Source organism: Ipomoea nil, unplaced genomic scaffold, assembly GCF_001879475.1.
Source record: "Ipomoea nil cultivar Tokyo-kokei standard unplaced genomic scaffold, Asagao_1.1 scaffold1694, whole genome shotgun sequence".
NCBI classification, from domain to species: Eukaryota; Viridiplantae; Streptophyta; class Magnoliopsida; order Solanales; family Convolvulaceae; genus Ipomoea; species Ipomoea nil.
The window spans coordinates 457,873-529,961 of NW_017618122.1; the positions used below are offsets into that span (position 1 = coordinate 457,873).

The following is a 72,089-nucleotide window of genomic DNA, read 5'->3' on the forward strand; positions in this document are numbered from 1 at the left end:
ATAATCTATTTCGACATGCTTCGTCCTCGCATGAAAAACTGGATTAGCACACAGATATGTTGCGCCTAAATTGTCACACCAAAGAGTAGACGGCTGCCCTGTGTGTAGACCTAGCTCACGGAGAAGCGAGACAACCGAAGTGACTTCAGCTGCGACATCAGCTAGGGCTTTATATTCGGCTTCGGTCGAAGAACGAGCCACTGTCCGTTGCTTTCTGGATAACCATGAGACGAGATTAGTCCCAAGAAACACTACATAACCACTCGTACTCTTCCTGTCAATAGGACAGCCAGCCCAGTCTGAGTCGGAGTAGGCATGTATGGCAGTAGTCGTGGAGGAACTGAGACGAAGTCCACAATCCAAAATGCCCTTGATATAACGTAACACCCGCTTCACCATAGCCCAGTGCTCAACGGTTGGGGTATGCATAAACTGGCACAACCGATTTACCGCGTATGAAAGATCAGGACAGGTAATGGTGAGGTACTGCAAAGCCCCTACAATCCGACGGTATTGTGTGGGATTATCGAACAGCTCATCTGATGGAGTAACAGACTGTGTTGTGGATGCAGGTGTTGTGAGTTGCTTGCAGTCAACCATACCGGCTCGGTTCAATAGATCAGACATATAACGCCGCTGAGATAGAACCATACCACCATGTGCATCGACGGTCTCGATGCCTAGGAAGAAACTGGGCTTGCCAAGATCCCTGATCTTGAACGCAGTCGCAAGTCGGCATAATAAAGAGTTGACCAGTGTCGCGCTACTCCCCATCATGATGATGTCATCGACATACATAAGGAGAAAAACCTGAGACCTATCCATGCTGTAGTAAAATAGAGAAACATCCGTCTTCGACGCACTGAACCCCGTGGTAAGTAAGAAGTCATGGAGTCTTTTAAACCACGCCCGGGGGGCCTGTTTCAGTCCGTAGAGAGACCGTTGCAAGTGACAGATGTGATCGGGATGAGCCGGGTCCTCATACCCGGGCGGTTGCTTCATGTAGACAGTTTCGGCTAGATGGCCATTTAAAAAGGCGTTGTGCACATCTAGCTGGCGTAGCGTCCATTTGTTGGTGATGGCCAACGAAAAGAGGAGCCTTACAGTTGTGGGTTTGACTACTGGACTGTAGGTGTCGAAGAAGTCTTCTCCTGCGACCTTATTAAACCCTTTTGCCACAAGGCGAGCCTTGTACCGTTCTATAGAGCTATCTGCGGTACGTTTGGTACGGAATACCCACTTACACCCGATTATGTTCATAGTAGGATCCGGTGGGACCAAGCGCCAGGTATTGTTATGCAGTAAGGCATTAAACTCATGGTCCATCGCATCCCGCCACTGCGGGTGTCCAACTGCTTGGGAGTAACAAGTTGGATCAGTAGTGATTGCAGTCAGGGCGTGGAATTCTTCATTAGCCCCGTGTGTCATGCGGCGGAGACGCATACCATGTTCCCGCTCTTGCGGTTGTGTCCGTCCCCGACCCCGACCCCGCCCCCGAGTAGCCGGGACAGCGGGCTCAATGGCCAATGGCGGTATTTCTTGAGCTATTGGCTGGGGATCGGCGTCATGTGGTGTAGGGCTGTCGGGACTGACTGCTTGCTCAATGTGAACAGGTATCACGGGACTAGCTGCCCATGGCACGGGCTGTGATGGAACTGCTTGAGGTGATGTACCTGTGGCAAAGGGAAAAGTAGACTCGTCAAACCGCACATGGCGACAGATATAAGTCTTCCCCCTAGTTAAGTCCATGCATCTATATCCTCGGAAGGAGGGAGGATACCCCAGGAAGACACAAGGTGTTGAACGGAACTCTATTTTATGTCGGTTGTACGGCCTTAGATGTGGGTAACATAAGCACCCGAAGACTCGGAGAAATTGATACGGGGGTAACTTTTTGTATAGTCAGTAATATGGACTTTCAAAGTGTAAGGCTGAGGAAGGTAGATAATTTATTAGGCATGCGGCTGTTTCAAAGGCATGATCCCAGTAGTGTTGTGGGACAGCCGCTTGGGCGAGAAGAGCCAAGCCCGTTTCAACAATGTGTCGGTTACGGCGCTCAACCCTCCCGTTTTGTTCATGTGTGTAGGCACACGATTGACGATGATTAAAACCAAGTGTTTGAAACGTGGTGTGCAGTTTGCGGTACTCACCCCCTAGATCCGACTGTATAGACTTGATAGAGCGCGAGAATTGTCGCTCTACCAACACACGAAATAGATCAAACATTTTATAAATGTCTGATTTTACCCTTAATGGATAAAACCAGCAATAGCGCGAATGATCGTCAACAAACAAAAGGAAATAGTGGTAACCACTAGACGAGACAACTGGTGCTGGGCCCCAGATGTCTGTATACACCAAATCTAGTACGTTTTTGCTGGACTCACTTATCCTATCTAACTGAAAGCGAGAGGACTAGCCGAGATGACAAGCCTTACAGGACCCGAAACTATTATTATTATGATGAAAAACTGAACAATGCTGTAATATTTTATTTTGCACTAGACTATGTGGATGACCAAGTCTGGCATGCCAAGTTGTGGGAGTTGCCCGAGAACTGACGAACGCAAATTGACTCTGAGACACAGGTAGCTTGTATAAACCGCCAGAAGTCGGGCCTTTAAGAAGTTCCACCTTGGTTTTGGAATCCTTCATAATAAAATAGCTGTCATGAAATTCAAAAAACACACTATTTTCTTTAGCGAATTTCTGAACAGACAATAAAGGGACAGTTAATTTCGGGACATGTAATACATCAGATAGGAATAATTGTTTGGAAACAGTGGGGATTGATGCATGGCCAACGTGTGAGATAACTAAACTTGTACCGTTTCCCACCCGGAGCGTATCCGGGCCAGTGTACTCTTCCGCGGCTGTTATCATGCCGGCATCAGGAGTGGCATGAGCCGTGGCACCCGTGTCAGGATACCACGTTTCGGCCGGTACGGATGTGCCCGAGGACTCGCCGGACACTGCAACATTGGCCTGTGCCGGTGGTTGAGTCGTGTACCGTTTATAACAGTAAACTGCAGTATGACCCTGGGCCCTGCAAATTTGGCATTTCGGTACCCCGCGTTGATTCCGGCCTCCCCTCTGATTTCGGCCACCTCTGCCACCACGCCACTGGGATTACCGACCACCACTGCCATCTGCACTGTTCGGAACAAAGCCTCCGGTCTGATGGCGTCCTCCGCGACCTCGGCCAGAATAAAAAGCAGCAGGTGCAGCACTGCCGGCCTCCGGGAAATCGTCCGCCAAGATGAAATCGGCGGCATGAAGGTGATCAGCAAGGTGGGGGAGCGACACAGGCGCATGAGCAATGAGGGAAGCCGCATACGTACGATACTCCGGCCTTAGACCACGCAGAACATATAAATTTTGTTCGGCCATGGATAGGGGCTGCCCGGCTTGCGCGAGTGCTTCTACAAGAAGTTCGGCACGTCCGAGATAATCGCCCGGGGTGGAATTGCCTTGCCGGAGTGCTTGAAATTGGCCCAGCAAACTCAGACAACGAGCTTGCGTGTTGGAGCCAAGGGCGGTGCAGATTGATCGCCAGACATCCGCGGCGGTATCCCGGCCAACCGCGAGATGTAAAACCTCGTCCGACATCGAGGATATCAACAGCGAAAGGATCGATTGATCCTGGAGAGTCCACGACTTGTGCGCCGGATTGGGGACCGTAGTCGTGGTGCCGGTGCCGGAATTGCCGGACACGGTGGTGAGGGTGGCGGGCGGGCACGGATTGGTTCCATCAACAAAACCAATCAAATCTTGACCTCGAAGGAATGGTAACAGCTGAGTTCTCCAAAATAAAAAATTCCTAGAGGTTAGCTTCATAGATATAAAATGGTGAGCTCCGGCGAGGGGGTTTGAATTCGCCGGAGATGGCACGCCGGCAGCCGAGGGAGTATGATCGGATGAGTTAGACGACATGGGTACGGTCGGGAGGGGGAAGCGTTTTGGGTGGTGGAGGATCGTGTTTAGGCTGATACCAGATGAGAACTCAGAGATTCAAATTCAATTAACAAACTAATAGGATTACACGAGAGTATATCTCAGTCTATTTCTAACTACTCCTATCTAATAGGATACAGACAGTAGACTTATTCTAACCATAAAAAACTAACATAGGTTATATAAATTAAATACAATTAATAATAATAACACTCACACCATTCATGGTTTAAGAGGATCAACAATCACAATTGAGCAATAAGATATGGAACAATAATGGAACAAAAAAAAATGAAATTGCAGGAAATTACTTAGCTCAATTACATTTGCGATTCACAATCAAAGCTCCAATCAAACAAGAAGAAATCTCTAAGAATCCAATGCAATGTGTCAATTCAAGTTGATCTTGAACTATAGAGAGTTTTCTCTCTCTACAATTGGAGTACAATAAAGTGCAGTAGCTAAAAGTGAAGTTAAAGTGACAAATGACCTACCCTCTCTAACTCCTTTAAACTTCAATATACACTTAAGTCTTCGACGTCTGTACGACCTATGCACGCGTGTTCGTGTAACTTTCTGGAATTCATCCACACAACCTGTACACGCATATATTTCTTTTGCACGAATCGGCTGATGCACCCATGACCCTTGTACTGCCGTGGAAGGCTAGTACAAGGGGCAATCTTGGACTTTCTTCAATTTGAACTCCAAATCTAGTGCAATTGCATCCATTTTATCTCCAAAGTCTTACAAACAACCAAATGCACTCATCCTTAGTCCTTGTGCTGGATTTATGCCATTATAGCCAATTATCACAATATATAAGCACAAAAGACATTAACAAGGTACAAATCAACCCCAATATGACCCCAAAGAATAAGGTATCTTTGGCACTTATTAGTGTTCTGATACCAAGTGAAGGTTGTAAACTTAAATGTCTCAATGACCTTAATTGCTTTAAAACAATAGATGAACTTAATACTAAACTTAATTGTTCAGCTTGTTCCGACTAGTTCAGTCCTTCCACAGTCTTCTTCCTTTGACCTAAGAGTTGTTTTGCCAGGTAAGAACTTAACAACATTACAAACCATAGAAAGTATAAACCAACTCTTTGTTTCAAAAAATCTTTAACAATCCGGAGAATGAAAAAGAAGATCAAATCATATTACATTAACAATTTTCAATTTGCTCATAGCCCATTGAAAATACTTGTAAAAGAAAGAAAAGTGGTAATAAATCTTCTAAAACGCCATCGCTGAGTCTCAGAATATATATATAAAACATGCTAGCATTTCTCTAAGTTATTTCAAATTATTCAATCTTTTTGGAAACAAGTAGAACTTTTTATATTTCTCCATATCATGATCGAGTTAGATTCTCCCACTAACAATATACTAACATTAACTCAAAAAATTATAATAATACTATAAAAAGGTAACGAAAACTAAAGAAAGAGAGCATATAATACGGCTTGAAACAGACTAACTCTTGCAACAAGTGATGAACCCTACTCCAAATGGAATTGCTTTTTTACTTTTTCATTACTTTTCTGGCATTTGTTTATAATTCATTTGATGTAAATGAAGATATGAAAATTTGACATGTGTTCTTGCATTGTCTCCAAAAGAATAGCTGCATTTCCTTGTAGAAGCCAATACTACCATTACCAACACTATCCATGTATAGAAAGAAAGAGATCGAAGAGGTGTAGTAGTTTGTGCTAACGAATATTTGAGTCGTTTAAACATGAGATCTAGAGTTTGAATTTTTGTATATATCTAGATTATGTTGAGCATATAATATTATATAAATAACAAATATGCAATTCAACTATCAATTTAACATTACTTTAATTTTTGATTGAGACGGGAACATACTTCAATTTAGTACCAGAACCAAATCTAGACAAAAAGATTAAGTATCTGCACATGTTGGGATCGGCCTATCAAAAAGTGATCACCACCTTACACGCATGAGAGGTGTGTTGAACATATAATATATAAATAATAAATGTGTAATCCAACGTACTATTAGTTTAAACTTTTAGTTGAAATAAAATACATTGTTCATTTGATTAATCTCATTTATGAAATACAAAAATCAATTATTCAATATGAATTTTTAAAATTTTATTTTGAATTATAGGCTCTCTCCCCCAATAGATATATCATATATATATACACCCAGCTGGCCTGGTATAGAGGAGTGGGAGAAGGGGCGCATGCATGTTCCTTAAAAGGCGAAGGGACACGTAGTATAAGTGGCTAAGTGTGTGTGGGGGATTAGGGGATCTAATCAAATAAAAGTGGCAACAACCAACAATAACAATACCTAAAAGGCTAAAAGCATCAAATAAAAGTGGCAACAAGCCAGCAATATATTATAAAGCTACCATACCTAAAATCATTATCATATCTGGATGGGTTTAGATGTGACCATTTCAACTACAATTCATTTCATTCGTAAAGTACTAAGAAATTAAAGGGCTGCACTCACTGTGGCTTCCACATGCATATATATAATTTATGCCATTACATATACTTCCCAGCCACAATAATATGTTGATTCCTGTCTCATCTATATATGCATATATATTGATGAAGAAGATTTAAAGGTATTATCATCATGCCAAAATGTTAAATTCCTAACTCTAAAGGGTCCCCATGTCCCGGCCCAAGAGAGCATTTGGTAGGATGTAAATCATGATAACTCAATTGAACACAGAGGGCTAGACCTTTGCTTATTGTGCAGTAAGGCCGTTCCATTACAAATAGGGGTCATGTATAATAGTTTAATTTGGACCTTCATTGTTTTTGTTCCGATATGAAATCTAAATATCTAAATCTACTTTTATCTATCTACTATACTAATAAGAGTCCAAGAGAGTTAGGCGATAGAAAAAATGGCGGTCAAATTTTTTAATCAAATGAATAGCTCAGATTGATCAGATTTTAATTTTTCCTTAAGATTTCCTAATTTATCCTTAATGAATATGATTATCCGTTAACTTTTTCGTTAATTTATGTTAGTTCACTGTTAACTTACTCATTGATTTCAATAAGAAAGGTCTTAGGTTTGAACCTCATCCCAATCAAAGTTGTCATAATTAGTACTCTATTTTACTCTTATTATATTAAATAATAATTTAGTAGCTACAACAAAAAATAATACATATGCATTTCTTTAATTTAGAATTATGTGTCTACAATATCTTTATTCAAAAAAAATTATTCATTATCAATAAATTAAATAAGAGAAATAATTTCATTAGTTATATTGTATTTATTTTTCTCCAATATAAAAATTCTTTACATTCAAATTCATCAATGGATTATATTTGCTACATTGTCCCTACAATGTCTTTATTAAAATAATTATAAATTATCAATAAATTAATTAAGAGAAAAAAATATAACAAAATATAATAATAATAATAATAATAATAATAATAATAATAATAATAATTGTTTTAAAAAAAATAAAAAAATATAATTAAGCCAATCATATTAACTACTTGGGGGATTTATTGACAAAATGAGTATTCAAATCACACAACAAATTGAAGTGGGAAACTATCCCGCAATGTCCTTGTTTGGCAATCAGCAGTAGCTCTTCAATATTAGTATATATTTAATATTTTATACTCTAATTTTTATTTGCTCTCCCTTATGCCCCGTATTTGGTTTCAACCATACCTATACAATTATTTTATTGACAATTATAATCAATCTTGACTATATTATCTTGCATTTGTAAACTTAGAATTGCCTATTTAAATATGCAAATTTAACATTCAATTATCTATGCATGAACAATTCCAATATAATCCTGCCTTGATATACTTTAAAGTACTTATTAAAAAAAAAAAAAACATTGGGCATTATCACAATCGCGCAATGCGCGTAAAAAAACTAGTATAATATATAAACTACAAAGACAAGAACATAGGGAGAGAGAGATTTTTGAATATTTAAAGATTTCTACTTGTAAAAAGTAAGAAACATAATCTAGAAGGTCTAGAAAATCTCTATAACTGAGGTAATCGAGTCCAAATGGACTTCAAGTTATTACATTTTATGACAAAAATAAAAATGTAATTAAAATTTTTTGTCAAAATATAATGCATAAAAAGTTAATAAAGAAAGATAATTCAAAAGTTAAATTTAAAGTGTCATTTCTTGTTCATATTTAAATACAAAATTATTCACCAAAATTGGATGTCAATTCCTTCTAAAATTTTATTTTTATTTTTAATTACAATTAAGACCAATCTATGAATTCAAAAAAATAATTATCAAGTATAAAAAAAAATAATAGATTATATCTAAAAAAAAAATTTAAAAAATTTGGCCCCCAAAAAATGGGGGCACTGTGCCGTCGGCAAATTATATCGTGCACCAGGGCGCACAATACATTGTGCGTCCTGACCCAAACAACATCGTTTTGTATTTGTTTTTTTTTTTTAGAAATTTCGTTTCATGTTTTTGCCATTAACTTCTAAAAAAAGATCACATGTTTCGTATGTACAGAATTTATAGTATAATACACATAAACTCCTAACATAATACACATAATCTAACATAATACATAATACACATAAACTCTTAACATAATACACAGAAACTCTTAATAGAATACACAACTCTTAACAGAATACATATAAACACAAGTGTTAAAAAAAATGTAAAGATATTGTTAAGTAGTACTTATAAAAAAGACGTCGTTTTGGACCAGGGTGCGCGATGCATTTTGCGCCCTAGTGCACGATATAACGATAGGTGTGCGGTCACCCTGGCCAGACATGGCCAGGATCGGCCCTGCAGTGTGCACAAAGAGCCCATCTCACTTTGAGAGGTTACTCCTACACTGTCGTTGCAGCTAGGTGAGACTCGATCTCGGATCATTTTTTCCAAAAAAAATGTATTATCATCTAACATGGTTGGTGGCCGGGAGTGGGAACACAACTAGGTGCAGTGGGAGGACAAATAATTGTTTCCAAACACTCCACTACCAGCAAAACAATTATTTCAGGCTTTTGTATGGATTTAGTTTAAAATTTCAATTTATTTAAATAACATAGAAAGATATAAAAACTACATGAAATATGATAAGACAATTTCAAAAATTTCTTCAATGAGAAAGTGTCTTATATCACAGGGACTAAAAGTAATAAGTCTCAAATACTAGGTTTCAAGACAAGATGTCATCTAATTTGCATATCTATTATTAGTCTCTCAATAAATTCCACACTGACTCAATTGTCTTTGTATCAATTCCATTAGATGAGAATATATACTACCCACGGCTTAAAATTTATTTTTTTTAAAATTAAAACCATAATATATAAACTGAAAATTAAACACCTTATATTTATAATTTATACAATGTGGAAATTAAACTTCTAACTTTTGTAGTGAGGATCACCTCATCAAGAGTTTGTGCAATCACAAAGCAATAGAGATTTTGAACAAATGTTGAGGATGAGAACTTTGGCAAACAGTACAGTTAATTAGCTACCCTAGCCTTTTTCTGCACAATAAGAAATTGTTGAATTGTTGTATGTTATGAAGTAATGGAAAGAAAAATATAATATAAGAGTTAATTCTAATAGAGGTCCCTTGTCTTTGGTGGCAATTCTAAATTTAGTCCCAGACAATTATTTTTGCCATTTAACATCCCAGACTAATAAATTTTGGATACTTTTAGTTTTTCTCATGACTTTTCCTATTTTTAGTAAGGGCATTTTTGCCTATTCATATTTTTCTTTTGTTATTTTTTTTATTTCAGCCAATTTAATTGATTTAGGACTTTACTAAAAATCGGTTGAAAAATATGGTTACTAAAAATCAGAGGTTACCTAAAGTCCTGAACCAATTAAACTGGTTAAAACCGGAAAAATAACAAAAGAAAAATAGGAAAAGAGAAAGATGCCCTTACAAAAAATAGGAAAAGTCATAAGAAGGACTAAAAGTGTCCAAAAAATAATAGTCTATGATGTTAAATGGCAAAAACAATAGTCAGGGACTATATTTGGAATTGACACCAAAAACAAAGGACCTCTGATGAAATTAACTCTATAATATAATTATGAGCATATATGCAGCACTTAGCTAGACAGTTGGGCAATGTTTAAGATTCTCTTGTTTTATTGAACCTAAACAAATCCTCACGTTTGTTGCTATTCATTTAAATCAATTACTTAACCTCTTTTCTTTATGTCTGTGAATTTCATTTCCAAGATACGGTGCGATCGATCGAGCTCAGTGCCAAATCTTTTAACCAGATATCATTGCTAGCTTTTCTTTAAAAGAAATAAAAACAATCTTTTTTAATTGCTGATCGAGATTAGGCTTTACATGCACTTTTAATTGGTCTAAATTGACATCCATAATATTTGTTAAACACTTAATAAACCTAGCAAATTATGATATGATCTATGGTTCACATTGCAAGGTAAATCATTGATAAATGTTTGATGATTTTGTCGAGTCCACCAAAATTAGGTATAGAAGTACAAAATGGGGATATGAGAATAATAGTATTATGGCATGAGGTGCTAGGCCCAAATGAATATAAACCGCAAATTATTCTGAGGACTCAAGTCCAAATATTCACAATTCACATACTAAATGTTCACAATTTACCTTTTAAAAATTTGCAATTTGTATACTATGAACACACAATGTTAGAATATATGTAATTCATTACCTAGTTTTGTATTCACAAGTTCATTTCAAATACTGTAGTCACACAATATTAACAGATCATGATTTTATGACTATGTATTGTATTCCCAAATTCCCTTCTACAGTTGTTATGTGTTTTGACTTAGAAACATAATTTATATTCTAGATGTTCACAATTCTAATACTAAAAATACAAAATTTATACGTCATTTAGGACCAGGATCCACCTTGCAAGGTGGATCCTTGTCCATAGTATAACAACTCAATATATACCATGCCTGAAATTAGGGCTGTGCAGGACCCGAATTATCCGCCCAACCCGACCCACCCGAAACCCGACTTCATGTACAAACGCCATATCCGTATCCGAGATCGAATATCCGATCCGTTGGTGGGTTAATATGCGGGTGATTGTATTCGGGTAGGGGGCTATATGAGCCACCTGATCCCGTCCGAATATCCGATCTAGGGTAAAGCTTTGTTAGGGCATTAGGGATACGACGTCGTGTAGACTGAATATATATTGCTTCCTTCGTTCCACAAGGTTCATTAGCGCAGCTTTGTCGTGTGAGAACTCTCTCGTTCTCTGAGTTCTCTCTTCCAGATCTCTCATCTCTGCCTCTCTGGTTTCTCATCACTCATCAGTCATCTCTCAATCTCTCATAGTCTCATTCTCTCGTGAGACTCTGAGAGTCTGAGTACTCTCTCACTCTCACAGTCTCGCTTCTCTCCGGTGGAAGCTATCACTCTCACTCTCTCAGTTCTCAATCGGTGGAAGCCCTAATCTCAGAGACGGTGAATCCGTTGAAGCCCTCACAACTCACAACTCACAACTCACAAGTCACAAGTAGGACACGAAGCCCTTTGTTCTCGGGGGTTTAATTTGAGAAACGAAGTAATCTCTAAACCCTAATTTTATAGATTATTATAGTTTAGTTCTCGGGGGTTTAATTTGTGGACTGTGACACAGTGAATCTGTTGAGAAGTTCCAGATTGCATGTCACTTGTCCCTTGATAGTGCAATTTGTGATATTTTGTTGTGATTGTATGATTGTATCATTTGTATCGACTGTGATACTGAGAATCTGTTGAGAAGTTCCAGATTGCATGTCACTTGTCACTTGATTGTGCAATTTGTGAATTTGGTGGAAGCCCTAGCCCCTGTCAGCCCTGTGTGTGAAATCCATATAAATGATTAGCATTAGAAACTAGAAAGTATATATATGAATATATGATACTGTGATAGTGTTATTCTCTGTATCTGTTGAGTGTTGACTGTTGAAATCCAGATTTGTATATATATGAATATATGATACTTTGAATCTGTGGTTCAGTGACTTGTCCCTTAAAGGGTCAAAGGGTTAATGAATTTGGTGGAAGCCCTAGTGTAACACCCCTAAATTTTAAAACTTTTAATGCTTATGAAATAAAGGCAATTCTATCATTAAATCCCAAACAGAGCATAACTAAACATAATTGTTGGGGTGCTATGCCACATCTGAGCTGGAGAACTCAGATGCACAGGCTAAACTATCTAAACAGCAGAAATCCTCAAATCAATGTCAAGTACATCATCATGGCACGCAGGCCGATAAAAGAACTAAACTAGCTAAGTCCACGGGTCCAACTAGCGCGCTCCGGAGCTACTCATCTCTGCCTGAAAGCCAAATATATCTGTTCAGCGAATAATGCTGGTAACCCACTCCAACGCGTTAAATACAATATAGGTAGAAATATATAAGGAAAACCATTTTGAAGCCGGAATACATATATACTTATGAAACTCTAATTTAAAACCGAGAATAGACTCAATCAAGTAAGGGTAGGCACATTCAACAGAATTAATCACGCATATAAAGATACTAACATGCACCCTAAGGTCACAAGACTATTCCATATCAATCATAACAGTATTCAATGACTATTTCAAACACGTAAACACATTTGGTGGTGCCGCAGGACCAATCGCATGCACATACATGAGGGTCAGCGCATATAGCTCTGACACGGCCCCGAAGCACCCTGCTTGTACCGCAGCACAAGGAGATCGATCGCAACTAATCGATGAACCGCAGCTCATTTCTAACGTTTGATCGCAACCAGGCAGTGGACCGCAGCCCGAATAGTATGTATATCTGATCGCAACCAGATTATGGACCGCAGCCCTATATATATATATATATATATATATATATATATATATATATATATATATATATATATATATATATATATATATATATATATATATATATGGTAGGGAATATCCCGACCGACATAATTTTACCCCGACTGGTGTGCCTTTGTCTTTGTCTTCTTGTCTTTGCAGGTAACGGGTCGGGATTCTTGTGAAGAACCCGGTCGGGGTCCGACCGGGAGTTGCCTGAGCGGCAGTGTCGACCACCGCGCGGTAGCCCTTTGGCGAGAGAGCTGACAAAGGACACGTGGCGGCTCCTTGCGACGACAGACAGGGCACCCGGGAGGATGACACGTGGTGGCTACGTGGAGAGCATGCCGAACGACCGGATTTGTGTCTCCCGCGCAGCGGCTATAAATACCCACAGTAGCTACAATGAGGGGGACTTTTGGACGATCGATAGGTTGTTGTTAGAGATTCCCGACCGCAGTCCGTCGGTACTCAGAGCAACCAAGTAGATTGTACTTAGGGCCTTCACCGTGATCAATAAAGATATTTACTTGCTTTAATTGGTCTCGTATTTGCTTAATTATTGCTTACGTAGTAATTAGCAGTATCATTTTGGCGCCATCCGTGGGGACCCGTGCAAGAAAGCAAACGTCTTGACGAGCACCCGGTCTCTCTGCAATAATGTATCCGTGGGCATACAACAACTTCGCTGACGACTAGGCGGATGCAGCGAGCTCATCCGACCACCACGCAACCCAACAGCAAGGTCAGACGGTGGACCTAAATCTCAATCTCTCACCACCGCATCCATCCAACACATACCCGGCCGCCCAATAGCCGGTGAACTATATACAACCGGGATATCAGACACCCGGTCAGCAATATCCACAACAGCCGATGATGTATCCCGGCCAGTATCCATACCCGGTCCCACCTCAACCGTACGGGTATTGGCCAGGCCAACCGATGTATTACACGCCCCCGGTTGGCTACCCACCCTTTACGCCTGCGTACACGGCTCCAGCCGCCGCCCCTCCAGTATACCCGGCCGCACATGTAGAGCCGCAGCATCAGCCCACTTCCCGGGCTCGACGCTCGGCTCGTTCGCGGTTGGGGTCGGGGGGTGCTGATGCGATGGAGGCACCACGGCAGGCCTAGCAAGCACAGGAGGTTCCTGCCCGAGCGGAGGACCCCGAAGAAGTTACCCGGGCGGTAGCTTTTGATCGTCTTCGACCGGAGCTGCGACAACGTTTGGGGCCCCAAGACCCGAATCGGCAGCCGGAAGACGTGCAGATGCAGGACGCCAGCCAGGAGGCTTCATCCGGGCATAGTGGGTCGAGATCTCACCATCGGCGACGCGCTCGGGATACAGCCCAAGCCACCCAGACGGCCTAGCTCATTGAGACCCGAGGATTGCTGAACACCCTCCAGGCGGAGTTTGCGCAATTCAGGAGCGCGCACCCTGCAACACCCCCGGTCGACCAATCGACCTTGCTTAGGACGCCCTTTACAGCGGCAGTGATGGCTCAGCCTTACCCGCTCGACTTGAAGGTCTCCGGGGAGAAGAGTTATGATGGTCGTACGGACCCTGAGGTCCATGTTAATGATTTCTACGGCAATATGATGTTGAAGGGCGTATCAGACGCCGTAATGTGTAGGGCTTTTTATTCCACGCTTACCGGCCGAGCGGCGAAATGGTTCCGAACGTTGCAGCCGGGCTCGATCGAAAATTTTGATGCCTTGGCGATCAAGTTCGTGAGGAAATTCATCACCTCCAAGGTGGTGAAGAATTCCTATATGTACTTGGAGAAGGCCAAGCAGCTTGAAGGGGAGAGCTTGACCGACTTCCTCATCAAATGGAAGGCGGCGGTCGGGGAGGTCGAGCCCATGGATGATGCGACCGCCACCCACATGCTTCACATCTCCCTCCGGGCGGGCTATTTGTATCAGGATTTCATTCTGCACCCCCCGGCCACTTATGAGGAGGCCCTTCGTAGGGTCACAGATTATGCCAACGCCGGCGAGGCGAATGCCGTAAAGCGCTCGCAGGAGGTCGGGTCTTCGTCCCGTAAACCAGCCGGCCGGGCGGAACACCGATTGGGTGATGATCATCCCCGATCCCGCACCAGGCCTGGTGAGTTTACGGCCTTGAACCGATCTGCAGCGGAGGCCATGTAGTACGCTCAGTCCTGCAATCTCATCAAACTCCCCCATCCCGATCGAGACGGCCTTGACAAGAGTAAGCATTGCGCTTACCACCGATGTGCCGGGCATGACACTGAGGAGTGTACCAACTTGCGCCAACTGTTGGAGGATTTGCTCAATCTTGGGAAGTTGGACAAGTGTGTGGGGAAGAGAGAGGACACCAAGAGGAATACCGATCGGAGAGATCACCGGCGTTCCCATCACCGCTCCGATCGTTCTGATCGTGATGGACGCTCCGATCGGTCAGGTCAGGACCGAAGAGACGATCGAAGAGACGATCGTCGTGATGACCGACGGGACCCTGACCCTCCGTCTAGCAGCCGACCAACAGGAAAGCCGACCATCCACGTCATTTTTGGTGGATTGGAAGACGCTTCCCGACCGAGGAGTAATTGCCCGGTCGCCATAGTGGATTCCCGGGAGACCGGGAAGAGGCAAAAGATGGAGCCCATAACCTTCACCCTCGAAGATCAACCCAGCAGCGGTGACCACGGTATGGAGGCGCTCGTGGTCACGATTGATGTCAAAGGGACGGATGTCCAGAGGGTTATGGTGGACACTGGTAGCAGTGTGAACGTCCTTTATTTGGACGTGTTTGAGAAACTTGGACTTGATAGGAAGGAGCTGACTCCGGTCGGTGTACCACTGTCGGGTTTTACCGGGGCTCTTGTTTACCCCGAAGGAATAATAACGCTCCCGGTTGAGATCGGCACATCCCCGAAGTCGATCAAGACGGAGCTAGAGTTCGTTGTGGTCAACCTCCATTGCATCCACAACATAATCTTGGGCCGACCCGCCATTATGAAGATCGGTGGGATAATTTCTATGCCCCACCTCTGCATGAAATTCGCCACCCCCAATGGGGTCGGCGTAGTCCGCGGCGACGTCCAATCCGCCCGGAAGTGTTACACCCGAGCGGTCAATAAACGCGATTCCGGTCCGTCTTCCCGGGTGAACACCATAGCCAAGGAGGAGGCGAAGGATCGGAAGGAACAACCTGAGCCTTCCGAGGAGATAGAGGAAGTTCCCCTGTCCGAGGACCGACCGGACAGGAAGATGAAGATTGGCCGGGCCCTCACCCCCGAGCTCCGAGCGGAAATCTTGGCCATACTCCGGGAGTATGCCGATATCTTTGCATGGGGGCCTGAAGACATGCCCGGGATCGATCGATCGGTAATTTGTCACAAGCTAGCCGTCGATCCCGCAGCAAAGCCGGTCGTGCAGAAGACCCGACACCTTTCTTCCGATCGTCGCGAGTTCGTCAGGGAAGAAGTTAAAAAGATGGCGGCGATCGAGCACATCCGACCGGTGATCTATCCCGAGTGGGTGGCCAACATTGTCCTTGTTCCTAAGCCCCCGGCTTAGAGGATGTGCATTGATTTTACAGACCTCAATAAGGCCTGTCCGCTCGACCCGTATCCTCTACCGAGTATCCACCAGATGGTCGACGAGACGGCTGGGGCCGAGCTGATGAGTTTCATGGATGCATTCAAGGGTTATCATCAAATCATGATGCACCATGAAGATGAGAGCAAGACAGCCTTTGTGACCCCGAACGGGCTGTATTGCTACCGAGTGATGCCGTTCGGCCTCCGTAACGCGGGAGCGACCTACCAGAGGATGGTCAATATGCTCTTCGCCGATCTGCTGGGCCGAACGATGGAAGCTTACATAGATGATATGCTGGTCAAGAGTCGGGACCGATCCGACCACACTCGGGACCTTCGGGAGTGCTTCCAGATCATGAGGAAGTACCAGTTGCGGCTGAACCCGACCAAGTGCACATTTGCGGTTCAGACCGGCAAGTTCCTCGGCTACATGATGACCAAGAGGGGAATCGAGCCCAACCCGGCCAAAGTAAAAGCGATTCTGGACATGCAACCACCTTCTACCGTTCGGGAGGTCAAGCAATTGACCGGTCAGTTGGCAGCTCTCAGCCGGTTCCTCTCTAAGTTAGCCGAGCGCGCTCAACCTTTCTTCAAGGTATTGCAAAAAGTTAATGGATTCGTCTGGGACGAAGAATGCCGAGCGGCTTTTGATGAGCTGAAGGAGTATCTCATGTCACCAATTGTGCTCTCAAAGCCCGAGCTCAGAGAAGAGCTAGACGTGTACCTCGCCGTCTCCGATCGTGCAGTAAGCGCAGTATTGTGCCGAACCGATCCGGAAGGGGTCCAGCGACCGGTGTACTATGTAAGCCACGCGCTATATGGTCCCAAGCTCCGGTACTCCCGGTTAGAGAAGGTCGTTTACGCCTTGTACATTGCCGCGAAGAAGTTGGCTCCCTACTTCCAGGGTAGAGCAATTCGCGTGTTGACCGATCAGCCGATCGGGCCAGTCCTCCGAACTGCTTCATCATTCGGTCGCCTAGTCAAGTGGGCGTTAATGCTGACCCAGTACGCGATCGAATACCGACCGAGACCAGCCATCAAAGGTCAAGCCCTAGCTGATTTCTTGGTCGAGTGCACCGCCCGGGATACCCGACCCCCTGAGGTTGCGGATCCTGAAGCTGAGTGGTGGTCATTGGCTACTGATGGGTCGAGTAGCAAGAAAGGAGCAGGAGGAGGAGTGGTGGTCACGAGCCCGGAAGGATTCAAGGTCTACTTCGCCCTCAATAATGAAGCCGAGTACGAAGCCTTTATCAATGGCTTACAGTGCGCTCGGGACTTGGGGGCTGAATACATTCGTGCCCAAACAGATTCTGCGCTCGTGATCGGGCAGGTTCTCGGAGATTATGAAGTCAATGGAGAGCGTCTACAACTATACCGAGACCTGGCCATGGAGAAGCTTGCTCAGTTCCGGGGGTATACCGTCCGGCATATACCCCGATTGGATAATGCCGACGCGGACATCTTGTCTAAGATGGCTCAAGACGCCCCGGAACATATGTCAAAGATAGCTCGGATTCTGGTGATCCCGAGACATAGCATCCATCGCTTACCGGTCAATCCAATCCAGCCGGTAGAAGACAATTGGATCACCGATCTAAAAGAGTTCCTCGAGCACGGTCGACTTTCGGACGACCCCCAACGTGCTCGGAAGGCCAAGCTTAGAGCCCCGAGGTTCCAAGTCTTGGACGGTCGTCTTTACAGGCGATCGTACGGAGGCCCTCTTATGCGTTGCTTGACCGCATTTGAGGCCGATCTGGTCATGAAGGAATTGCATTCGGGAATATGTTCTTCACATCAAGGAGGCCGATCGCTAGCCCGTCGTATCATGCTGATCGGGTACTATTGGCCGTCCCTCCAGCTAGACTGTGAAAAGTTAGCTCGGGAATGTGAGACGTGCCAACTGTTTGCCCGGATGCCTGGACGACCGGTAACCTTCTATCAGCCGGTCATGACTGCAATTCCCTTTGCTAGGTGGGGGGTAGACATCTTGGGCCCCTTCCCTCAACTCTCTGGTCGGAGAAAGTTCGTGATTGTCGCCATCGATTACTTCTCCAAGTAGATAGAAGCCGAGCCCTTAGCCACGATCACTTCTCAGCAGTGTGCTCGGTTCCTTTGGCGCAATGTGATTTCCCGCTTTGGTGTGCCCGTGCATCTCATCAGCGACAACGGCCGTCAATTTGTAAGCCAGTATTTCCAAAACTTCTTGGCCACGATCGGGACGACCCACGTCCGGTCGTCGGTGGCTTACCCGCAGGGGAATGGACAAGTGGAGAATGCCAATCGGACGATTCTGGAAGGTCTGAAAAAGAAGCTACTCTCGGCCGGTCGTAGTTGGGCCGATGAGTTGCTATATGTTCTTTGGACTTATCGGACGACCCCGAGGGAGGCTACTTTGGAAACTCCATTCGCCCTTGTCTATGGAGCAGAAGCCCGACTCCCGGTCGAAGCTTGGATCCCGACCGATCGAGAAAGAACTTACAACGCGGAGGAGAATGAACATGCGATGGTCGTGGATCTCGATGGGGTCGAGGAAAAAAGAGAGCTAGCCGCTCGGCGTATAGCCGAGTATCAGAAGCGAGTCAAGAGCACAAAGGACGTCCGGGTCAACCCTCGTTATTTTCAGGTGGGAGATTACGTTCTACGACGAAGGGAGGGCGGGAAGCTAGCTCAAAATTGGGAAGGGCCGTACATCATCAGCGCTATCATACGGCCGGGGACATACCGACTGGAGACGACAACCGGTCGGGTAATCGAGGGGACTTGGAATTCCGAGCACCTCGTTATGTTTAGGCATTAGCCTATTTTTTGTAATCTTTGGACGAAGTGGGGGCTCGACCTGCGAGTTAGTCCCGGTCGTCATTTGTAATTAAATTTATGGTTGTAAATATTTATTTAACCGCCTGCGAGCGGGAAGGTTTAATGTTCATACGATCGGTGATTGCTCGACCGTTTGCATACGGCGGCCCGGTCGGTTATTTCCTTTACCTTCATTGCGCGCAGATCAATTCATCATCAAGTTACCTCGACCGGGCAAGTATATCGACCGGTCAAATGCGCTCCTCTTCGGCGGACATTTGGGTCACGCCACTGATCGGGAAAGCTAGGAGCTCTCAGCACAATTCCCCGATCCGTCCAACTTCTTTCCACTATCGCACCCACTCGTGCCTCGAGGGCACAATAGTGTGGGGGCTGGGATGAAGGAAGTATCTATAGGCCCGTCATTTGGGAAAATCCCGACCGTGGTGGCTTACCTATTTTCAAAATTTTGACAAGGCCTAGAGATCGGATAAACCCAATCGGGTTGGCCAGTTTGACGTTGAATTCTCGGATGCACGACCGGGCCATAAGGCCATAAGGTCGGGTGTCGAACGAGTCGAGTAGCGCTGGACCGGGCCAAAAGGCCATGAGGTCGAGCATTAAGGGTCGGCACATGCATGACTAAAAATAGAAGTGCGAAAAAAGAGAACGATCATAACAAGTTTGACAAAAAATGGATTTCATTGATTAGAAGGATAGCGCCCGGTACAAATTCGGGACCAGGCTCCCGATTAAAGTTATTACAAAAAAAGAAGTATGACTTCTTCTACTTCTTCGTAGCCTCGGCATCGTCCTTCTTCGGCAGTCCCGCTCCGCTCGGGGTGGCCACGACTCCGCTCGCCTTAGTCTGATCTTTCGACTCGAAAGGCGCCGGCCCCGGGTCGGGTATATCATCAGGGAGAGTAGTTAGGACCAGCTGAAGATCATCCCCTTCGAGGGCTTGTTCCATGATCTTCCGGGTCTGCTCACGCATCTTTCGTTGGCCGGCTTTGTATGCCCACCGGCTAAACGTCCATACCAGCTTCTCCTCGATCTCGGTGCCCCGAACGGACCGGAGAAAACGAGTGCCCGACTCGTTGTCCCGGAAGAGGTGACGGGCGAGTTCGTCCGGGTTGTTTTTACGAGCCTTTAGCTCGGCCACTTCCCCGACCGCCTGTTGGGCGACCTGCTCTGAGAGATCTCGCTCGGCTTTCACCTTCTTGATCTCGACCTCGAGGTCCCGGATCTCCTGTAATCGCCGATTGGCGACTTTCTTCAGGGCCTCGGCTTCATTGGCCTGTAAGGCCCGTTGTTGAAGGAATTGGGCCGCTCGGGAGATCTGCAGTGCACAAAACGATCAAGTTAGCCGAGTGGAGTTACTTAAAAGAAAACTTAAAAGAAGGAAACGTGTTTACCTCAGCCAGGTCGTGACCGATCTTCTCGGCTACCTGGCTCGGGCTCAGCTTTGTGACGTCCTCCTTGGCCGGCCCGGCGTTCCCGATCCGGGCGAGGATCGAAGATCCGCCTTTGCTGCCCCCACCTGAGGGACTCGGGCTGTGCTGCTCGCGACGCCGTTTCAGAGCCCCGGCCTCGGAGACATTCTTCTCCGTCGTTTTTTCCTTGCCCTTCCCGACCACCACCAGGACCTCAGATGCGTCCACCACGTAGCCTTCAGCCGTGGTGACGGTCGATGCCCCTATGGGTCGGGCAACCGGAATCTCTTTTTCCCCGGCCGGCTTGGCCTGGGCTTTCTTCTTGCCAAGTGAAATCTTGGCCACCGGGCGTAGTGGGATGTCCTCATCTCCAAAACCGGCCATCTCTGCAAACAAAAAAGAGGGTTATATCAAGTTAAAAGCACGATCGGGATATTAAGTGTCGGGGAAAAGGGTTAGCCTCAAACCTTTACCCTTCCTTTTGCCCCGAGCGGGCATCCGTGCAATTGTTACACCCGCCGGCTCGGGTTTGTACTTCTCGGTCAGATCGTAGACCGGATCGGGCAGCCGGGCCGCTTCGTAGCACTCGGGCGATGTGAAGATTCGGTACTCGTAAATCTCGCCCGAGATCTTGGTAACGGCATCTATAAGGGCCTGAGTCTCGGTTGGGATGACTTGCTTTCGAAAGCGTTGACTCCAGACCCTCTCGACCGGGAGGATCCACGGATCGTTTTTCACTGAAAAGATCCGGTTCTTCCACCCCTGGTTGTTCCCGGGCAGCCCCTCAATCAAGCACTTATCTGCTCGGGACTGGGTCATCAGGAACCCACCCCCGTATGCGGCTGCCAACACCTTCACTTGGTAGACAAAGTTGAAGAGCTCCATGGTGCAGGCCAAGTTGTGCCGACTGCAGATCTGGGGAAAACACGCGATCATCCGGTGCGCGTTCGGGCAGATCTGTCCAGGCATAACCTGGTAGTAGCCCAGGAATGCGGTGAGGAGGCTTGAAAAGGGGAAAGTGATCGGGGCCATTAGCGAGTCGTAATGCATCTCGAGCCACTTCCCCCGGTGCCGCTCGATGATGTTCCCGAGCTGCCTGCTAGTGTCGAACTCGACCGGACCGGCAAGAGTTGCAGCGATTCTGCTTGCTTCTCCTTTTGTCAGCAAGCTCATCTGGCCTTCGACGCTCTCGCTGTTAAGGAATTCAAACCCGTCCCCGCTTGGCGCCGCCGGCCCGGCCGGGTCTTCCTCGACTGCATCTGCTTTGTCTGCCCGGTGGCCCTCTTCGGGCTCAACCTGAGGGTAATCCCCTATTACCCTCGTAGGCATTTCCCTAACGCCTTCAACCGGGGAATCCCGTCCGCTTGTGGACGTTTTCCCGCTCTCTGCACTCGAGCTCCCCGACCCGTTGGAGCTCGACCCCGACGTCCCTGATGAGCTTGACGACCTTTCTTGCTCGGGGGCTCGGACGGGGATTTGCTGCGGTCGTTGATCGACCTCTGGAGAGTAGGACATGATGTCCACCTCTTCGCTGCTTTGCTCGACCACGTCGTCGTAGTCTGCGACCGAGATATTCTGGCTATCCGAGTCTGACATCTTTTCTACCTAAAGGTCGGTCGAGGTTAGTACAGGGCTCGGGACGTTAAGTCAGAGTTAGTCCTACCCTAATCCTACGTAAAGCTAAAAGTAAAGCAAAAGCTAAGGAGTAGAGAGCTTACCGATCAGGGAAACTTGACTGAAGTTTGCAGGTGAGTTGCTCGGTTGATCTGCTGAATAGCTCGCTCGGGACTCTCTGAGGGTGCCGATTGGATCAGAAGATTGAGGAAAGTTCAAATGAAGGCCTCAAGGGCCTATTTATAGGAGAGCATTTGGGCGGGAAACCAATCCACTTGCGCGATGTGACCCGCACTGATTCCGAGGCGACCGTTGCAGTCGTAGATGCCGGCAGTCGCCGACACGTGGCAAGAGGAGGAATGACAGCTGGCCGGTCGATTTGGTAGCTGACGGTTGGGCTTCTTCATCCAGTCCCGTTTTTCCCGGACGGTTAAAAAGGCCCGGGCTGGGGGGCTCTTGGTAGGGAATATCCCGACCGACATAATTTTACCCCGACTGGTGTGCCTTTGTCTTTGTCTTCTTGTCTTTGCAGGTAACGGGTCGGGCTTCTTGTGAAGAACCCGGTCGGGGTCCGACCGGGAGTTGCCCGAGCGGCAGTGTCGACCACCGCGCGGTAGCCTTTTGGCGAGAGAGCTGACAAAGGACACGTGGCGGCTCCTTGCGACGACAGACAGGGCACCCGGGAGGATGACACGTGGTGGCTACATGGAGAGCATGCCGAACGACAGGATTTGTGTCTCCGGCGCAGCGGCTATAAATACCCACAGTAGCTACAATGTGGGGGACTTTTGGACGATCGATAGGTTGTTGTTAGAGTTTCCCGACCGCAGTCAGTCGGTACTCAGAGCAACCAAGTAGATTGTACTTAGGTGTAACACCCCGTGTTACGACCCCCAAAACCAATTAATTAATTAATCAATGGCCCAAGAGAAAAGATAAATTATAATGATTAATCAGGGAAAAGGCCCACCATAGTCCGTGGGCCCTCATCTCTAAACCCAACCCCTAATCCCAAAAGGATTAGACCCCAAAATAAGACCCCTAGGTATATAAATAGGGAACTTAGGAGGCACCTAGAATTCCCACCACAAGAGTAACGCCCCACCACCCCAAAAGAGCTCCAAGAATCCCCTTAGAAGAAATCAAGAAAGCAAGAAAGCTTAAAGAAAGATCCTTCGTAGCCAAGGAATTAATTAAGGCTAAGAGGTAACCCATGTCTCAACAAAACCTATTTTCATAGCTATGATTCCCCCCTGTAGGATTTCCCCATATTATTGTGTATTGATGATTTGTGATATTGTTATTGATGATTGATGGGATAATTCCATGGGTGATCTTGATATTGGGAGATTCTTGATAATTACGGTGTTCTTGATGATTATGTGGAGTTCTTGATGTTTATATGTCGTTCTTGATAATTGTATGGCGTTCTTGATGCTTATGTGTTAATTGTACCGAACCTTGTAATTAGAAGACGAATCGTATTCTTGTTGGTATAAAAGTGATTAGAACCCTAGGTTGTATCGTATGGTATTATTCTTGGGGTATCGGGTGGGGAAATCGCATGTTTGGGTGTCGATTATGTTTAGAAAAGCATGATAGGTTAGGTGTCGTACGTTTCTCGTATTTGATCCGTTAATTGTCTACGTGTTGATCGTTAATTGCGTTGTAAAGTGTCTAAGCATGGTTTCGGGTTCCACAATGGTTCCCGTGGCGTTTTGTGTATAAAGAGTCAGTGCGGGGTAGGTGGGGGCAGGGGACCCGCCACCTACCCGCGGCCAGAAGGGACGTCTCCGGCAGCGGGCAGCCGGCGGGCGGGCAGCTGCCCGCCGGCGACCCGCTGCCCGGAACAGTGCTACCGGCGGGTGGCCCCCACCCACCGGCTACCCGCTGGAAACCTCCCCCATTCGGGACCCCGGCTTCCCCTTTTGATGTTTCCCCGATCCCCGTGGTGTCCCAACAGACTCCGTTCATCGTGCCGTGTCTAGTTTGATGTTTCGGGTACCGTTCGTAGGTTTATGAGTCTTTTATATTGCATGCTAGTTGAATTGGTATCCCGTTGACCTAGGTGGAAGAAGTATGAACCCCTTAGGATTATTCTTAGTATGTGAAGGATCACGCATAGGTTTTGTTATACGCTTTCTCCCCCTTCCCAATGTGATAATGTGGGTTGCATGTGCTTGCTATGTGTTATGTGTGCGTGATACCCCAATCCGGTTGCGATCGGATTGGTTATTCCTGAGCTGCGGTTCAGAAGCTGGCTGCGGTCAAATTTACACTCTAGGGCTGCGGTCCACCGTTTGGTTGCGATCAAACGTTTCTACATGAGCTGCGGTTCATACTTTCCTGGCTGCGGTCAGATGGCATACTCTTGGGCTGCGGTCCACTGTTTGGTTGCGATCAAACTATGATGAGCTGCGGTTCATCGGTCGGTTGCGATCGACCCCTCCGTGTTGCGATACGGGCAGGGTGCTGCGGGGCCGTGTCAGAGCTATATGCGCTGACCCTCATGTATGGGCATGCGATTGGTCCTGTGGCACCAACAAAGTGTGCTATGTGATGAGATATTGATGAGTTGTGATTATGAGTATCTTGGGGGATGTGATTATGGGATTTATGCTGGGGATTGTTTATGTTGGTTATGATTATTAATTGTGCTCAGCTTTATCTGTCTTGCCTGTTGTGGATTGTATACGCTTGTTATAACTGTTGCTTGTGTCTAGCCTTATCTGTCGAGTCTTTCCCGGTTTTAAAAGCTAGAGTTCGTAGGATATATCTTCATGCTCAAAATGGTTTTCGTATATCTACATATATCTCTATACGTATTGTATTTCAACGCGTTGGAGTGGGTTACCAGTATCTCTCGCTGAACAGATATATTTGGCTTTCAGGCACAGAAGAATAAGTCACTGGAGCGCGCTAGAAATTGGAGCATAGAAGTAGATAGTTTCCCTTTCGGCCTGCGTGCCATGCTTATGCATTTACATTATCAAGGATATTAGTTAGTTAGCCTGTGCACCTGAGTTCTCTAGCTCAGGTGTGGCATAGCACCCCGTACTCTTGTATTACGTTTTGGAATTTAATGAGATTTCGCCTTTATTTTATAAGTTTTAAATGTCTTGAAATTTCGGGGTGTTACAGTTGGTGTCAGAGCCTAAGTTTGACCCTAGAAAAAGACTCTTAAGACCGGACTTTAGGACATTAGGCTTGAACTCTAGGTACCTAGGAACATAGGACTCGGAAATCTTAGGGCGCGCGGTGAGATTGTGAAACCTACACATAAATTCCCGCACCTTACCCCTTCCCGTTCTAAAGCCCTCCCCCACTTATCACTTCATAAGAAGTGCATCGAACTCTAACCTAACGTTCTTATAAACGCTGACCAGAAAGACGATAGCATGGCCCCAAACAGAAGACAATCGAGGGCCCCAGAGCCCGCCACTGACGATCCCTTGACCCAGACCTTACAGCAACTAACGCAAGTCGCACAGGCACTAAGTGACGTAGCCCTTCGCAACAACAGGCCCCCACCACCTCCATCAAACGCAAACTCAGACATCGCCCGACAAGTTTCAAACCACCGACCACCAACATTCTCAGGAGAAGAAGACCCCGCGGTCCTAGAAGAATGGATCCGGACCCTTGAAAAGATTCTAGGAGTAGTAGAATGCACGGAGGGACGTCGCGTAGAGATAGCCTCGTTTTACTTCGGACACGAGGCCGATCTCTGGTGGATCCACGAGGGGCCCACTTACCGACAAGAACCGGGATTCAACTGGGAGAGCCTCAAGACACGACTACGAGAATGATTTTATCCAACCCACGTGAAAGCATCCATGTACGAAGAGTTTCTCCATCTGAAACAAGGGACGGCCACCGTCATGGAATACCATAAACGATTCCTCGAGCTGGCACGCTTCGCGCCAGAGCTAGTCCCCACCGAGGTGACCAAAATAGAAAGATTCGTATCGGGCCTCAACTTCGAAGCCCGGAAGGCACTAGTGGTAAGCAGGCCTCAGACCCTCAATGAGGCTTACTCCAGTGCCGCAAATCTCTATCGAATCCAACTACTCCAACGCGGAGTTCAGGAGCAAATACGAAGGAGAAACACCAGGAGTGGGGCACCGCCGGCGAAAAGGACGAGGAATGACACCGGTGCAAGATCAAACAATCCGGCCAATCAAAGACCGCCCCTGGGGAACAATGAAGCTAATCCAAGAAGCTTCCCTTGCCCGAAATGCAACAAAAGCCATAGAGGCAAGGATTGCATGGGCAACCCCTGGCGATACTTCAATTGCGGAGAGGAAGGACACAAGGCCTTCCAGTGCACTCGACCCCAAAGGCCACGCCCCACCGCCGTGGGTCAACACGGGGGCACCGGTCATCAAGGGAGTTACGGCGCTCCCGGGAAAATATTTGTTATGAGCCACACTCAAGCCAACCTTGGAAACGAGGAGGACCTCGGAGAAGGAAATCCAATCCCGAAAGACGAGGACCATGCGGACCCCACGGAAGAAAATCAAGAAAGCGAATACTGTCTGGGATAAACCGTCACACCCCCTTGTAACCACCCCCCCCCCCCTTGTTGTAAAAATCACTTACTTAGCTTAGCTATTTCGGAATTATTATGAATAAAGATTTTTGGTCGAATTTCGATTCCACGGTAAAACACAAGTTATATCACCAACCCAACCCTTCCCCCACTAAAGGACAAAATAAGGAAAAAGACAAGGTTCACACCATCAATAAATATTTAATGTTACCATTAAGAATGAAACCTTGGACCTCTCCTCTACAAGTTAAAGCCCTAACCACTAGCCCATGGGTGTTTCTTGAAACCACAAGGGAACACCCCCTTGTTAAACCCCTCCAAATCCCTAAAACCCACAAAACCCCCAAATCAAAAACCCTTCTTCTCCTTCCTCCCCTTCTCCTTCCCCATTCCTTCCCCTTTTTCCCCCTCTCACGCACACCACCACCCCCTACCCGGAAAATCACCAGCCACTCACGTCACCACCAACCGAACGCCGTCGCCACCCGGCCGCTCCCCGACGACCTCGCGCCGCCGCCCCGCCGTCCAAACTGCTCCGCCGGAAATCACCCGCAACGCCAAAGACGCCGCCCGCCATCCACCCGAACTCCGCCTGCTGCCATCGACGCCCCACTCCACCAAAGACCTCCACCGCCTCGCCGAGCAGCCGTCGAGCTCCGCCCCACCGTCGCCACCTCGCAGCAGCTCGAATCACCGCCGGAAAAGGGACCCGCCGGAAAATTTCGCCGGAGACCCACCGAAAAACTCGCCGAAAAAGTGCCACCTATCGCGATGCCGAAGAAACCCCTCGGAATCTGCACCCCGGAGTGGAGCAATGCCGATTACACCGTAATCGGAGGTAAAGCACTTGAACCCGACCAATTCTCTCCGGAATTGGTTGATATGCTTAGACATCAAGGGCTCTTAGACACTTACCTCGCCATCAAAGGGGATACATACCCCGACTTGGTGAAAGAATTCTACCAACACCTTGTGGCCACCAAACGAGGTGACAAAGTAGAAATCACCACCAAGGTCCGTGGCAAGGAAATTGTGCTTTCCGAAGGCCGTTTGGCCAAGCTCTTGAAATTGACCACCACGGGTGTGTCTAACTATGACCGGAAGGGGTGGATTGATACCCAAACCACGGGATATAAGGATTACCTCGGGTACCTACTCGGGAAGGAGGACGGGTTCACCTCGGCCACACGGCCAAACCGGAAGTGGCTATCGGCGGAGCAAAAGATATTGGTTATGATTGTAACCGATAGCCTCTTGCCCACCAATAATAAAAGCAAGGACGTAGGGAGCCTAGAGTGCACCTTTGCTTATCTCTTGAAACATAAAATCAAGTTCAACCTGCCGGCACTCATGCTAAAGCACATGGAATTGTGCAAGACAAACAACCGGCTTAGTCTACCCTACGGGATGATCCTAAGTTGGATCATGGAAAAGAAAGGGGTGGACCTAAGCCACACCGAGGTCAAGACCGCCAATGGCATGGTTTTCAATGCCCAAAACCTCCGCCGCAACGACATCTACTACACCGAAGGGGGACATTACCTCACCCTCGAAGAAATTTGCCAAAAACCCGAGGAAGAGCGGAGAAAATTGGTTGACCGATTGGACATCTCCAACAAGAAGCTCAAGCGAGCCATGCAAGATTGCGGGGGCTCGGAGGAAAATGAGGAACAGGAGGAAGATGACGGGCCTAACCCGTCAGTGCACCCACGGTCAGGGGGGACCCGAGGGGACAAAACGAGGGTTCGGTCAATGAGCGCATTCTCGCACAACTCAACCGACAGAACCAAATCATGGAAGAAGGGTTCTCATCCTTGATTCGCACCACGCGCGCACTCGATCAGAGGGTAGCAGCGATCAAGGCCGCCTTGGGCACTCGTAGGGCATCCAGTTCCAGCGCAGGAAACCGAGGTACACCCGGAACTCCTCTATCACAACACCACCAAAAGTTCAGCCTACCCCGAGCCAAGGCAAACGTAGGGCCGCATTCCTAATCAGGAGGCCGAGGTACGAGATGTCTAGGGGTGAAAGGGTGGGCTATCACACCGGGCTTCGGGGACGAAGCACCCTTGTAAGGGGGGGAGAGTGTAACACCCCGTGTTACGACCCCCAAAACCAATTAATTAATTAATCAATGTCCCAAGAGAAAAGATAAATTATAATGATAAATTAGGGAAAAGGCCCACCATAGTCCGTGGGCCCTCATCTCTAAACCCAACCCCTAATCCTAAAAGGATTAGACCCCAAAATAAGACCCCTAGGTATATAAATAGGGAACTTAGGAGGCACCTAGAATTCCCACCACAAGAGTAACGCCCCACCACCCCAAAAGAGCTCCAAGAATCCCCTTAGAAGAAATCAAGAAAGCAATAAAGCTTAAAGAAAGATCCTTCGTAGCCAAGGAATTAATTAAGGCTAAGAGGTAACCCATGTCTCAACAAAACCTATTTTCATAGCTATGATTCCCCCCGTAGGATTTCCTCATATTATTGTGTATTGATGATTTGTGATATTGTTATTGATGATTGATGGGATAATTCCATGGGTGATCTTGATATTGGGAGATTCTTGATAATTATGGTGTTCTTGATGATTATGTGGAGTTCTTGATGTTTATATGTCGTTCTTGATAATTGTATGGCGTTCTTGATGCTTATGTGTTAATTGTACCGAACCTTGTAATTAGAAGACGAATCGTATTCTTGTTGGTATAAAAGTGATTAGAACCCTAGGTTGTATCGTATGGTATTATTCTTGGGGTATCGGGTGGGGAAATCGCATGTTTGTGTGTCAATTATGTTTAGAAAAGCATGATAGGTTAGCTGCCGTACGTTTCTCGTATTTGATCCGTTAATTGTCTAGGTGTTGATCGTTAATTGCGTTGTAAAGTGTCTAAGCATGGTTTCGGGTTCCACAATGGTTCCCGGGGCGTTTTGTTTATAAAGAGTCAGTGGGGGGTAGGTGGGGGGCAGGGGACCTGCCACCTATCCGCGGCCAGAAGGGACGTCTCCGGCAGCGGGCAGCTGCCCGCCGGCGACCCGCTGCCCGGAACAGTGCTACCGGCGGGTGGCCCCCACCCACCGGCTACCCGCTGGAAACCTCCCCCATTCGGGACCCCGGCTTCCCCGTTTGATGTTTCCCCGACCCCGTGGTGTCCCAACGGACTCCGTTCATCGTGCCGTGTCTAGTTTGATGTTTTGGGTACCGTTCGTAGGTTTATGAGTCTTTTATATTGCATGCTAGTTGAATTGGTATCCCGTTGACCTAGGTGGAAGAAGTATGAACCCCTTAGGATTATTCTTAGTATGTGAAGGATCACGCATAGGTTTTGTTATACGCTTTCTCCCCCTTCCCAATGTGATAATGTGGGTTGCATGTGCTTGCTATGTGTTATGTGTGCGTGATACCCCAATCCGGTTGCGATCGGATTGGTTATTCCTGAGCTGCGGTTCAGAAGCTGGCTGCGGTCAAATTTACACTCTTGGGCTGCAGTCCACCATTTGGTTGCGATCAAACGTTTCTACATGAGCTGCGGTTCATACTTTCCTGGCTGCGGTCAGATGGCATACTCTTGGGCTGCGGTCCACTGTTTGGTTGCGATCAAACTATGATGAGCTGCGGTTCATCGGTCGGTTGCGATCGACCCCTCCGTGTTGCGATACGGGGCAGGGTGCTGCGGGGCCGTGTCAGAGCTATATGCGCTGACCCTCATGTATGGGCATGCGATTGGTCCTGTGGCGCCAACAAAGTGTGCTATGTGATGAGATATGGATGAGTTGTGATTATGAGTATCTTGGGGGATGTGACTATGGGATTTATGCTGGGGATTGTTTATGTTGGGTTATGATTATTAATTGTGCTCAGCTTTATCTGTCTTGCCTATTGTGGATTGTATACGCTTGTTATAACTGTTGCTTGTGTCTAGCCTTATCTGTCGAGTCTTTCCCGGTTTTAAAAGCTAGAGTTCGTAGGATATATCTTCATGCTCAAAATGGTTTTCGTATATCTACGTATATCTCTATACGTATTGTATTTCAACGCGTTGGAGTGGGTTACCAGCATCTCTCGCTGAACAGATATATTTGGCTTTCAGGCACAGAAGAATAAGTCACTGGAGCGCGCTAGAAATTGGAGCATAGAAGTAGATAGTTTCCCTTTCGGCCTGCGTGCCATGCTTATGCATTTACATTATCAAGGATATTAGTTAGTTAGCCTGTGCACCTAAGTTTTCTAGCTCAGGTGTGGCATAGCACCCTGTACTCTTGTATTACGTTTTGGGATTTAATGAGATTTCGCCTTTATTTTATAAGTTTTAAATGTCTTGAAATTTCGGGGTGTTACATTAGGGCCTTCACCGTGATCAATAAAGATATTTACTTGCTTTAATTGGTCTCGTATTTGCTTAATTATATATATATATATATATATATATATATATATATATATATATATATATATATATATATATATATATATATATATATATAATAACGTTCAAATGCGGCGGTGCGGCGGAATTTCAGAATACACCAACAGTGTTAACAATATGCACCAACAGTGTTAGAAAAACACACCACAATGAAATGCAATAAAACATCACAGAATACACAACAGACTCAAAAAAATACACCATACAACTCACCACCCCAAATGGTATATTTCTGAACAGTGTATGGTGTTTTTACTCACACCTAATGGTGTGTGTTTGGTGATGCAGGGCTCTGTTTACTCTGTTTTTTGTGGTGTATTTTCCTAACGTTGATGGTGCATATTTGTTAAACTATTGGTGTTGCCGCACCGTAAGAAATCGCCGCACCGTAAGACACTGTCGCACCTGAACTCGCCTATATATATATATATATATAATATATATATATATATATATATATATATATATATATATATATATATATATATATATATATATATATATATATATAATATATATATATATATATATATATATATATATATATATATAACAGCCGATGGTTCTCAACCCATCCAACTGCCTGTATAGCCAATTGATCGCAACAAATTTGGGGTATCATGCACAAATAACACATAGCCAAGCACATGCAACCCACATTAACACATAAGGAGGGGGGAATCATTGTGGAACACTTATCTTAATATAACTTATGCGTGGTCAACGACCTTAAACTACTCGAGATACGCCTAAGGGGTCATGCACCTTCCTCCTAGGCCATCGGGGTACCAATTCAACTAGCATGCAATATACAAGACTCTTTTACGTCAAACTAGACTCGCACATGACAACTGGGGTACAACGGGACATGGGGAAACATTAAACAAGAAAAAACACCGCAATCCACACCGGAATTCCAGCAGGTGGCCGGCGGGTGGACCTCCACCCGCCGACGGCGAGTCACGAGGCAGCGGGTGCTCGGCGGGCAGTCGCTTGCCCGCCGACTGCCCGCTGCCAGGCGGTGGTTTGGGCAGCGGGTAGGTGGCGGGTACCCCTGCCCCCACCTACCCCCCACTGACTCCTATGTAATAACTTGGTCCCGGGATCCCTCGTGGAACCCGAAATCATGTCAAGACACATTTAAAAACAACAATGACACCACGTAATCAAGTAATGGATTAACGGCAAGAATCACATCAAATACATCCTAACGCGACTCCTAAACATGTCAAGACTTAACACCCGAACATGCAAAATCCCACCCAAACATACCAAGAATAACACAATATGAAATCCACGTTTTAACCCTAGGGCTCTAGTTATAATTAAAACACAAGATCATTTATATAATTTATCTTAGAATCAAGAACACCAAGATTATCACATAAGCATCAAGATCAACACATAAACATCAAGATCATCTCATAAACATCAAGATTATCTCATAATCATCATATTAATCTCAGGAAAAGCCTTATTAAGACGCAAACATAGAATCACATATCAAAGGAGCCAATGAAGGAGATTATAGCAAGGAAAATAGGTTTTGTTGAGACATGGGTTACCTCTTAGCCTTAATTAGAATCCTTGGCTACTAAGGTTGTTTCTCTAAGATCTCCTCTTCATGATTTCTCCTACGTTTGGTGATAGGGGAATTCTTGAGAATTCTTGTGTGGTGGAATCTATTGTGGTGTGATTTCTAGGTGACTCCTAGGTCCTTATATATATATATATATATATATATATATATATATATATATATATATATTAAGAGTCCTAACTAAGGTCTGAAAGGTAGGGATTCGCTTATTCTATTCCTTATATGACTAATGGTTTGGTCTAGGGATAAGGGTCCATGATCCATGGTGGACCCTTCTATATTAATTAAGGAAATTCAATTCTCTTTTAATGGTAAGCAATTAAATAATTAGTTTGGGTTAGAGGCCGTAACACGGGGGCACCTAGCCTCTGACTCCTTGAGTCTGAAATCCATATAAATGATGAGCATTATAAAGTAGATGCGTGCTACTTAGCTTAAATGCCTGATTATGGATTTCTAATTTTCTATATAACTGTGCAAGTATCAAGTATGAAGTTTATGGATATGTGACCCTTAAATGATTTATGTGCAATTCTGCATACATGATGAAATGTGCAATTAACTGAAATATGTGTAATAAATAATAATGATGAATTTGCCCTAAAATGAGGGATTCCTATTTACTAATACTTTCCTACTATTATTACATTATAGATGGAAAGTGTTGGTGGATCTGGTAGTCAACCTCCTGTACAAAATGTGGAACATGATATGGAAGCAGGAGCTGCAAAGAAAGATACATCTCAGCAGCCATTGCCTCCATCTGTTCCTAAAAAAAGAAAAGAAGTTGAAACTAGATCTCCTGTATGGGATCACTTTGAGAAAATTAAGAACATTGAGGGCATTGTCATTAAAGGCAAGTGTTTTTACTGTGCAAAGATATTTTGTTGTGAGTCCAAAAAACATGGGACTTCTTCTTTGAGAAATCACATATTAAGTTGCCTAAAGAATCCTCATTCTAAGGATACTAGGCAATCTCTTCTCACATTCTCTCCTGTCCCTAGTTCTACATTAACTGATTCTGAAGGTGGTCAAGGGGTTTTGAGAACCTAGGTATTTGATCAAGAGTTGATTAGGAGAGCTCTCTGTGAAATGATTATTGTTAATGAGCTACCCTTTAGGTTTGTTGAGGGTCAAGGTTTTAGGAAGTTTGTTCTTGTTTGATGTCCTAGGTTCAAAATCCCCTCAAGATGGACTGTGAGTAGGGATATTCTGAAAATTTATTCTAATGAGAGGGTTAATTTGAGGAATTTCTTTAGGAACAACTATCTAAGGGTAAGTATCACTACTGATACTTGGACCTCTGTGCAAAGAATCAATTATATGTGCATAATTGCACATTTCATAGATAGTGAGTAGAAGCTGCAAAAAAAAAAAAAAAAAAAAAAAAAAAAAAAAAAAAATCCTTTGTACCTATAACTTCACATAAGGGGGAATATATATCAAAGGCATTGGAAACTTGCCTACTTGAGTGGGGGTTGAAGTCTGTTTTTTCTGTGACAGTTGATAATGCTTCAAGCAATGATACTGCCATAGGTTTTTTCGAAAAGAAATTGATGTCTTGGGGTTCTTCTGCTGTAAGGTCTAAGTATTTGCATATGAGATGCATTGCTCACATCCTTAATTTGGTGGTGCAAGATGGATTAAGGGAATCTGACAAGTCTTTTAAGAAGGTTAGGGACTGTGTGAGGTATATGAGAAACTCCCCTTCTAGGCTCCAAAAATTTAGAGACCTTTCTGACTTAATTGGGGTGGAAGCAAAATACTCTTTGGTTCTTGATGTTCCTACTAGGTGGAACTCAACCTATATGATGTTGCATACTGCTTTGCTCTATGAGAAAGTGTTTGAAGCATATGAAGATCATGACTCTTCATTTATTTCTGATTTGGGTGGGAAAGTGAATATACCTGATGAAAAGGATTGGGAAACTGTAAAGGGATTGGTGAAATTTCTTAAATCATTTTATGAAATGACTGTTAGGATCTCAGGGTCTTTGTATGTAACTTCAAATACATTCTTCTCTGAAGTTTCTGATTTATCTTGCATATTAAAAGATCTGGTGGGAGCAGAATCTGAATCTGTTAATCTTATGGGAAAGAATATGAAGGCTAAGTTTGATAAATACTGGGGTGATCCATCCAAGATGAACTTTTTGATCTTTTATGCAAATATATTGGACCCTAGGGACGACAAGACTGAGTACATGTCATATTAGTTTAATCAATTATATGGTGATGTAGTTAGTAAGCCCTTGTTTCATAATGTGATGAATGGCCTTAAAGAATTGTATGCTGATTATGTTGCAAGTTTCCTTGTCCAGTCTGCTCCTTGTGTTTCTGTTGGTGCTCCTGTTTCTGTTCAAGATTCTGCTCCTTCTGTTTCTGTTGGCGATCCTATTTCTGTTGGGAGGCCCCAAGCTTTGTTAAAATCTCAGTTAAAAAAACAAAGATTGGGATCTGGTGAACTGGCTGCCAAGAAAACAGAGTTGGAAGTGTATTTGAGTGAGGGAATTGTAGAGGAGGATGGTGATTTTGACCTGTTGAGATGGTGGATGGTAAATGCTGGAAGATTCCCCGTGTTGTCTAAAATTGCAAGGGATATACTTGTTGTTCCCATTTCAACAGTTGCATCAGAATCAACATTTTAGTACCAATGGGAGAGTTCTTGATGCATTTAGGAGTTCTCATACTTCTAAAATTGTAGAGGCACTGATTTGTGCACAAGATTGGCTAAGGTTGACCAATCAACCACTCAAAGTTGAAGAAAACATAGATGAAGTTGAGAAATTTGAAAAAGGTAAACTATTAGTTTTTCACTTTCAGTGTTTCATTTAATTGTTCACAACTAATTTTGTTCACAACTTTAATTGTTTTTTGCAGAGTTGTGCGGTGGAATTGGAGTTACTACTGGAGTTGGTTCTCTGCCCACAATACCTGTAATGTTATTTTACTTATTTGATTTATTTCATTCTAAATTTTCTTAGATTTGTTTGACTACTTCTCTGGAAAGTTTGGTGAGAACATTGGATCTGGTTCTGGAAGTCTAGAACCCCATGCCTCCCTGGCTGGAAGGTTTATTGGCTCAATGGCTAAGGATGACTCTGGCTAGCCTTCATTCTTAGCTATACATGTGTACCCCACAACTTGTCACATTGCCCTTCACCCAATATATATATATATATATATATATATATATATATATATATATATATATATATATTCATAATTTGTTGTGCTTTGTACACAAGATTGGTGGGGCATGACATTGTGCATGGTGTTGTGGGTTTAAACCCAATTGGCTACACCTCTTTAGCTCTGTTTGCTCCATCACCTTCCAACCACACAATGCGTCCTTTACGGACTTAGGCAAAGAGTTTACCAATAAAATGGACTCTATTGGACCAAAATTTTCCTAATAAAATAGTCCATGAGGCTCATCAATGTTCGTTTTAATGTATTATAAGCTCATTTTTATGTAGTATATATACTAAAAATGAACATGTAGTACTAAAAATGATTCGTCAAAAAATGAATCTCTAAAACATTAAAAATGAACTTTCTCAATATACTAAAAATAAACGCATGTGTTAGTGGTCCACCTCATAATATAAATCATGATCCACAATATAATAATTGAATAAACCTATTTTTGGGTGTAATTCAAAATTTTTATTGTTAGACACAGTAATTAATCCTCTCGCTAAATTATTGGCACCCCTTTTTGGACAGCGAGCTTGTTTTTTTATGTAATAATAAAAATGGCCGTATACTCTGATCTTAAATTAAGATAACATTCCTTACATAAACTAATCTTATGTGTATGTGAATTAGGTTAATTTAACGTGGGCATATGCATGTACTCTTATTGCATTTACTAGGCACAATATGTGCGCTGTGCGATAATGAGCGTTAAATGTACTTGTCCAATATTAAAATAAGGTAAAATTCTTATGTTGGATTTTTAATAGGTATTATAATTTTCGTCATGAATAACTCTTCAATTCCTAATAATTTAATATTACATTTAATTTTAAAAATATTACATTTTTTAACAAAAATATCATATTTTTCCTCACAAATATTACAATTTCTCTCATAAGTAACAATCAATCAATTTATCTATGATTAATATTACATTTTTTTCTCATGAGTAATTGTCTAATTCTTAAATATTACATTGATTTAAAAGTATTGCATTTTTAATCAAAAATATTATATTTTCCCTTATACATAATTAGTATTACAATCTCATAGGGGACTCAAACTTAAAGCATATATATTTTTAAAAATAGTAATAGAATTTGCTTATATTTTAACTAATTGATAGATAATTATTTCAATGTACTTTAGTGTTAAAATTAGTAGGAAACATATAACTTTTTTTATAATTATATAGCTAAGTTAGCTAATTGTTTCATAGAGATAACTATATTTCAAATAATAAGAATTGATAGAAAAAAAAATCGTACCTACTTCCAATTAAATATTAATTTAGCAAACATTAAATTTAAGGGTAATATTGTAAAGATTTGATTCTTCCTACTGCTGATAAACCCAATGTATTAAATTTATAAACCCAATTTGTATGCTAATTTGTACATTATTATTCTTAAATTCATTATTATATTATTCTTAAATTTAATGTTTACTCTAAATAAATATTTGTATTCAAAAAAAATTTAATTGAAGAACTAAATTTGGAACAAAATTAATAGTCAATAGGTCATTTATGATCCGATATAAATTGATAAATGTAATCAAGGGACCATTCTTAGAATTAGCTCTGCAATATTAAATAAAAAGTAAAAACAGTCAAATTAACAAAAAGTAAATAAATTGCAAACAAATTAACAAATTGAATAAAATTAACATATGATAACCTTATAAAATTTATTCAAGATACATGATATTACAATATTGATTGGACAAAAAAATTATGGTCCAATTAGTATTTAAACATTATTTATTTTCGTTTTATAATATTAGTGTTCGGACTGTAGAAGAACATTTTATACAACAAAACTATAATGTATAATAATAGAATTTTATTACTATTACTACTACTATTATTATTATTATTATTTTCAACCTAGGTGATCACAGTTTCGTCGGACTAATCCTAAACTCAAAAGACCTCGCTCTAGAGCCATTGTGGATGCAAATTGCGAGTCACACAATCAGCCCACAGGTCATATCCTAGTATTCATGTGCGCACAAAGAACCAAATTCAGACCTTCTTGCATCCTTTGACTTTTTTCCCATACAAGCTTTCAGTGAGATTCGAATCTCCACACTATCATCCCCAGTCATTACTTTTAAATTAGGCGACGAACCAATTACGCTAAGTCGCGGAGCAGTTATTATTGGTTTTATTTGGTGGGTGATGGCCTGATGGGTTCGAGCTGGTGGCAAGTTTAATTTGTACTTGCCCGTACGTTGCATTAGCGAAGGACATACTAATAATTCATCAATCATCATATGATAGGTTGATAGGATACTTACTGTTTACTTTAGTCCTAAAGTTTAAAGAAGGAAACAAAGTTTAATGAATGGGCGACTCAGACCACTTCCTCTCTTTATATATGTACAAAGGCAAATCTTCATCTTAGACAGCTTAAAATCTTTATCAAAAATTAAAGATGGAGCTGATAGAATCACTTTACTCAAGTATGGAGTAATTTTAAAAAGTTGATAGTAATTGATATAAAATAAAGTTTTTTTTTAAAAAAAAATATCCGAAATCTATATATATATATATATATATATATATATATATAATATCTTCCCATAGCAGGCTTTTTTCCGTCTAAACTCATTTTATTGGTCAAATTAATAATAAACCTTATTTGGTATGTTTAATGGAAATTAAGTAAAATGTATTAATTGATAACTAGTATTTTCACCAGTGCGATGCACGGGATGGATTTGTTATAATATATTAAAAATATTTAGATTGATATATAATTATTTAAATTAGAATATCAAATATTATACAGTGCAATTGAAGATATGTTTTGGATTATTTATGTGTTTTGATGTTATCATTCTTTGAATTTGAGCAAATAATTGCTCAAATTAATAGTTAATGTGTAGATGTACGCATGCGATGCTGTAACTTTGGATATTTTATTTATCATTGTTTAGTATTTTTTTTTTTTTATAAATTAGGCAAATATGTTCGTTCTCTAGCAACTCAGTTATAGGAATGAATTGCTATCTTAATTCATTTGTATGGAATATATATATATATATATATATATATATATATATATATATATATTTGTCTAGATATATAGCAATTTTGTCATTTAAAAAAAATATAATATCAACGATTGTATTTACACATTATTGAAATCTGTTTGTAGATGACATTGGTCGTAGCAACGCAATCCTGTCCATCATCGTATAGAGCTAACACTTTCAGTCAATTATTAATTTTCATTTCCTTTTCCAATTAACCTAACTTCAATTCTTTTTTTTCATTTTTAATTTTCAGTAAATTATTAATATTCATTTCTTTTTCCAATTTACCTAATTTCCATTCCATTTTTAATTGATGATGTAGAATATTATTGTGAAATATTTATGTTCCTTTTTTCATTCTTTTTTTAATTTACCTTTACTATTTACTATTGTTTGGACAGGAAATCAAATAAATAGGATTTTGTTTTTAATTATAGTATAGATTTGACCGTGAGGTTGTAACACACACACACACACACACACACACACACACACACACACATATATATATATATGATGAATTGGTTATATTATAAATTGTTTAAATTTGTTATATAGGGTATTATGTTATGTGAGAGCATTGAATATGGAAACAATATTACCAAGATTTTAGTTGATTTCTACATTATATTTGCTTACAAAATAAGTTGTATTAAATTAGTTGGTGATAAACATCCAAAAATTCTACACGGTAATACCATACATAATATTACCAATTATGCTATTATGTTATTACCTAATTAATTAATGTCTTTTCTATACGATATTATAAATACGTTAAAAAAATACGGAGAATTTGCAAACAATAATGTTACAAAAAATATTATTATATTATAGAATGTAACTAATATATCTGGAAGTAAAATTTGAGCTCTAAGATCATATAGGGCACTCTTTGATCCTAAATCAATAAATAATTAGTTATATACACATTTAGCAGTACCAATGTCATTACTAATACTTTATATATATATATATATATATATATATATATATATATATATATATATATATATATATATATATGCAGTATTGAACCTTTAATGTGAGATAAGAAAGAAATAATCAGTTAAATGATGCCTTTATTTGGATGCACTAAGACTATTACAATGCTCCATCACCTTGCAAACATGTACAACTTTGGCTTTATTTTATACTTTAAATTATACTTTGCTTATCCTTTAGATTTTAATGTATTATTTTAAGCTAATTTATTTATTAACATTAAAAAAAATACATTTTAAAGTGTGACAATTTATACTAATAAATCATTTTTAAAAGTGGCAAAAGATGAGTTTCTAATTTGATGCCACTGCATCAATTTAAAAAAAAAAAAAAAAATTATTGCTATTGTTTACCTCAATCATCTCATAAATATCCATAATTTTTATTAGAGGGGTCTAATCAACACATAAACTGAAAAAATGACAATCATAAACAAAATATGTACAAAAATAAATGATAAAAACATTATGATAATGATTAAGACATAATAAATTTACCTTTCCAAAAAATCACAAAACTCTGGAAATCCTGATTGAAAAGGAGCTATGTATCAAGAATTACATATCTTGACATAACTGGCTAATAAAAAAGAACATTCATTACTTGTCCTTATTCAAACACTTTCAAATATAAAGAAAAATTAAAATGTTTGTGTTTAGATTAACTCTTTGTATCATTTTTAACTCTACACAATTGCATAAGAACAACCATAGGATTTGCAAGACCATAATTTAAAAAAAAAAAAAAAAAAAAAAAAAAGGTTTCAACTCTTGGCCTTGGTATATATTGATCCCACACTGTAGCTTTCAATTGATTGTCCCTATAAACAAATAAACTACGGAGTTCTAAATAAAAATACATATACAAAATACAATAAAAATAGCAAAATTAGATAATTTACTTTGTATCCACGTACAATTAGAAAATCAATAAGTTAAAGAAAGCTTCCCTGCAATGATCTTATCCAATGGGGAGTAAATCTCAACGACCCTACCAATAACGTCAAACATGTTAATAAAAAAAAAAAAAAAAGAATTCAGATGTATATTAAAATTGTAAATGAAATTTACCAACGAATTGTTTATCATCTACAGACTTCAAAGATGAAAATGATTTCAATAAATAAATTTGTCTAGAAAAGTTGTCATTTTTTTATATTCTTTAACCAAAGTACCATAGTGGAATTACAAAATAAAATAATGAGTGCATTTTTTGAAAATATAGAAAATACTTATCACCATAAAATTTTTAATGGCATAAACTTTTCATTGTTTGAAAAGCTTACAGTACTTACCAACATGTTTCCTTGGTATATGAGCACGAAGTTTCCTACAATGAAGTAAAAAAGAAAAGTGTTATTTTGTAATTTATTTTTGCAATATAGGAAGCAGCTTTGTAATGCATCTTTTTTCCAATTTCATATACAACACGAGTTCTAGAAAAAAGCAAAATCGAAAAAAATACCATTTGATCGAGAAATATGCACTCTCTAGATTTTATGGAATCACTCCTCTTTCTCTATGGGACTTCATATAGGTGCACACCAATCACCATCTAATAGCTTTGAAAGTCTTCAATGGAGAAATATCCTAGGCAAGAATAAACATTGGAGTCGTATAAAAAAAGCAAAATTGAAAAAAAAATACCTATTGATCGTGAAGAGATGCACTTTCTAGATTTTATGGATTCACTCCCCTTTCTCTATGGGACTTCATATAGGTGCGCACCAATTGCAGTCTAATAGCTCTGCAAGTCTTCAATGGAGAAATATCCTGGGCAAGAATAAACATTGAGCCGTAACAGTTGTATGTTAGTATACATATCTATATCTCTATATATACTTACTCAATATAAAAGAATGAATAAATAAATATAAGGAAAAAATTTTACCAATTAATAGATTTACCAATTACGTTAATACGTGAATATGGAAACAATATTATCAATTAATAGATTTTAATTAATTTCTATTTTACATTTAGTTACGAAATAAATTTTACTACAAAAGTTTGGGCGGGAAAATGAAATAGGAGGATTTTACTTTTATATATATATATATATATATATATATATATATATATATATATTGCATAATTATAGTGTATGCATATTTCCGGTCAAATGAGAACACAATTCGTAGCAGAAGATGGCATAATTAACTTATGGTAATATTGCATTATTATGGTAGAATAAGAACACAATTCGTAGCAGAAGATGGCATAATTAACTTATGGTAATATTGCATTATTATGGTAGAATAATATTATATTATGTATGCTATTGTATAATATTAATTGGTAATATTGTTTCCATATTCACATATAGTAACGTAATAACATAACAATTTGCTATTTAAATTGATCATTCTACTAAACCTAAAGTTTAAGCTTCAAACGTATTTTGCCTCTGTACTCTCCTATTTACACCGAATAACAATGGCTTCAACTCACAGCGTTTTTGTTGGTCGAGAACTTCATCCTAGACTCATATGGAATCACATCACGATTAGAGTGCTCTGTGTCGTTCGTCTTCTAGATACAAGAGGTTCTGAAACAATAAACTCTATAGAGTGTGCAGCCCATGATGTAGAGGTATTTTTTTTTTTACTATATCTTAATATTTTGTATTTCAAAACTTTTAGTTTATGCATATGATTTTTTTACAACATTTTATTTTTACACTACAAATTCAGAAAACTTTTCTACATATGCATATTCCTTAAATGTTTGTTCAAAAGTGGCCGAAGAAATTTAAAGAAGACGGAGTTTATCGAATTAATAGATTTTTGGTAGTTTATAATTTGTATAGAAACAAAACTACTACTCACAGGTATATGATGCAGTTTTGTGTTAAAACCACTGTGGGAGTATTGAAGGATGCAGATTTCCCTACACATATTTATGACAAAGAAGATTATGATTTCTTTGAAGACGTTATTTATTGCTCACTTACATTGTTTTGCTTTGTAAATAACTTTATTGAGGTATTTGACTTTTTTTACCATTCACGACTCTCTGGATGGACAGGTGTCTGAACGTCCTATTGGAAATTTGGAGTCTAACACAAGGAATGTGATTCAAATAATGAGGGATCTATTAAGAGCTCTAAAGGTTGAAATAGTTATTCAAAGATTGAACATCAGTTATAATTCTATATATTTATTTCTATTACAATCGGTCATTTCTTATATTATTCATCGTTGTTATGTAATAGGCATTTGTCACTTCTCAATAAGAATGTGGTTATGGTTTTGTCAATTTTTGGTAATATTTACCTTAAGGGTCGTTTGGTTCACGTAATGTTAGATTACCTTAGGGAATATTAGATTGCTGGGAATGTTAGATTACTAGGAATGTTAGATTCCTGTGTTTGGTTAAAATTGGGTTATGTAATATAATCATGTTTGATTTAGGGTTATCTTTTATACACACACTATAATATTATTAACATATTTTCATATATTTTAATAAATTTACAAATTAAAATAAATAAATAAGATAACGGTATCATATATAATTACCTGATTTTATAATATTAACTAAAATCTTGAACTTGAGAAACAAAATTATTTTATATGCTAACATAACATAATAAAAATAAAAAATATATAATTACAAAAATAATTATATATATATATATATATATATAGGCGAGTTCAGGTGCGACGGTGTCTTACGGTGCGGCGGTGCGGCATCACCAATAGTTCAACAAATATACACCATCAACGTTAGGAATACACCACAGAAAACAGAGAGATATTAGGTACGCATCACCAAACACACACCATTAGGTGTGAGTAAAAACACCATACAGTGTTCGGAAATACACCATTGGGGGTGGTGAGTTATATGGTTTATTTTTTTGGGTCTGTTGTGTATTTTGTGATGTTTTATTGCATTTCATTGTGGTGTGTTTTTCCTACATTGTTGGTGCATATTGTTAACACTGTTGGTGTATTCTGAAATTTCGCCGCACCGCCGCACGGGAAGACCCCGTCGCATTTGAACTTTATTATTATTATTATTATTATTATTATTATTATTATTATTATTATTATTATATATATATATATATAATTATTTTTGTAATTATATATTTTTTATTTTTATATAAAAAACTAACATAACCAATGTTATCTTACATAACCTAAGAACATTCCCTTCAAAATCCTATGTGGAGGGAATGTTATATTCCCTAAGATAATATGAACCAAACATAGGAATGTGAGTTTTGAAATGTCACATTCCCTTGGTTATGTTATATAACCTGAACCAAATGCCACCTTAATTTACTCCTATTCTGCACTATGTTTTTAAATTTATGAATTAGAATCACACTCGTGTTACGAATTTACTCCAAAATTTTAAAAATTAAAATCGAATTTACAAATGTGGTTTCGATTTTGCCAATTTTTGGTAAGATTTACCTTAAGTATAATTTAACAATTTAATCAATTTTAATTTATTTTAATTTACATAATTTATTTAATAATATATATATATATATATATATATATATATATATATAATTTTAAGAATGTAGTTCTGGTTTTGCTGGTAATATTTACCTTAATTTACTCCTATTCTGCACTATGTTTTTAAATTTTCAAATTAGAATCACACTCGTGTTATGAATTTACTCCGAAATTTCAAAAATTAGACTCAAATTTACGAATGTGGTTCCGATTTTGCCAATTTTTGGTAAGATTTTTCTTAAGTATAATATGCAGGCACATCGGTTATCCACATCTGTTCATAACATTCAAATGCAACCCAAAGTGGCCTGAGATTGAGCGGTATGTTGCACAATGTGGCCTTAAAGCTGAGGATAGACCCAATATTATTTGTCGCGTGTTTAAGATGAACTTGATGCTATGATTGAAGAGATCAAAACAGAAAAGCTGTTTGGCGACATATGTGGAGGCATTTGATTATCATACATACTTTAATGTGTCATAATTAAATCTAAATGCCATGTATAAAATTCAACTATTTTTTTTTAATTTTCTACTCAGTTATCTACACGATTGAATTTCAAAAAAGAGGACTCTCTTACGCGCACATATTGCTACTTACCAAAAGAATAAATCGGGCAAATTCTGTAGCCGAAATTGATGCCTTGATTTCAGCTGAAATTCCAGACCCAAATGCTGACATTGAGTACAATGACGTAGTTAGCGAATTCATGTTGCACAGACCATGTGGACAACTCCGGAAGAATTCACCGTGTATGGTAAATGGGAAATGTTCAAAGTATTTTCCGAAAAAATATGTTAGTTAGAAGATTTTGGATAAAGATGGTTACCCAATCTACAGAAGGCGTGGCAATAGACGCACAATTAGTAGGAATGGAATCGAACTTAATAATCGTTATGTTGTCGCACATAATAAACATCTGCTTCTAAAATATCGCACACATATTAACGTCGAATGATGCAACCAGTCAAGATGGATTAAATATTTATTCAAATACGTGAATAAAGGAAATGATCGAGTCACGGCAGAGTTCATGAGTAATTCTACGAATACACTCAATGGTGATGCGATCGATAAGATTAACACGTACTACGATTGTCGCTATATATCAGCATGTGAAGCCACCTGGCGGCGGTTTGGGTATGTGATACATTATCGCACGCCACCCGAGGAGAGGTTAAATTTCCACTTAGAGCACCAATAGAATATTGTCTATGGGGAAGATCAAACCCTCGACAAGATTGTCCAGAACCAAATGGTTAAGCAAAGCCAGTTCAAAGATTGGTTTTAGGCAAACAAAAATACAAAGATTCTCGGTCGCTCACTTATGCAAAGTTTCCCAGTAAGTTTGTTTGGAGACAAGATCTGCATGAATGGCATCCACGGAAGAAAGGATTCTCCATACGACGATTGTTCTATGTTCCGCCAGGGTGTGGAGAATTATACTATCTAAGATGCCTTTTAAATATCATACGTGCACCTTCAAGCCACGAGGATATTCGCACGGTTAGGGGGGTCATTCACAAATCGTTTAGGGATGCATGTTATGAATATGGATTATTAGATGATGAGAAGGAGTACATCGATGGTATTACTAACTCAAGTTACTGGGCATCCGCATCTGCATTACGAAGGTTGTTTGCTACGTTGCTGACTTCAAGTTCAATTAGTAGACCCGAGGTGGTGTGGAATGCCGTTTGGGAATTTCTTGCGGAGCATGCACAGTTTCATCGTCGACATCTCATGCATAATATAGGTATATCGACATCCAATCTATTTATTCGACATTCTTATTTGCTTATCATTATTTAAAAAAAAAAAAAAAAAAACTCATTTTTTGACTTTGTTTTTGTTTCGTTTTTAGACTATGAAGATTTGTTGTTATCGGAATATGATAAGCAACAGTTTGCTCTGGTAGAATTGGAGAAGTTGCTATCTTTGTGGGAGAAGAACCTGAGCGACTACCCAGAAATGCCACTTCTAGAAGAAAGCAGCATTGGATTGACGGAAAACATGTTGATATCCGAAGAGTTGGTGTACAACAAGGAATCATTGAACGCAAAGCATGAAACATTGGTAACACAATTGACGGACGAACAAAAGAATGTTTACGACTCTATGATGAATGATATTGATGCTAATGGAGGGGGATTGTTCTTTATGTATGGTTCCAGAGGAACAGACAAGATGTTCGTGTGGAGAACATTATCTTCAAAGATAAGGAGTCGTGGAGATACTGTTCTAAACGTTGCTTCAAGTGGAATAACATCTTTGCTCTTGCCAGGTGGCAAGACAACGCATTCTCGATTTGCTATACCACTCTCATTGAATGAAGATTCCACGTGCAATATATTGCAAGTGACCTTTGCGAACGTATAATAAGGAGCAAATTGATAATATGGGATGAAGCACTGATGACGCACAAATACTATTTTGAGGCTTTCGACAAAACCATGAGGGATCTATTGAGGTTCACCATACCAGGCAGTACTGAGAAAACATTTGGTGGAAAGACGGTAGTTTTGGACGGTGATTTTAGACAGATTCTTCCAATTATTCCAAAAGCAACGAGACCAATGGTTGTGGGAGCAACTATTAATTCTTCATACCTCTGGAGGAATTGCAAGGTATTGAGACTCACGAAGAACTTGAGACTACAGAGCTTAGCTTCAGACGAAGATAGACAGACGGTTGATTGGTTTACAGGATTTGTAAACAATGGTTTGTTTGAGATCGATATTCCGCCAAGGTTTCTGTTGAAGTGTAGACCTGATCCAATCGCAACTATAGTTGAAATCACCTTCCCAAGCGCGAAATATTGAAGGCTTGAAGAGTCGCACCTAGAAGGACGAGTGATCCTATCACTGACTTTAGATGTTGTTGATCAAATTAATCAGTATATGTGTGACATGAACATTGCAGAAGGTCGAACATATATGATAGTACTAATTCCACGTAGTGCGGTCAAAGTCATAATATGACAAAGATAAAGCAAGCAAATCTTTTGTTGATCGTGTTAAAGGACCTAATACAATCTAAGTGGCTATTCCGAGGGCTGACTGACTGCGGTCGGGATGCTCTGTAAATAGCCTATTGATCGTTCCAAAAGTCCCTCACGCTGTTGCCGCCGTGGGTATTTATAGCCGCTAGGCCGGAGACACAGCTCCGGCCGGCCGGCATGTAACCCACGTAGCAACCACGTGTCTTCACCCCGCGAGCCCTGACTGTCAGCGCGTAACGTTGCCACGTGCTTCTTCTCAACTCTCGCATCCAAGGGCCATCAATCGGGTGTTGAAGACGTCAGTCGGGAGATGTGCCGGTCGGGTCCGACCGGGTTCCTTTAAAGGTATCCGACCTGTAAACCTGCATAAACAACAATAAAAACACATGCCAGGTCGGTCGGGGTATTCCCTACCAAGAGCCCCCCCAGCCCGGGCCTTTTTAACCGCTCGGGAAAAAATGGGACGGGATGAAGAAGTCCAATCGTCCGCCGCCACCCGACCGGACAGCTGTCATTCTGTCGTGCCACGTGTCGGCCTCTGCGCGCCTCTGAGACTGCAACGGTCGCCTCGGAGTCTGGAGCGATCGCGTCGCGCAAGTGGGTCGTTTCCCGCCCAAAAGTTCTTCTATAAATAGGCCCTTTTGAAATGCATTTGAACTTCTACCAACCCTCTAAGTCGATCGGAGCATCCCGAGCAAGCAACTTCAAGAGTCGGTCGAGCAACCACAGCTTCAACATTCTCTGCTAACTGCAATCAGTCGGTAAGTCCTCTTTCTTTTAGCTTTTTACTTTTTGCTTTACATTACCTCCCCATGGCCGACGACGGGCCTTAACTGACCACGACTGGGTGGTACTCGACCCTAACGATATCCCGACCGCCCTTTAGGAAGACAGCATGTCGGATACAGACAGTCAGAACATATCGGGTGCAGATTATGACGACGCGGTCGAGCAGATGAGCGAGGAGGTAGATATCATGGGGTCTTCACCAGAGGTCGTTCAAAGACCACAAAGAACGTCTGAGCGACGAAGGCGGTCTAGCTCGGAGGGATCATCTAGCTCGATCGGATCGAGCAGCTGAAGCGGCGAGACTACAACGAGCGAGCACCGCTCCTCGACTGAAGCGGCTCGGGAAACGCCAACCCGGGTAATTGGGGATTACCCCCAGGCAGCACCTCCGACTAACGATCGGGAGGCCACACCAGACCCGATCGAAGAAGACCCGGTCGCTCCACCCGCACCGGCCGATGACGAGTTCGTTTTCCTAAACAGCGAAAGCGTCGAACAACAAGAGAGCCTGCTGACGTCGGGGGAAGCGGCGAGGATCTCCGCCATGCTCACCGGTCGGGTTCGTTTCGACACCCGATGACATCTGGGAAATGTCATCGAGCGCCATCAAGGCAAATGGATCGGGATGCACTACGACTCACTTCAAGCACCGATCCAGATCCCCTTCTTCGCTCTCTTGACCGCATTCCTGGGCTACTACCGAGTGGTCCCGGCCCAGATCCACCCGAACGCGCATAGAATCTTGGCGTGCTTTCCCCAAATCTGCGCTCGGCACGAGGTCGCCTATACAATGGAGTTGTTCAACTTCATCTACCAAGTGAAGACCCTACCGGCCACGTACGGAGGCGGATTCCTAATGATCCAATCCCGGACGGACTTATGCACGATCGAGAGCTTGCCCGGGAATAACAAGGGCTGGAAGAATAGGATCTTCTCGGTCGAGTACGACCCGTGGATCCTCCCGGTCGAAAGGACGTGGAGCACCCATTATAGGAAGCAAGTTACGCCGGTCGAGACGAAAGCCCTCCAGGATGCTGTCTCCAAGATCTCGAGCGAGATCCATGAATACAAGATTTTCCGCTCGAGAGAGAGCTATGATGAAGCCCGACTGCCACCGCCGCGGTACGATCTTGAAGAGAAGTACCAGCCGGAGCCAACGGGCGTAACGATTGCGAGGGTAGCTACTCGGGTCGAGCCGACGAACGAAGGTCTAACACTAACTGATCGTCCCCGACCATAACTCCCCTATCTAACCACCTTGTTCTTTGTTTGCAGAAATGGCACCAACGGGTTTTGATGAAGAGAATGCTCCCCGAGCCCCCCGAGCCAAGATTGCGGTCGGGAAGAAGAAGACGACGGCCGGGTCATCCAAGGAACAACAAGTCCCGGTCGCGCGGCCACTAGGCACGACCATCACCGTCACCACAGCCAAAGGCTATATGGTCGATGCATCGGACGTCTTGGTCTCCCGGGTGACTGCCCATAAGGGCAAGGAAAAAGCGGCCGAAAAGGAGGCCGAGGACGGAGGCGCACTGAAGCGCCGAAGGAAGCAGGGCAGCCCGAGCCCTCCAGTCGGGGCCATCACGGGCGATGCGTCCATCCTCACCCGGATCGGCAATCTCGGGCCGGTCAGGGAGGATATGACCAAGCTGACCCCGACCCAGGTGGGCGAGAAGATTGGCCACGATCTGGTCGAGGTAAGGAATCTTCGTCTTCATATTTTTATACAACTGTCTTTGCTCGGGCTAATCCTGACCACTTTTTTGCAGATATCCCGAGCAACCCAACTCCTCCAACGTCGAGCGCTGCTGGCCAATGAAGCCGATGCATTGAAGAAAGTCGCCGACCGGAGATTGGGGGAGATTACCGACCTCCAAGCTGAGCTAAAAAAAAGTGAAGGAAGGTTGGGAGCTCGCGGAAAAGGCGGCTCGGGAGGCAAAGGGGGCCCAAGAGCTGGCGGAGAAGGCCGCCAAGGAAGCCCTCAGGGAGGCGTCAGAGCTCAAGTCCCGATTGGGCAACCTCGGCGAGCTGGCGCGATTTCTCTACTGGGACGAGGCATCGGGCACAAAGTTCCTCCGCGAGACCCGGAAGACCAAGGTCGGGGAGGAGCTGATATGGACGTTCGGGCGCTGGGCATTCAAATCCGGCCAGCGGAGGATGCGCGCCACGACCAAGGAAATCATGGAGGAAGTGCTGGAAGGGGACGACCTCCAGCTGGTCTTAACAACCCTCCCGGATTAAGTCCCCGATCCTGGCCTTGCTCCCTTCAGCCCCGAGGACGATGTAGCTGAACCGAGCGGTGCTGCGAAGAAGTAGTCTAGGTCCTGTAGATTCCGACCGTGAATTTTACTTCTTCGTTCTTCTCTTTTGTACACTCCGTCGAGAGCCCGGTCCCGATTTGTACCGGCCGCTTTTTGGTTTATAAAACTTAAGTTTTTCTTTCAAGTTATCTTGTTCGGGTTTTACTTCTTATGTGTTAACTTTTATTTGTTTGTACGCCAGTCGTCCTTTGCCCGACCCTTCGGCCCAATGGCCTGGTCGTGCACGTCCCGACCCAATGGCCTTTTGACCTTTCGAAAACTTCGAAAAACTTTTTTTTTGCCTGTTCGTTCGGGGTTTTCCAGGTCGCCTGGCCTTGTGATTTGGCCTTTTGGCCTTTCGAAAATTTCGAAAAACTTTTTTGGCCTGTCCGTTCGGGGTTTTCCCGGTCGCCTGGCCTTGTGATTTCCTTCCTTAACCCTAGCCCCCACACTGTTGTGCACACAAGGCACGAGTGAGTGCGACAGTGGAAAAAAGATGGACGAATCGGGGAGTTTTGATGTAGCTCTGGTTTCCCCGATCGGTGGCGTGACCCGAGTGTCCGCCGAAGATGAGCGCATTAGCCGGTCGTTAAAATTCACCCGGCAAAAATGTAGATGGCTATTAGAGCCAATTAGGTAGATGGCTATTAGAGCCAATTAGGTAGATGGCTATTAGAGCCAATTAGCTGTACACCCCTATCGGCCGGGACCGAGGGAGAGGCGTTATGTGGGGAGAAAGCCCCTCTTCATTTGCTGCTGCCGAGTCTCGATCGGGTAGATTCCGAGCACGACTTGTTGGTGAGGTCGATTTAAAACAACCTACTTCAGGCATATGCAATTAAAATAACCGATCGGGCCGCCGTATGCATACGGTCGAGCAAACACCGATCGTATATACATTAATAACTACCGTTCGCAGACGGTTAATAATTTACAAACTTATAAGCGATAGACGATGGACGGGCCCACTCGCAGGTCTAAGCCCCCACTCCATCTATAATTACAAAAATTAATGCATGAAGAGGACGAGGTGCTCGGAGTTCCTCGTACCCTCGATCTGTCTCCCGGTCGTTGTCTCCAACCGGTAGGTTCCCGGCCGCACGACGGCCGTGATGATATACGGACCTTCCCAATTTTGAGCTAGCTTTCCACCTTCTAAAGGCTGACTTGCCTCTCAACGGCGTAGAACATAGTCTCCGACCTGGAAATATCGAGGGTTGACCCGAACGTCCTTCGAGCTCTTCACTCTCTTCTGATATTCGGCAATACGCCGAGCGGCTAGCTCCCTCTTCTCCTTGACCCCGTCAAGATCCACGACCATGGAGTGTTCATTTTCCTCAGCGTTGTAAGATCGCTCCCTAACGGTCGGGATCCATGCCTCGATCGGGAGACGAGCCTCGGCCCCATAGACTAGGGTGAATGGCGTCTCCAAAGTTGCTTCTCTGGGGGTCGTGCGATAAGTCCAGAGAACATAAGGGAGCTCATCGGCCCAACTACGACCGGCAGAGTGCAACTTCTTCTTCAGACCTTCCAGAATTGTCCGATTGGCATTCTCGACCTGTCCATTTCCCTGGGGGTAAGCCACCGAAGATCGGATGGAGGTTGTCCCGATCGTGGCAAGAAAGTTCTGAAAGTATTGGCTCACAAACTGGCGGCCGTTATCGCTGATAAGATGCACGGGCACGCCGAATCGGGAAATGACATTGCGCCAAAGAAACCTAGCACACTGTTGAGAAGTGACCGTGGCTAATGGCTCGGCCTTGATCCACTTGGAGAAATAGTCGATGGCGACAATGACGAACCTCCTCCGTCCGGATAGTTGCGGGAATGGCCCCAAAATATCCACCCCCCATCTTGCAAAAGGGATTGCAGTCGTGACCGGCTGGTAGAATGTAGCCGGTCGTCCGGGCATCCGAGAGAACAACTGACATGTCTCGCACTCCCTTGCGAGTTTCTCACAATCTAGCTGAAGAGACGGCCAGTAATACCCGATCAACATGATACGGCGAGCTAGCGATCGGCCTCCTTGATGTGATGAGCAGATGCCCGAATGCAATTCCTTCATAACTAAATCAGCTTTAAACGCGGTTAGGCAACGCATGAGCGAGCCTCCATACGACCGCCTGTACAGACGACCATCTTGCACCTGAAATCTTGGAGCTTTGAGCTTGGCCTTCCGAGCATGTTGGGGGTCGTCTGGGGGCCAACCGTGCTCAAGGTATTCTATCAGATCTGTGATCCATGTGTCCTCCGCCGGTTGGATGGGTGCGACCGGCAATCGGTGGATGCTGTGCCTGGGGATCACCAAGATCCAAGCAATTTTTGACATATGTTCCAGGGCATCTTGGGCTAACTTGGACAGAATGTCCGCGTCAGCATTATCTAGTCGGGGAACATGTCAAACGGTGTACCCCCGGAACAAAGTGAGCATTTCCATAGCTAGGTCCCGGTAGGCTTGTAATCGCTCGCCATTCACTTCATAATCACCCAGGACCTGCCTGACCACGAGTGCAGAATCAGTCTGAGCCCGGATGTAGTCAGCCAACAAATCTCGAGCACACTGTAGGCCATTAACAAAGGCCTCGTACTCGGCTTCGTTGTTAGTCGGATGGAACTGATACATCAATGCAAAGTACACTTTGAAACCCTCCGGGCTCATGACCACGACCCCTCCTCTTGCTCCTTTCTTGCTACTTGATCCGTCGGTGGCCAGTGACCACCACGCCGCTTCGGGGTCCTCAACCTCCGGGGGTCGGATCTCTCGAGTAGTGCACTCGACCAAGAAGTCTGCCAACGCTTGACTCTTTATTGCTGGTCATGGTAGGTACTCAATGGCATACTGAGTCAGCATGAGCGCCCACTTAACTAAGCGCCCTGAAGAAGAAGCGGTTCGGAGAACTGGGCCGATCGGCTGATCAGTCAACACTCGAATAGCTCTACCTTGGAAATAGGGAGCTAACTTCTTCGCGGCTATGTACAGAGCATAGACGACCTTCTCTAGCCGGGAGTACCGGAGCTCGGGACCATGGAGCGCATGACTCACATAGTACACCAGTCGCTGGACCCCTTCCGGATCAGTTCGGCACAAAACTGCGCTTACTGCTCGATCGGATACGGCGAGGTACACGTCTAACTCTTCCCCGAGCTTTGGCTTCGATAGCACGATGGGCGACATGAGATATTCCTTCAACTCATCGAAAGCCGTTCGGCATTCATCGTCCCAAACGAATACATTCACCTTGCGCAATACCTTGAAGAATGGTAAAGCGCGCTCGGCTAACTTGGAGAGGAAACGGCTTAAAGCTGCCAACCGGCCGGTCAATTGTTGAACCTCCCGAACGGTAGTGGGCGGTTGCATATCCAGAATAGCCTTGACCTTGGCCGGGTTGGGCTCGATCTCTCTTTTGGTCATCATATAGCCAAGGAATTTCCCCGTTCGAACCGCAAATGTACACTTGTCGGGTTCAATCTCAACTGGTACCTCCGCATAATCTGAAAACATTCCAGTAGGTCCCGAGTGTGGTCGGATCGGTCCCGACTCTTGACCAGCATATCATCTATATACGCTTCCATCGTTCGGCCTAAAAGATTCGCAAAGAGCATGTTGACCGTCCTCTGATATGCTTCTCCTGCGTTGCGAAGGCCGAACGGCATCACTCGGTAACAGTACAGCCCATCCGGGGTCACGAAGGCTGTCTTACTCTCGTCTTCATGGTGCATCATTATCTGGTGATAAACCTTAAAAGCATCCATGAAGCTCATGAGCTCGGCCCCGACCATCTCGTCAACCATTTGATGAATACTCGGGAGTGGGTATGGGTCGAGCGGGCAGGCCTTGTTGAGGTCCGTAAAGTCAATGCACATCCTCCATGTCGGGGGCTTGGGAACAAGAACGATGTTAGCCACCCACTCGGGATAGATAACCGGTCGGATGTGCTCGATCGCCGCCATCTTTTTGACCTCTTCTCTGAAGAACTCTCGGCGATCAGAAGATAATTTCCGCGTCTTCTGGACGACCGACTTGGCCGCGGGATCTACAGCAAGTTTGTGGCAGATGACTATACGGTCGATCCTGGGCATGTCCTCGGGCCCCCACGCAAAGATATCGGCAAACTCCCGGAGGATTGCCAGCACTTCTGATCGTAGCTCGGGGGTGAGGGCCCGACCTGTTTTGATCTTCCTGTCCGGTCGGTCCTCGGACAGGGGAACTTCTTCAATTTCTTCGAAAGGCTCGGGTTGCTCCTTCCGGTCACTGGTGGCCTCCTTCACAATCGTGTTCACCCGGGAAGACGTGCCAGTATCACGTTTGTTGACGGCCCGGGAGTAACATTTCCTCGCGGATTGAACATCTCCGTGAACCACACCGACCCCATTGGGAGTGGGAAACTTCATGCATAGGTGGGGCATGGAAATTATCCCACCAATCTTCATTATGGCGGGTCGGCCCAAGATTATGTTGTGGACGCAGTGCAAATTGACCATAACAAATTCCAACTCGGTCCTAACAGATTTCGGCGGGGTGCCAATCTCGACTAGGAGTGTGATTTTTCCTTCGGGGTGAATGAGGGCCCTGGTGAATCCTGACAATGGTACACCAACCGGAATCAGCTCGCTTTTGTCCAGATTAAGCTTTTCAAACACGTCCAAATAAAGGACGTTAACACTGCTTCCCGTGTCCACCATGAGTCTGTGGACATCGATCCCGTTCACGTCAATCGTGACCATGAGGGCTTCCAATCCGTGGTCACCGCTGTTTGGTTGATCCTCCAGCGTGAAGGTTATAGGCTCCATCTTGTGCCTTTTCCCGGTATCACGGGAGTCTACGATCGCGACCGGGTAGTTCTCCCTCGGTCGGGAAGCGTCGTCCAAACCACCAAAGATCACATGGATGCTCGGTTTGCCTGTCGGTCGGCTGCTGGATGGAGGGTCCGGGTCTCTGCGATCCTGACCCGGTCGATCTGAACGATCTGACCGATCGGAACGATCTGAGCGGTGATGAGAGCGTCTATGATCTCTCCGATCGGTATCCTTCTTTGTCTCCTCCCTTTTACCTACACACTTATTCAGCTTTCCCAAACTAAGCAAATCTTCCAAGAGCTGCCTTAAGTGTGTGCACTCCTCCGTGTCATGCCCGGCACAACGGTGGTAAGCGCAATGCTTAGATTTATCCGGTCTGTCTTGCCCGAGGTGAGGGAGGCGAATAAAATTGTAGGACTGAGCGTACTGCATGGCTTCCGCTGCGAATCGGTTCAAAGCAGTAAACTCACCAGGCCGGGTGCGGGTTCGGGGATGATCATCACCCGATCGATGTTCCCCCCGACCGGTGGGTTTACGGGATGAAGTCCCGATCTCCTGCGATCTCTTGACGGCGTTCGCTTCTCCAGCGTTAGCGTAATCCGTCACTCTTCGGAGGGCCTCTTCATACGTGGTCGGGAGATGGAGGATGAATTCCTGGTATAAATAACCGGCCCGGAGGGAGATATGGAGCATATGGGTGGCGATTGGATCATCTATCGGTTCAACATCCCCGACCGCGGCCTTCCACTTGACCAAAAAGTCGGACAAGCTTTCCCCCTCCAGCTGCTTGGCTTTCTCCAAGTACATGTAGGGCTTTCTCACAACCTTGGAAATAACAAACTTCCGCATAAATTTCATTGCCAGGGTGGCAAAATCAGAAATAGAACCCGGCTGCAACGTACGGAACCACTCCGCCGCCCGACCGGCAAGCGTGGAGTAGAAAGCCCTACACATCACGGCGTCAGACACGCCCATCATCATCATGTTGCCGTAGTAAGTGTTGACATGGACCTCGGAGTCCGTACGGCCATCGTAACCCTTGTTGCCCGGGACTTGCAGATCGAGCGGGTAAAGCTGGGCCATTATCTCCGCCGTGAAGGGTGTCCTCAATAAGGAGGCTGATTGGTCGACCAGGGGCCTTATTGCGTGCTCGTTTCGAAACCGAGCGAACTCTGCTTGGAGGTCACTGAGCAGTCCTCGGGTGTCATTGAGCTCGATCGTCTGAGTTTGGGCTGGTTCCCGGGCGCGTCGTCGACGATGCGATCTTGACCCACTATGCCCAGACGAAGCCTCCTGGCTAGCCTCTCGCATCGGTATATCTACTGAGCGTCGGCTCGGGTCCTGTGGTCCCAATCGTTGCCGCATGGCTGGACGGAGCAGCTCGAACGCTACTGCCCGGTTGGCGTCAACTTCGGGGTCCTCCGTTTGGGCTTGCGTCTCCGGCTGTACCTACTGGGTCTGCCGTGGTACCTCCATGGCCTCGGCACCCTGCGACCCCAACCTCGAACGAGCCGAGCGCCTAGCCCGGGAAGTGGGCTGAAGCTCCGGCTCGGTCGGGACAATCGGGTAGATCGGAGGAGCGGAGGCTGGAGCCGTGTGCACAGGCGTATATGGTGGATAGCTGGTCGGTGGTGTATAGTACATCAGCTGACCGGGCCAGTATCCATATGGTGGAGGTGGGACCGGGTACGGATACTGCCCATGGAAAGGATATTGTTGACCGGGTGGTAGATATCCCGGTTGAATGTAATTGACTGGTTGCTGAGCGGCCGGGTATTGAGGTTAATGGTCTAACCTTAGTACTGAGTGGGCTGATGATCGGATGAGCTCGCTGCATCTGCTTGATCATCGCCTAAGAGGTTGTATGCGAATGGATACATTGTGAAAGATGGAACCTGTGCTCGTCAGACGATATCTTTCTTGCACGGTTCCCCACAGACGGCGCCAAAATGATAGTACTAATTCCACGTAGTGCGGTCAAAGTAATAATACCACCAAGATAAAGCAAGCAAATCTTTTATTGATCGTGTTAAAGGACCTAATACAATCTAAGTGATTATTCCGAGGGCCGACTGACTGCGGTCGGGATGCTCTGTAAATAGCCTATTGATCGTTCCAAAATTCCGTCACACTGTTACCGTCGTGGGTATTTATAGCCGCTAGGCCGGAGACACAGCTCCGACCGGCCGGCATGTAACCCACGTAGCAACCACGTGTCTTCACCCCGCGAGCCCTGCCTGTCAGCGCGTAACGTTGCCACGTGCTTCTTCTCAACTCTCGCATCCAAGGGCCATCAATCGGGTGTTGAAGACGTCGGTCGGGAGATGTGCCGGTCGGGTCCGACCGGGTTCCTTTAAAGGTATCCGACCTGTAAACCTGCATAAACAACAATAAAAACACGTGGCAGGTCGGTCGGGGTATTCCCTACCAATATATATTTAAGTTGTGACTCTTTATGTAAGGCAGAATCAGATGGTGATAATCTATCACAAGTACATACTCTTGAATTCTTAAATAGTTTGAGATTGTCTAGACTTCCTAATCATTCATCGACAATAAAGTTCGTGCACCTGTTATGTAATTGCAGAACATAGACTACTCTTTTTGTCTTTGCAATGGTACGCGCCTCATCGTCACAAGATTGGTGGATCATATTGTCGAAGCAAGAATAGTAAATGGGACACATCAAGGAACCAAAGTTCTTATACCACGAATGTCTCTCAGCCCTTCTGATACGAGATTGCCCTTCAAGTTCCAGCATAAATAATTCTCGTTGATGCTAGCATATGCCATAACTATCAACAAAAGCAAGGGTCAAACACCAACTCACGTTGGGTTATTGTTGAAAAAAATCGGTCTTTAATCACGGTCAATTGTATGTGGCTTTTTCCCGAGTCACTCATCCTGATGGCATAAAGGTTTTAGCTCTAGACGATGATGGACAAAATTATGTTACTACTACTAATGTCGTCTAGAAAGAGGTTTTCAACAATGTGTAATTCAAAGCAGTTATATTATGTATTCTTCTTATTTTCAAAAAAAATATTATGTATTCTTCTTACACAAATATGACAAAACTGTTAGATTTTTACATATTACATATATATTCCATGCAAATAATTTCTATAACTGAGTTACTACAGAACAAGATAATGAGCAATTAATACAAATTCGAAACACTGATATATAAATTATCTAAAGTTTCAGCACCAAATGCGTATATCTACCTGTTGACTATTATTTGGGTAATTATTTCCTCGAATTAAAGCAATAATAACATCATAAAACATAATCGATTAAACTAAAATCATCAATTGCACTATATAATATTCAATGTTATAATTTTTACTATTGAATAACGATGTAATTATTACATATAAAGTTTTAACATTAATATTGATTTAGAGAAACTACTATACTCCTTTTTAGTTTATCCACAAGTTCTATATTAAAGCATATGTATGTGCATAACGGTATACACTCTATTTAATGTCCTACTTATAAGAGAGAGATTAAGAATGATGGGTAATACTTTTTTTGTCCCATTTTACCTGTTCTGTTTATTATTTATTGGTCAAATTAATTATATATTTTGTGCTTATTTTTAAATATTTGTAAAATATTTTTAAATTTAATTTTTTTGTATTTAATAGTATTTTTAATGTAATTTCTAAATATATAAATTTTATATATACCAATACTAAACTTAATATGTTGATTTGAACTAAAAAAATTAAACTCAAGTCTCATTAACCAAATTATACACATAAAGTGGGATGGGGAGTAGTATTATCAATAATTCAATATTGAGACAAGGTACATGGAACAAGAATTGAAAAAATAAAGAAAACATTAATAGTGGCAAGCTGGCAACTTAGCAACACTGAGATTAATGTGAAATCCAGAATATTAGGCTATTCGCACCCATTAAAATCTTCTCTCACTCTTAAAATGTCACATCAGTAAACTTGCAATTAATAACTATTGACTCTCCAACCAATTCTCTCTTCACTTTTAAACGTGGTCTTACTTTTACATCACCTAAAAAATTATTTCTTTTATCAATATTTATTTTATTTCAAAGTATTTTGGAAAAATTTCATATTTATCAAAAATAAAAATTAAACAAATATATATATATATATTTACAATATATATATATATATATATATATATATATATAATTACAAAATATAAATTTTAACTAAATTAATATTATTTTAATTACATAAGAAATTATTTTTAATTTATATTATTAACAAAGTAGTATAATAGATAAGGTACACTTGCAATTCAAACACTAGAATTGACAAATTTGCAATTCTAATGTGTTAGAATTGCAACATGTTTGATTAATTTATAAAAATAAATAAATAAATAAATAAAATAAAGTAAAATAAAATAACACGTTAAATTGCAAGAGAGGGTCTTTCATAGTTACACACATAGTTGTTATACTGTGGACCATGGTCCATAATGCTAGGTGGACCATGATCGTCAAATGAAATTGTAGTAGAATAAAAAAAAAATGATACTCCAGTGTTGCTATAATGAAATTAGTGTATATGAAAAATGAAATTAAAAAACAGAGCTCGTTCAACAACGTGTATTGTCAAATGAAACTGTAGTAGAATTAAAATGATACTTTGATATTGTTATAATAATAAAACTAATGTATATGAAAAATGAAACTGAAAAACAGAGCAATATTATCAAACAAAACTGAAGTGTGATTAAATAAATACTTTATGGACCACACTGCTACATGCACCATAATTCACAGTAAAATTTGTGACAGCATTAGGCCACAGAAAACCCCACTAAGAAAACAATTAAGTGTACTTTTATTACATAGTAAAAGCCAATAATTTCTTTTAACAAAATGCATGGCTAACTTGCTAAGTTGATTGCAAAATATAGAGTGAATATAATGTTAGATTTTGTTCATTTATAAAGTCCCTCAATGGTATTGATGAGCCCGGGATTAATTTCCAAGCTGTTGGGCCTAATATATATATAATATCTTTTTTTTTTTTGGGTAGAGGGAAGGGCCAAGGCCCGCGCAATCCTTATACTCTGCACCACGGCGCATATAGCACTGCGTGCCCCGCACTTCCCAAAACGACGTTGTTTTGGAAGGCGCGGTAGGGAGTTGATGTGATTATATGTATTTGTTTATAAAATTATGTGTATTTGTTTATACAATTATGTGTATTTTTTATACAATTACGTAAATATTTTTTATACACATATGTACATCCGAATCAGGAAATTTAAAAAAAAAAATATGTGTATTTTGTTATATAATTATGTACATTCATGTATACAATTATGTGTATTTTAGTATAAAATTATGTACATTTTTTAATATGAGATTTTTTTTTTAAAAGAAAATTAACCGCCAACACAGGGTAGCGAAAATTTCAAAAAAAAAAAAAAAAAAAAAAAAAAAAAACCTGAAACGACGTCGTTTTGCATCAGGGCGCACAAAGCAATGCGCGACCTAGTGCATGATATAAATTTCCGGGCCCGCAGGGGTTTAATGAAATCTTCTAAAAGCAACGGCAAATTATTGCATGGACGATGGTCCACACAATTGTGTAGACCATGAATACCAGGTACATTTTTAATATACTCAGGGTACATTATTTTTGTACTGAAGGTACATTATTTTTGTATTGAAGGTATATTATATAAAATAATGTACCTTTAGTATATTAAAAATGTACTTTATGTACATAAATAATGTACGATTAGTATATTAAAAATGTACTTTTTATTTATGGTCCACACAAGTGTGTGAACCATGGTCCATGCAATACTGATTGAAAAGCAACACTATTAGCATCGCGAGCCAGCATAAGTTTTAACACCTCGAGAGGATGCAAAAGGATTGTCGTGCCCCACGGCGAGATCTGACCCAAGTTGGCAAGAAAGTCGGCACATTGATTTCCTTCCCGAAGAACGTGTTTGAGCTCGAAGACGGGGAAGTCTTGCACGAGAGATTTGCAGTCCAAAATAAGGGTATCTGCCTCAGGAGAGGAACCCAAATTTTTGTTGAGCACTTGCATAACAGCCATAGAATCGGTTTCCACCTCAATTTTGTCGAAGCCGTGATCTTTTGCATGACATAGACCTTCACGGATACCCTAGAGTTCGGCGACGAAGCTAGTGGTAAACCCGATTTTAGTAGTATAACCAGCCACCCCAACAATCAAGGAAATTACGGTGCCCCCGGAAAGGTGTTCATCATGAGCCGCACGCAAGCTGAACTTGAGGACCAGGGCAACCTCGACGAAGAAAACATGGTCCCAGGAGACGAGGATCATGCAAACCCGCCAGAAGAAAACCAAGAAGATGAGTTATGTTTAGGATAACTGACAACCCCTTGTAAACCACCCTCGTAGTAGAATTTCTTGTTTAGATTAATTACTTCGGAATTATTATAAATAAAGAGCTAAGTCAAAATAATCTTAGCATAAAGGAAAGGAACTAGACTATCCACATCAACAACAAAAGGGACCAAACCAAATCTTCTACCACTAGAAGACAAAAGAAGGAAAAAGACAAGGATTACACAACAAAGAAAACTAATGTTACCAATGGGAGTTAAACACTTGACCTCCCACTTATAAGACCAAGTCCTTAACTACTAGGCTATGAGTGTTTCATAAAACCTCAAGGGAATACTCCCTTCTTAAACCCCTACAAATCCCTAAAGGTCCCCAAAACCCCCAAATCAAAAACCCTTCTTCCTCTTCCTCTTCCACACACTCTCTTCTCTTCCTCTCCCACTCATCCCGCCGCCACACAGCACCACCCCATCACCACACCAGGCCTCCCCGCCAGCCGCCGTCACCAGCCGAGCCACCGGTGACTGCCCAGGCAGCGCCCACCGTCGCCGCCCCGGAGGCAGCTCGCAGCGCCACCGTCGCCCGTCGGCCACCCGGACGTCGCCCGCTGCCACACGACCCGAGTTCCATCCTTGCCCACCGCCACCTCGCCAAGGCCACGTCACGCCGAAAACCGTCGCCATCGGAGAAGCTGCGCCGTCGAAACCCTCGCCGGAGTCTAGCCGGAGCTCGCCGGAAGTCCGCCGGAAAACGCCACCTAGAAGGAAACTCAAAATGCCGAAAAAGCCCCTCGAAACCCGCACCGCGGAATGGAGCAACGCCGACTACACCGTGATCGGAGGTAAAGCCCTCAAACCCGACCAATTCTCTCCGGGGTTGGTCGACATGCTTAACTTCCAAGGGCTCTTGGATATATATCTCACCATTAAAGGGGATACATACCCCGAATTGGTGAAAGAGTTTTATCATCACTTGGTGGCCGTCAAGCGAGGTGATAAACTGGAAATCACCGCTAAGGTCCGAGGCAAGGAAATCATACTTTCCGAGGGCCGCTTGGCCAAGCTCTTAAAACTGACCACCACGGGTGTGTCGGACTACGATCAGAAGGGGTGGATTGGCACCCAAAACACGGGGTACAAGGACTACCTCGGGTACCTACTCGGGAAGGAAGAAGGCTTCACCTCGGCCACCCGGCCAAACCAGAAGTGGCTAACCGCTGAACAAAAGATACTAGTCATGATTGTAACTGACAGCTTGTTGCCCACAAACAACAAAAGCAAGGACGTAGGAAGTTTGGAGTGCACTTTTGCCTATTTCCTAAAGCACAAGATCAAGTTTAACCTACCGGCCCTTATGTTGAAACATATGGAGTTTTGCAATACTAGCAACCGGCTTAGTCTACCTTACGGGATGATCCTAAGTTGGATCATGGTGAAAAAGGGAGTGGACCTGAGCCACACAGAAATTAAACCCGTAAGCGGCATGGTTTTCAATGCCCAAAACCTCCGCCGCAATGACATCAACTACACCGAAGGGGGACAATACATCACCCTCGAGGAGGTTTGCCTTAAACCTGAAGAGGAACGAAGGGAGTTGGTTGATCAACTGGATATCTCCAACAAAAAGTTTAAACGGGCAATGCAAGAATGTGGGGAAACATGGGGAAATGAGGAACAAGAGGAGGATAGCGAGCCTGAACCACCGGCACCCACACAAGCAAGGGGAAACCCAAGGGGCCAAAACGAATAATCCACCCACGAGCGCATCCTCGCACAGCTCACCCGGCAGAACCAAATTATGGACAAAGGGTTCTCGTCCCTAATCCGCGCAACGCGCGCTTTAGATCAGAGGGTGGCAGCAATCGAGACCATACTGGGCACCCGCGGAGCATCCAGCTCGGGAGCAGGAAATCAAGGTAGACCCGAACTTTCCAATCACCACTTCACCAGAAATCTAATCTACCCCAGGGCCACATTTCCTAATCAGGAGGCCAAAATACGCGACGTCCAGGGGTGAAAGAATGGATCCACGCACCGACTTCGGGGACGAAGCCTCTTGTAAGGGGGGGGAGAGTGTAACACCCCGTGTTACGACCCCTAAACCCAAATTAATTAATTAATTGCTCAACCCAAAAAGGGAGTTAAAATCCATTAATTAGCTAAAAGGGGGTCCACCATAGTCCATGGTCCCTTATCCCTAAAGCCAACCCCTTAGTCCTATAGGAAATAGAATTTGCAAAGCCATACCACTTAGACCCTAATTGGGACTCTTAGATACATATATATATATATATAGGGACTTAAGAGGCACCTAGAACTCACACCACAATAACTTTCACCACACAAGAATTCCCCAAGAATTCCCATAGGAGAAATCAAGAAAGAAGAAATCTTAAAGAAAGACCCTTCATAGCCAAGGAAATTAATTAAGGCTAAGAGGTAACCCATGTCTCAACAAAACCTATTTTCTTTGCTATGATCTCCTTCTTTGGCTCCCTCTATATACTTGTGTCTTGATGAATTTCTGTATGATATTTGTGATATAACCTTGATTGTTTGATGTGATGATTTTATGTGGGAACTTGATGATCTTGATGTTAAAAAGAGATTCTTGACATTTATGTGATGATTCTTGATAAATCTTGATGGTTCTTGATAATGAAAATAAAATATGATTTTGATGATTTGGTTGGGATTAGAGCCCTAGGTTGGATTGGGAATTGATATTGTGATATTCTTGATTTATATTTGGGTGGGAATTTGCATGTTCGGGTGTTGTTCGTATTTAGGAGTCATGCTAGGACACGTTCAATATATTTCTTGCTTTTGATCTATTAATTGCCTACGTGGTGTCGTTAATTGCGTTTAAAAGTGTCTAAGCATGGTTTCGGGTTCCACAAGGGATCCCGGGATGAATTTGTGATAAAAGAGTCAGTGGGGGGTAGGTGGGGGTAGAGGAACCCGCCACCTACCCGCTGCCTGAAGATCACCGCCAGGCAGCGGGCAGCCACCGGGCGGACGCCTGCCCGCCGGCAACCCGCTGCCCGGGCGATGATCTCCAGCGGGCAGCCGGCGGGTGACCCCCCACCCACCGGCTACCCGCTGGTCCGTACCCACCCCGGGTCTTCGGCTCCCCTGTTTGATGTTCCCCAATTCCCCGTGGTGTCCCAACGGACCCCGTTTGTCGTACTTGAGTTTAGTTTGATGTTTCGGGTACCGTTCGTAGGATAAAAGAGTCTAGGAGTTGCATGCTAGTTGAATCGGTAACCCGTGGACCTTGTAAAGTGGATCACAGTCCATCGACTGAGCGCGTCAGCGGTGTGTAGGACTGTGATCCACCGCTGAGTTCGTCAGCGGTCTATAGGGTTGGTTGCGATCAACTCCCTTCATGCTGCGGTATGAGGTAGGGTGCTGCGGGGCCGTGTTAGTGTTATATGCGCTAACCCTCATGTTTGGGGCATGCGATTGGTCCCGTGGCGCCAGCACAATGTGAAAGTAATCTGTGACCTTAGATGCATGTTCTTCATGATGGTTGTTTCTACTTAACTGTTATCATTGATTATTGTGCTTGCCCCTATTTGTTGAGTCTATTCCTGGTTTTAAAACTAGAGTCTCTTAAGTATATATCTTCCTGCTTCAAAATGGTTTTCATATATATATATATATATATATATATATATATATATATATATATATATATATATATATATATATAATGTATTTCAACGCGTTGGAGTGGGTTACCAGCATCATTCGCTGAACAGATATATTTGGCTTTCAGGCACAGATGATTAGCTTCCGGAGCGCGCTAGAAGAACCTAGATTAGATAGATAGTTTTTCCTTTCGGCCTACGTGCCATGATGATGTATTGAGGATATTTAGTTAGTTTAGCCGGTGCATCTGAGTTCTCCAGCTCAGATGTGGCATAGCACCCCGTACTCTTATGTTTAGTAATACTCCGTTTTGGGATTTAATGAGAATCTACCTTTATTATATAAGTTTTAAAAGTTTCAAAATTTCAGGGTGTTACACCATTGCTCACCAACAGCTGCAATATTGTTCAAATCTCACATGACAATCCAGGGACACTGTAAGGAACTGCCAAAGGTTCTACAGTCTTCCCAAAAGCTACAATTAGCCAGCAAGTTAGGTCTAACGTAACTAAAGGTAATAAAGACATCCTCCGGCCTATGTCTCACCTTAGTGTGAATGGCCTGGATGTATAATTCACAACTTCAAGGTCAATTTGACCTTGTTTCCAAAACAATAAAAGACCATCTGCGAACCCAAGAGGGTCGACAATGAAATGATTATTATAGCCTAATGAGAAAGCTAAATTAATCATCTTGTCGGCCTTAGGGGAACAAATCTCGAGGAGACAGAGAGCATTAGCTTTGGTTGTGACCAGGAGCTATTTGACGTGCTTCTGGACACGCCCATTGACAATGCCCCTACAGTTCCACGAGATGATCTTCATTTAGAAGACCCAGCACACGGGGAAGTTTGGAACCACCTTCCCCAGGCGTGAGACCCAATGAGGCAACTGCATCCGCCATGGGAGCAGTATTTGTGCCATCATCAGCCGAGATGGTGGGAGGACCACCAAACTGGAAAATGGGATTCTAGGTGTCATGGTCGCACCACGTAGCCGGACCCAAGCATTTGGGATACTCACATTCCCATAACCCCCTCTTCCAGCACCTCTCCCCTTCCCACGACTAGCCATCTAATGTCCGCCATGACCATTGAGGCTAATATGCCGGGGAACCGTGTGAACAAGAACCGAGTTGTGCTTATTTAGAGGATTTCGAAGGTTGGAAATTTGGGATGGTTGTTGAGAATTGTGAGAGGAGGAAGAGGACTTACCTTTGGAGCTTTTTCCCCATTCCCTGGTTGACTTTCCTGCTGGAGGAGGTTACAGATTTCCACTTTCCAGTTCCTCCATTCCAGCTAAAGGTTCGAACTGTAATTACCCTTGGTCCGCGACGACCCCTTGTTATGTTTGTTTTGACGGTTACTTTTCCTGGGGGCTTTTTCGTTGCTCTTCCTAGTCACGATCATCCAAGATCCATAACGAGGATCCGTAGTAGGAGGGGGCAGTTGTGGAGCACTGCTGCCTGTGGTCTGTTATGGTTGCGGGGCATTGCTGCCCGTAGTCTGCTTATTATCTCCTTCCTTATCAGCCTCAGGAGTTTCATTCAAATCCATATCACACCCTGCGGGATGCTTATCTTTGTTATAGGGGCACGATTGTTCGCGGTGGCCAATCATGCCATAGCAGAAACAAACTACATGCAAGTTTTCATATTCGATGATTTGTAGTTGGTCTTCTACCCAGATCTCCGGAACCAATGGCTTATCTAAATCCACCTCCATGTCTGCTATTGCGTATCTCCCCTTAACAACCGAGATCATGGTGCGGTCCAATCTCAACGGTTTGCCTATGCCTCAAGGATGCTCTTAATGATGTCGTCCTTGAAATATTCCACCACAAACCTTGGTAGACGAACCCAAACCGCCATTTTTGAGATCCTCGCCATTGCAGAATCGAACTTCGGCTCCCATCTCTGCGTCACCAGATAGTTATTGAAGATTTTCCAAGGACCATCAAGGAGGACATGCAAGTAGTCGGTTCGGTTATCAAATCTGGCCACGAAGCAGCTGTAGCCAAGGTTGATCAACTCAAACCTTCCTTGAATGCCCCATAGGATCGGAAGTCTGTGGTTTAGAACATTGAAGTTGACAGTTTTCCCCATGTATTTTACGATCAACGCCATTTTCCATTGCTGGCAAAGCTCTTTGTGGAGTTCTTTAGGAATCCAGACTCTAGACCTACCATCAGACATGGATTGAGGGTCCATCTCTGTATCAAGGTCAATATCCAGATCAGTGAACGCCCATTCAGTGGCCTCCTATTTGGGAGGATCACTGCCAAGGAAAGGAGATTGGGAAGCAATTGCATCAGCAAACGAACGCTTAGATGTTCTAGTCTTCTCGTTTGAGTGTTGCATCGGCTCAAAATCTGTCATCAGTTCCTCCGGTGGAGGCTACGAGGCCTTAGTCGACCCTTGAATGGTCGCCGCCCGCCCTAAACTACCGGTAACGGCTATGGAGAGGCGGGAAAATTACCTAAAATAACTAGGGAAACGGGGAATAATCGCTTAGTTATAGAGAAAAATCCAACTCATACCTACTCTATTAAGTCTTCATATCTCATAATCATTCTTCCAAAAGGTTAAACCCCAACCCTAAGGGTCCCCCCACACTCCGGCCCGACAGAGCATTTGGGAGGATGTAAATCATGGTGACTCAACTGAACATGAACCACTTCGTATCTCATCATCATGGCGAGCCCATTGGTGGTCTTCGTAGCCTCTGTTGGGCCTAATATGCAATTGAAGTATTTGATGGGTCTAGGATAGTATAGTTGGTCCATGGCAAAGGTTGATCTAGTATGGAAGCTTAGCAATTATTATATCATGGATCATGGACAAAAGGTTCATTTTTAATATATTGAATATTCATATTTCGAAGATTTATTTTTTGTGTACTGAAGTTTAAAATTTTTAATGATTTATTCCCCTATCTCAGATAAATTTTTAATGACTTTGGGTTTTGGGACGATATGGATTGAGATTATTATGTTTTGTGTTTACAGAGTAAGGTAAGGCTTATGGTGAATGGCAGACTAGGTGGGATCATCATACCCTTTCATGGCATTTTCGTAATTATCGGACGGATCACACAACATAGTAAAGTTGGTAACAAATACGAAAATGTCACCGTATTTTATAAAAATCTTATCTGATCCGTTTGATTTTTTCAAATATAATGCTGAGATTGTTTTTAGTTTCTCTTAAGTACTTGTTCTCATGTGATCATATATATATATATATATATATATATATATATATATATATATATATATATATATATATATATATGTGTGTGTGTGTGTGTGTGTGTGTGTGTGTGTGTGTGTGTGTGTGTGTGTGTGTGTGTGTGTGTGTGTGTGTGTGTGTGTGTGTGTGTTCAAATGAGGACAAGTATATTATAGAGGATTGTGAGGACAGATGTAGTGTGTGCCATTAGCAGGTATGTCGTGTGCATGGCCGAATGTAGTCGTGTGCCACAGTTTGTATGTCGCGTGCTAGATTTGTTAATTTATAGAGTCTGGGTTCGAAACCTGATGTTTACATTTATTCTTGTGTATCATTATGTATTAAGTTGTGTGCCTGTTGTTAATTTGTTGTGTGCCCATTATTTGTCCTCACAGTCCTCTATATATTGTTGTCCTCATTTGAACTCAACCCTATATATATATATATATATATATATATATATATATATATATATATATATATATATATATATTTGTGTGTGTGTGTGTGTGTGTGAACCAAACTCCTTGTGCAAACCTGCGAACTGCACAACTCAGTAGCAACGATTGCACAAACACACAATACAAGTTGCACAATCGTAAGTTCAAATTAATTACGATGACATCTCTTTTTTTATAAAATACTCTACATTGTGTTTTGATAGTCGTTTTTCAGGTGCACAATTAGTCATTACGAGTTACACAATCAGGTAGTAACAATTGCACAATCCAACATTACGGGTTGCACAAGGTAGTTCTCGCGTTCTCACGAGAAGAGTGGTTTTCATTTTATCCTCACTATATATATATATATATATATATATATATATATATATATATATATATATATATATATATATTTATTTATTTATTTATTTATTTATTTATACACCTACACTAGTTACCACACGCGCATTGCGCGAATAGTCCTCTGCCCAATGTATATTATTCCCTATGTTCCATTTTATCTGTCTTACTTACTATTCATTGGTTAAACCAACTCTTTCTTCTTTGTTTATTTTCTTTAATATTTCTTACTTATTTTTAAATTTGATTTTTAGTATTTAATAGTACTTTTATGCAGTTTCTAAATATATAAATTTTGTATACTAATACTAAACTTAATATTATGAAAAGTTGGATTAAAAATAACTTCAGTCAAACCATTCTCTCTCTCTCTCTCTCTGTCTGTCTCTGTGAAATGCGCACAAATCTCAACCATTAAATTTATCCAGATCTACTGCTCTTTAAAAAAATTACGCTTTGAATTAACAAAAATTGTGCACATGAAGGCACAAAAAATGTGCACTTGAATGCTAAAATTCTGCACTAGAAGACACAAAGATGTGCAATTGAAGCAATTTATGGTACCAAAAGAGAAATCATTCAACTTAAGTGTTATTGAAGCAGTTGCCCATACAAATTGTTTGTAAATCTCGTAAATTCTATTAGAAGTTTAGGTAATATGGATTGTTTTTGTTTTGTTAGCTTATATTGCTTGCAAGCTTGCTATAATAGCAAGTTTGCAAGCTTGACGGCAGCCTTTTGACTTTTATTTTCTTTTTTTATTTGTTATTTTATTATTATGTTTATAATATAAAATGAAATTGATATCATTTTTATAAGTGAGAGAGTATTAGAAAAATGTAGAGAAAATAGTGAAAATTTTACAAATTTAATGATATAGATGTAAAATTCACTTTTAAAAATAAGAAAATATTACAGGGATAGGCCTAGGAGTTGTAGGAGTAGACGTCAGTATATGGCTGGTAATTTCGGCAGCTGTTTCACCGTCGGTGTTGATTCTCCTTAGGCTTAGGTGGCCACGGCACAGAGGCAACTATTGTTTCAGGTATGTTGAACCTTGTCACGGACTGCCACCCTATCCATTTAGCTATGTATTAAGTTGTCCTCATTCGTGGGAAATCGGTTGATTCTTTATTCTAGTGTTCCTTCTCCACAAAATGGAAGTATGGAACAACTTCCTTGCTTTCAATTAAACAATTAATCGGGTGTTTGGTTGGCATAAATTGTAATTTAATGTTAATGTAATTTTATAAAAGGAGAAATTACGTTGTTTATTTGGGAGAATTGCAATTCATAATCTCCCCATATGAATTACAATTCAGCCCTACAAAAGAAAGAAAAAAGAAGAAAAATGAGATATTTACCCTTAAATATTACTTCGTATTATTAATATTTGATAATATTATTTTTATTAATTTATAAAAATTCTTTTTATAATTCATTTGTAATTTTAATTAATTATTTATTTACTTTCATTTATTTCAATAATTAATATTGTTTGGTTTTTTTTTTTTAAGTATTTTTGTTTAGTTTTAGACTTTTAGTTAATAAAATGTACCAGTCCATTTGCCCAAACCCATTTAATGAAGTTGTCTTTGTTATTTGGTCAGCAATTGATTTAAGCCCAGCCCATCTAAATATTCTTCTTCCAGTATTTTGTATATTACAAAATAATGTATATTTAGTTTAAAAATAAAATACTTTTAGTATATTAAAAATGTACTTTGTTTTCAGAGAAAGTACATCATTTAAATATTAAAAATATATTATTTTATATAATGAACATTCAGTACAAAAATAATGTACTTGTAATATATTAAAAATATACTCTTTTTTATGGTCCATACAACACTATGTAGACATAGTTTACACAATAATTTGCCCATCCGCGATAATCATTATTTCATAGACCATGGTCCACACATTTATGTGAACCGTAAACAAAAAATAATTTTTGATATACTAAAAGTACATTATTTGTATATATAAAGTACATTATTTGAAAGTACATAATTTTTTATATATTATCAAATAATGTACATTCAGTACACAAATAATGTACTTTTAATATAGGAATACGGGTCAAATAGGTCACACAACTGTACACCAAACTGCAATTAGGTCATCGAACTCAAAAAAGATGCAATTGGGTCTCTGAACAATCCAAAATCATGCAATTAGGACCAAAATAATTAAATTGCGTTATATTAATTTCATGTGGGTTTGACGCTTGTTTTTGTTTTTGCACACTATTACTACAGTGATGAGAATAATTAAATTGTCCATCATTATTACACAAAGACATTTTTATCTTTATATCACTTTTTCCCTTCCTATTCCCAAAAATTACATTCATTCCCTTCTACAATTCATTGTTCTTCTAATTCTTTCATTCCAATTAATGGATGAAATTAAAATTCCATTCTTACCAAATTCAATTGAATTTATATTTTATAATTTGATTAGAGAAAATTATAAGAGAATTCTATTGAATTTATATTTTATAATTTGATTAGAGAAAATTACAATTTCGTGAAATACAATTTCTTCCGACTATAAAATTGTAATTCCTAATGTCTACCTAGAAATTGCAATTCCACAATTTGTGAAATTATAATTGAACATTAAACTACTAT

At 42.4% G+C, this 72,089-nt stretch overlaps 2 protein-coding genes and 1 long non-coding RNA gene across 3 annotated transcripts; all 3 read left to right on the top strand.

Moving 5' to 3' along the window:
• The first annotated feature begins 11,502 nt into the window (after window positions 1-11,502).
• On the top strand, window positions 11,503-33,629 carry LOC109191572. The gene is made up of 2 exons (XR_002055951.1): window positions 11,503-11,535; window positions 33,458-33,629. It is a non-coding gene; the product is annotated as an uncharacterized LOC109191572 (long non-coding RNA).
• Window positions 33,630-33,993: 364 nt separating this feature from the next.
• Window positions 33,994-35,912, top strand: LOC109191564 (zinc finger BED domain-containing protein RICESLEEPER 2-like). Its single transcript, XM_019342190.1, has 6 exons — window positions 33,994-34,000; window positions 34,307-34,933; window positions 35,045-35,358; window positions 35,429-35,600; window positions 35,684-35,719; window positions 35,788-35,912. The coding sequence occupies exons 1-6, from the start codon at window positions 33,994-33,996 to the stop codon at window positions 35,910-35,912; spliced, it is 1,281 nt and encodes a 426-aa protein (XP_019197735.1).
• Window positions 35,913-46,940: 11,028 nt separating this feature from the next.
• On the top strand, window positions 46,941-47,348 carry LOC109191565. The gene has a single exon (XM_019342191.1). The coding sequence runs from the start codon at window positions 46,941-46,943 to the stop codon at window positions 47,346-47,348; it is 408 nt and encodes a 135-aa protein (XP_019197736.1).
• The last annotated feature ends 24,741 nt before the right edge of the window (window positions 47,349-72,089 follow it).

Bases quoted from the DNA above. Each gene is read 5' to 3' on its own strand.
- LOC109191565 (XM_019342191.1), top strand. From the start codon at position 46,941: ATGACGCACAAATACTATTTTGAGGCTTTCGACAAAACCATGAGGGAT.
- LOC109191564 (XM_019342190.1), top strand. The intron at 34,934-35,044 runs GTGATCCATCCA...ATGGTGATGTAG, and splicing joins TAAGTTTGATAAATACTGGG to TTAGTAAGCCCTTGTTTCAT. The intron at 35,720-35,787 runs GTTCTCTGCCCA...AAATTTTCTTAG, and splicing joins TGGAGTTACTACTGGAGTTG to ATTTGTTTGACTACTTCTCT.